The 70397-nt window shown below is 50.4% G+C and overlaps 5 protein-coding genes across 5 annotated transcripts in view; 4 read left to right on the plus strand and 1 right to left on the minus strand.

Annotated features, from left to right (window-relative positions):
* Positions 1-4249: 4249 nt before the first annotated feature.
* LOC116501328 (olfactory receptor 14C36-like) lies at positions 4250-5695 on the minus strand (the record flags this gene model as incomplete). The annotated part of the gene is made up of 2 exons (XM_032206845.1): positions 4250-4369; positions 5231-5695. Coding segments are annotated over 2 exons (585 nt in total), but the record flags the coding sequence as incomplete, so codon positions are not given.
* Positions 5696-20595: 14900 nt separating this feature from the next.
* Positions 20596-24829, plus strand: LOC116501329 (olfactory receptor 14C36-like). Its single transcript, XM_032206846.1, has 2 exons — positions 20596-21543; positions 24656-24829. The coding sequence occupies exons 1-2, from the start codon at positions 20596-20598 to the stop codon at positions 24827-24829; spliced, it is 1122 nt and encodes a 373-aa protein (XP_032062737.1).
* Positions 24830-31030: 6201 nt separating this feature from the next.
* Positions 31031-31990, plus strand: LOC116501330 (olfactory receptor 14C36-like). The gene has a single exon (XM_032206847.1). It carries the CDS (start codon positions 31031-31033, stop codon positions 31988-31990), a length of 960 nt encoding a protein of 319 aa, XP_032062738.1.
* A 29276-nt stretch (positions 31991-61266) lies between these two features.
* LOC116501331 (olfactory receptor 14C36-like) lies at positions 61267-62202 on the plus strand. The gene has a single exon (XM_032206848.1). It carries the CDS (start codon positions 61267-61269, stop codon positions 62200-62202), a length of 936 nt encoding a protein of 311 aa, XP_032062739.1.
* Positions 62203-69553: 7351 nt separating this feature from the next.
* The window catches only part of LOC116501332 (olfactory receptor 14C36-like), a 1008-nt gene continuing 164 nt past the window's right edge, over positions 69554-70397 (plus strand). The window contains exon 1 of the mRNA XM_032206849.1: positions 69554-70397. This exon is cut by the window's right edge and continues 164 nt beyond it. Coding sequence (XP_032062740.1) covers positions 69554-70397 — 844 coding nt within the window.

Below are 70397 nucleotides of genomic sequence, written 5' to 3' on the forward strand. Positions count from 1 at the left end.
AGGCTCTCTGGGAGCAGGGATGGCCCTGGGGAAGAGCAGGGCAGCATTGCTGGGCCTGCACTGATGGGGAAAAGGAAAAGGGAAAGCTCTTTGTGCAGGCCCCTGCTCGGGGCAGGCTGCTCTGTGGCTGGGCCAGGCCTCTTGTGCTGGCCTGGGGAGCGGGGCTGGCCCTGCGGGGCACAGGCACTGTGTGCTGGGGATCTGCCAGGCAAGAGAGCAGGGCTCCTGCAGCTTCACGGACCTCCATCACCTTGCAGCATAGCCAGCCTCCTCCTTGCTCACCTCAACCAGAAACTACACATGCATGAGCTGTCTGCTTCTTCCTCCTCTGAAGGGAGAGGAGGAAACGCATCTAGAGAGAGAGGGGAACGAACATATAAACTCACAGAGAGATAGACACTTGAGGAAGGGAAAGGAAATGGAAAATAAAAGAAAAAGAAATTCCTACCCCAAACATGAGGAATATGTAGTAACTCCTCTATTCCCATAAGCAGACCACTGTGCTGCCAGTCTCTGAGAAACTGATACCTTGTCTTGGAAAGATGACCCCAATATATACTGCTGAGCACCATGTTATGTCCCATGTGGCCTGACCAGAGCTCAAGTGCTCAGTCTGGTGTGAGTACACAGAGGAGAGCTCTACAGCCCCAGGGCACGCAGCAGCCCCGACAAAAGGGCACTTCTGTCTCTGCACTTGATAGGGCAGCAGCAGGAACGTGTCACAGAAAGGGACTGGGAGGTCACTTGTGTCTGGAGGTGGCAGGTCACCCTTGACTTCTTCCTGGGATCTGCACTTTTGGGCTGACATCTGGCAGTGGCCCTGCTAGGCCAGCAGAAGGCTCCTGCTTGGCATGCTGACTGGGGGATCCCCTCTGCCTCCAGAGCCAGGAGGACCCAGGCAGAAAGAAGGCCCCCAGATGGGTTGTCCTGTCCCTTCTGCTTGAGTCCATGAGTGGACAGCAGCAGGCACAAAGCTTGGCTGTATCTAGCCAAGAAGCTGCAAGGCCAGCACCAGACCCATGGCTTGGAAGGTGCTGGTGAGTATCTATGATGTGACTTTAGCTTCATTTTTCAAGGAACAGCTGGTGAGGGTTGATGAGACGTTGGTGATATGATGGAAATGCTGGGATGAGAGCAAGGTGGTGAACAGAGGTGGGTGTCTGCAGACTTCCAGGAAATAGGACAAAGTGTGGGATAGCATAGGAAAGCGTGCAGAGGAAAAGACAGAGGTTGCTGGTAAAAAGGGAAGGCCCCAACAGTCCTGACACTTTGCCTAGAGCTTTTGAGAAAACGAGATATAGTCATTGCAATGCAGCCTCTTTGCTTCCTTGCAACCCTGTGCAGAGACAGGGTGGTGTCATACCAGTTTTCCTCTCGTGGCATCACACTGCCCACCACATTCCTCAGACCCCCAGGAAAAGTCCTGAGCCAGACAGGGGGGTGCAGGATCTCTCCTCGCAGTGGCTGGGGTCAGGCCTTGGGCCTTGTCTTCACCAAAGTCAACCAAGACTTTTCTCAGCACAGTGCTTTGCCTGTCTGTAATCATGGCCTCCAATTATCTGCCCTAAGCAGTCCCTGGGGAGGCTTTGTTAGTAACAGCCCTCAGTGGGACCATTAATACTCCAAGTCACTTCAGCTTTTCCTTTTGAGTTTGCTTTTTCGCTCTGTTGCATCATTCTCCTCTCAGTACCCAAGTTTCACTGACTCAGCACCAAAATACACCATGGAACTCATTAAAACACAGAAACTCCTAAGGAGCCATGTCTCTCCCACCATTTTCTTCAAGTCTTCAAGACTTGATCAGCTAATTGGAGAGCTTTCATGTTGTAGTTAAGGGGGAAGATTTCAAGGAGCATCTAATAAAAATCTTTCTTCATTTTAAAGGCTGAATTTTGTTGTGTTTCAGTTTAGAGCATCATTCTCCTGGTTATATTGGTCTAGGGTTTCTCCTTTGAAGCCCTGCTTAGGTGGGAAGAGCAGGGTTTTTCCTATTTCAAAACAAACAACAGGAAATCATGCTGCAATTTTCAAAAAAAAAAAAAAAAAAAGGTCAAGTTCCTTATTTTGTTGCCTCCAGTGATGTTTACCTTCCCAAAAGGATGACTGTACATGATGTATTTTACAGTGATTTAAATAACTGTGTTAATATTAATCCATATCATACTAATTCAATGATAAATGATGAGGGTCTTACTAAGGAAACCATTAGAAAGACTGCTGAGAGATGGGCGACCTTGAACTCACTGAAACTCCAAGCAGCAACTGGGTCACTGAGAGTGGTCTGAATGATTTAACGGTAAGAGGAGGGCAAACCAGGAGAATGATGGGAAGTGTATAGGTCCAGAAAGGCAGCTGGAAAGGGGAAATTCAGCAGGGTCTATGTAATCAAGATGAGTTTTGTGCCTGGAAGATGAGGGAGGGAGCACACCATGATAGAAAAGCAATGACAATGCAACTACAGGTGAACACCAGTATTTCTTCTCCTGGGATGAATATGCATCCTGAAAAATCACATTTCTTCATGATAGAAATTACACTTCACATGAGACATTTTACGGAAGGGATTGAATCTTTTGAGCTGATGAGTTGTTGCTTTATCATTCAAGTACTGAAAAAAATACTGGGTATTCTGGCAGAGCTTTGCTGTCTGACCATAAGCAACCAGGGAAAACCTCCAGTGGCCCCGTTGTGTTTGAGGCACTTCCCCGGACCAGCAGATGTCAGAAAAGACCTGCAGAAGGCCGGAGCCCTTTGGGAAAATCAGGTGGAGCCAGGTGGAGTTCTCAGGGCACCTCCACTGCCAGCAGTGGTCTTTGTCCCTGTAACTGCAGCTCAGCCCAGCACAGGAACACCCCTTCAAAGACAAACCTCTTCTTCAGTGGGTTCCTCTGATTGACCTAGATTTGAAATGGCCACTGGAAACCTGAGATACTCTCCCTTACTTAAACTGGACACTTGAACATCTGTTGATGACCTTCCTGGGTCATCTTTAGCAAACTCAGGCTGAAAAACTCAAGTATAGCATGCTTCAAATGGCTGAGGCAGGACACATCAGCTTGCCCCACTTTGCAAATGGCCCCCGTCCAACTAACATTTTGAAAGCAACAAATATGGAATGACCCTGCAGGTCAATGTGCAGACTAAGGGAGAGTCACACATATTGTGCTGGAGTAGCAGAAGACAAAAAGCATTGCATTGTGCCTCAGAATAATTAAGGAGACCTAATCCAGCTCATCCATGAGGAAAAGCAGAGAGAGAAGGATGTTGAGTTTGGCCTAACATGAAGAAGGATGTGCATCACTGGTGAAGGAACCAGCATTTATGCCATCACCCATGTGAATTACACAAGCACCAGCACACCTAATGGTAACCTGTCCACCCCAGCTTGGTATTCCCACAGGGCAGTGGAAAGGGAGCCGACAGCCAAGGGACACATCTGAGTGTGGAAGGTGGGGCCCAGCAAAGACAAGGAGCCAAACCCGGGGCCAGGCGGGTGGCAGAGCCCCATGCCCCATGTACGGCCTGGCTGGGGGTCCCTGCTGCTGCAGCCAGCGCACGCAGCATGGCAAGAGGAGGGCTCCCTGCACATCACAGGGCACAGCCTGGCCCCGCAGGGGCTCTTCCTGACATCTCTGCAGCTCCTGGCAGGCTGCGGTCAGGTGCCCCTCAGCCTTCCCTCCTGTGCTCCCAGGGCACATGGCTGCCTCCTGCCCAGCTCACTGCCCACTAAGTACGTCCAACACAGCTGCTTCCCAAGCTGGGCCTTGCCCAGGGTCAGTCTCCTGCAGGGGCAGAAAATGGCCCTTGTCCTGGTGGCTTTTTATGAACTTCCTGTTCTCATCCTTGATCTCTTTTTACTGAATACAGAGGCCTCGGTGACCATTTTGGTTCTAATACCAAGAAAACATGTCTAGTTCATCTCTGTCTGTTGCTATGAGCTGTCTGTGAGACATGGATATGCTATCAGATCTTTTCCTCTGACAGTCTCAGCAATGTCCAGTGATTGGACAAGACATGGGAACTGCACACAGGAAAACACTTTTACTGTGAGTAATATCAAGAACTGGATCATGTTTCCAATACCAAGCACTCAATCAGGTTTCCCCAAAAGTGGGGGAGTCCTCCTCAACTGGAGATACAACAAACCCAACTGGAAACGGGCCTGGGCTGCCTGGTGCAGGTGCCCATGCGTGGCTAGTGGGGGTGGCTAGATGGGCTTTGGAGGTCCCCTCCAGTCTCAGTGAACCTATCACTCTGCAGAGCCTGGCACTGTTTCTGAGAACTTCTCTACAGTGTCTTCAAACCATCTGGACACTGGGTGCTCATGGGCAGAGGATCCTCTGGGGATGAACTCGTTCATGATGTAACCCTGAGGACAACATGAAGCAGGGATTAGAAATGTCAGCAACACCTCTGCCATAGCAGTGTTCTCTCCCCCTGCCTCCACTCTCCTGCCCCTTTTTCCTTCAGGATTAGAGTCATAAAGGACCTCTGGAGGTTTCCAGTGATAAGATCTGCTCTGAGCAGGGAGAACTTTCACATCAGATCAGGCTGCTTCTTCAGTGCTTCCTCCACCTCACTTTTGAAAGCCGTACTCCTAGGGGTGCTAGCTGGAAGGCCAGTTCTGATTCAGTGGTGCTACAAGACAGCAGTGTGGAAGAGAAGGGTGACCAGCACCAAAACGACCATGTCCTGATGCTGTCAGTGTTCGTGGGTCCAAGAAAGCGGTGACCCTGCCTCAAAGGCTGCAGGCAAGGAGTGCCTGCCAGGGCAGAAAAGGGCAGCCCCAAAGGAGGACACCAGGGCTTTCCACCACGTTGCAGCAAGGATCTTCACCCCACAACCACTGCTGTACCTGAGAAGAGTGTATGAGAAATGAGATCCACAGAAACTGACTACCTGCTGGTTCCTTTATTTAGTTAGTTACAAAGAGCTTAGCAGCACCTCTACATGAGGTCTTTGGGTTAGAAGAAAAGGTAGAAGAAGAATAGAAATATCTTAAATTTATAAAATAAAAAAATAAAAAAAATATTTAGCATATTGGAATAATATTGAAAAGAATGAACAATTTTTTAAATATACGAACAAAGATATTTCTGACTTGTCCACGTATATTTCAGGGAATGAGATGCAGAAGACGGGTTCCTCTCTGAAATACTGAATATTGCAATAACATCCTCAGTGCCTCCTTGAGCTCTTTATTCCTCATGCTGTAGATGAGGGGGTTCACTGCTGGAGGCACCACCGAGTACAGAAATGACACCATCAGGTCCAGGGATGGAGAGGAGATGGAGGGGGACTTCAGGTAGGAAAACATGGCAGTGCTGAGATACAGGGAGACCACGGCCAGGTGAGGGAGGCACGTGGAAAAGGCTTTGTGCTGACCCTGCACAGAGGGCATCCTCAGCACTGCCCTGAAGATCTGCACATAGGACACCACAATGAAAACAAAAAAAACAACACCTAAACATGCACTAACCAGAAGAAACCTGACTTCCCTGAGGTAGGCATCTGAGCAGGAGAGCTTGAGGATGTGGGGGATTTCACAGAAAAACTGGTCCACAGCATTGCCGTGGCAGAGGGGAAGGGAAAATGTGTTGGCCGTGTGCAGGACAGCAATGAGTAAACCACTGCCCCAGGCAGCTGCTGCCATCTGGGCACAAGCTCTGCTGCCCACGAGGCTCCCGTAGTGCAGGGGCTTGCAGATGGCAACGTAGCGGTCGTAGGCCATGATGGTGAGAAGGGAATACTCTGCTCCAACCAAGAAGAATAAAAAGAAGACCTGTGCAGCACATCCTTGATAGGAGATGGCCCTGGTGTCCCAGAGGGCATTGGCCATGGCTTTGGGCAGAGTGGTGGAGATGCAGCCCACGTCGAGGAGGGCGAGGTTGAGGAGGAAGAAGTACATGGGGGTGTGGAGGCGGTGGTGGCAGGCTACGGCGCTGAGGATGAGGCCGTTGCCCAGGAGGGCAGCCAGGTAGATGCCCAGGAAGAGCGCGAAGTGCAGGAGCTGCAGCTCGCGCGTGTCTGCGAATGCCAGGAGAAGAATCTCTGTGATGGAGCTGACGTTGGACATCTGTTATTTCTGGTCATGAGGTCCTTTACAAGGAAGAGAAAGGCAGTGATTGTGTACCACAGACGTAACTGACGAAAAACCCTTTCCATATTCTCATTTAAAATCACCAAAATATTGCCCATTTCCAGGAAGATATTTTGAAGCTCTCTTTCATTGATTCTGCCTGAGAGTGTCTCTGGGAGCAGGGGATCCTCTGTGGGCAATGGAAGAATCAGTCCTGCACTACTGCCAGAGGGAGTGGCATGGTAGCAACATGGTAGGAACATGGGGTAATCTCAGATTAACTTTACTGCTGATATCAAAGAGATTTCCCCAGTTTTGCTGCTAGTTCACCCAACTGCAGAGCAGATGTGTGGAGGTTTAGATATATAATTATTTGTTTTGTATTATTGGTTCTAGCTGCCCCACCACACTGGAAAATGGTTTCTAAGGCATAAATCCTGGGCATTCTGCTGCACTCCAAGTAAAACCTTGTGGATCCTCAGAGGCAAAGAGACTGTCCCTTCAGTGCAGAGTGTCAGAGACAACAGCCAGCCTCTCCATCAGTGCTGGTCTCAGCTGCCCTGTGAGAGCTGCAGGAAAGTTGTACTCAGTTGTTAATGTGAAAAGGACCTGAACACGGCTGAGGGCAGAAGAATCCAGGATCAAATTGCACATCTCCACACCCCTCACCTTGTCCCTGTACTCCATTTTCCCCAAGCACACCGAGGGCTCACGCCATGGGCATGTGAAACCCCCATCCCCAGCCAGCCTGGGAACAAGACCAGCAGCAGCACGGCCAGCTGGAGAAGCCAGGAGGAATGCCAGCGTGCTGCTGCCAGGGGAGGCAAGGCCAGGGAGGGACAGACGGACACTCAGCAGACCCTCCTGTGCTGCAGCTCTGCCTGCAGACGAGGCATGTCCTGCTCTTTGCAAATGATCTGTAATCACTTCAAACTGAGACCTCCCAAAGACAGAGCACTGGGCATTGGAGGGTTTGCAGCTCCTAAAGAGAAGCTAGGATAAAACCTGAGAGGACCACAATGATGATGTTGGTGTAGTCTGTGGGCTGAGGTGTAGGAAGGGACTTTATGAAGTTCATTGATGAAATATTGATCCCTCACTGCAGTGCTCTAGCAGTCTCAGTCTGCAGTACAAACCTGACCACCTATTACCATGAAACCAGCCTCCACTCTACTGCAGGTATCTGCAAGCACAGGCTACAGTAAAAGTCTTGTCTTTCAGGTAGCCCCTGCCTTGGTCTTCCTTTTGAAAAATCCAATCATATATAGCATTCTTTAAAACATCTTCTACTCCTACCTGGAGAAACAGAGAGACCCACCCTACCAGATGCTATCAGGCATCGGATGTGCCAGCTGTAGAAGACCCCTCTGGCAACCCCACCTGCAGTGCCCTGCTGCCAGAGCCTCACGGTGTCAGGAGCCTGCAGATGTGTCCTGCCACACGCTGCCCTCTCTTGTTGCGCTCCTCAGTGCCTCCAAGCCCTCTCTCCTTCTCTTGTCTCTGCGTGCCAGCTGCGGTCAGAGCCCCCAGCCCTGCTGCGCTGTGCAGAGGAGCTGCTCCTGGGCACAGCTGTCTCTCTGCAGCACTTGCCAGGAGCTGCCCTTGGGCCCAGGAGCCCGGCCCAGCTCAGCAGCACAGCACCCAACCATGGCATCGCTTGCTCTGTGCCCTTGGGCTCTTTTGAGGTGTCCCCAAGGCATCAGGGCTGACAGCTCCCGAAGGCAGCAGGGTCTCTGCTGGGGTGTGGTGGTTAAAGCAGACTGAAGTCATCACTGTCTGCTCCTAGATGAATTTCGGAGAGACTGATTTTATGCTCTTAAAGTTTGATTGTCAAACATGAGAACAAATATTTCCCTCCCTTAACTCCTATTGTGTTCCCACTGCATGGCAGGACACCTCAGCCATGACTGCCAGGGATCATTTCACCCCTCTGAATGTGTCCTAACAAGAGAGGGGGGAACCAAATGCTCTAAAAAGTTTTCCATGAAGGGAATTGGACACTAAGACACCATTTGTTTAGTTTTCCAGTAATCCACATAGAAAATCCTCTACCCATACAGAAATCTCTTCTTCCTCTCTTGCTTGACCAGCACGGTGACTGGGATGTGGAACACCCTCAACACTGTGCTGGTGCCTGCCAACAAACACCTGCATGACCGCAGTGCTTCCTGCTGGGGACCATGCCCTACGGTCAGCCCTGGGCTCTATGCCATCCCTGTTCTCTGCAAGGCTCGAGTAGTGGAAGGTCTGGCTCCAGAAGGCAGCTGTACATGAACCAGGGGAATTTCTCTCATGTACAGGAATTATTTCTTCTCCTCCCAGCTATTGTTCTGTGACCCCAGTGTCGTGGGCACCTTCTGTCATTTTGCTCTATTGCTGGAGCTGTCCTGCAGTGCCACGGTGATACTCATGGTCTTTGCTTTCATAATCTACATTTTGGATCCAATCTTCCTCTTCCCTCTCATGCAGTTTTCAGGTGTGTGTGTGTCCTGTATTGGCAGGCCAAGGCCTTATCCACCTGCTCTTCTGTCCTCACGAGTGTCACTGTTTTCTAAGATACTGCCATCACTGTCTGTGAGAAGCCCAAATACAGACCTCCTCAGAGATCTTAATGAAGCCCTTTCCTAAACTACCATCCTCCCAGTCAGTCCTCAGGTTGCCTAGAGATGGTACGGGAAGAGTGAGAGAGGTTCAAGTGGATCTGCCGATGTCATCGTAAGACCTATCTCAAAGACCTTGGAAAGGACAGATGGATCAAAGACTTTCCTCGAGACTTGGAAAAGGCAGATGTCAAGCGCATCTTCTAGTAGAGGGGCAAGCAGAAGGATGATTAAACCTAACCAAAGGATAAAATGCCAACCTTAGCCTTAACCCCCAAACCAGACCTAAACTGAAGTCCTCAAAGCTTGCCCTTATCCTAAACCTTGAGCAGGATCCTTAAGCAGAACACCAATCCCTCCCTCGATGATTTCCTGTTCCCTTGACCGTGGAGGGTGACCTCTAATCCCTAAACATTAACCTGATCATCTAACCCCCAAAGCCCTCCACCATGCACACAGCACATCTCAGCTTCAACCCCACTCCTATCCCTAACTTCAGCTGCTTGTCCCCTTGGGGCAGGGCAGGGACTGTGAGGTCCTGCAGCAGTCCCATGGCATTGGAAGAGGCATGTGAGGTGACAGGTATGTGATCAGATCAGAGACCACAAGCAGGAGCTGGCTGGGAATGCTGGGATGGGATCAGGTGTGCCTCAGGATGTGCTGGGCCTGCAGGAGGCACATGGCTGTGAAGGAGGCTGGGAGGTCACTTCTGTCTCTGGATCTGACGGACCTGCAGCAGGAAACGGCACAGATAGGGACTGTAAAGGGCAGAAGCATGCTCAAGGCATTGACGATGATGGTGAGGCACCTTCTGTTCTGGTCAGGTGGTAGACCACAGGAAGGCTGATGGGATGGGAGTCATGCTTGAGGTATGGCTCGTGAGACCATAGAATCAGAGAATGGCCCCTATTGTGAGGGACCTTAAAGGTCATCTAGTTTGAACCACCTGTTCCATGGATAGCGATGCCATTAGCAGTGATACCCCCCATGAGATCAGGTTGCCCAGGGCGTCATCTAACCTGCTCTTGATCAGCTCCAGGGATGGGGCATCCCTAAGGTCTCTCAGCAACCTGTTCCAGTGCCTCACCTCCCTCTGAGTGAAGAGTTTTCTCCTAACCTCTAGTCTAAGTCTCCAGACTTTTACTTTAAAACCGTTACCCCTTGTCCTGTCATACAATTAAGTGAACAGTCACTCTTCATCTTTTTTAGAAGTCCCCTTTGAGTACTGAAAGGCCACAAAGAGGTCACCCTGGAGCCTTCTCTTCTGTAGAATGATCAGCCACCAAGTATGATGGAGAGAGGCTTGGCAACTACATCAGCCAGCTCCCTCAGGACCCTGGGATGCATGTCATCAGGCCCCATAGACATGTACCTGTTTAGTGTCATCAGGTGGTCTTGGACCTGCTCTTCACTCCCACCAGGTGCACCCCCAGCCTCCATCTACAGGTTCAGGGAAATGAAAGACTTGGGAAGCCTGACTGGCAGGGAAGATTGAGGGAAAGACGTTGTGGAGTCCCTCAGCCTTCTCCATGTCTGTCATTACCCGTGCACCCTTCTCATCCATCAGAGGGCGTACACTCTCCTTGGCCATTCTTTTCTGAGCAGTGTATCTGTAGAATACCTTCCTATTTTTCCTTGCATCCCTTGAGAAGGTCAGTTCCATCCATGCCTTAACTTTCCTTATTCCATCTCTGCATATCCAAAACAGAACCATGCATGAGAAAAAAAAAAAAAAAAAAAAAAAAAAAAAAATGATTCCATAAATGCCATTTGGGAAACAAAACTTGTAGGTAGGAAGCGCATTTTTGTGGAGGTGCAGAACTGATGGGCACATTATGCAGGATGTTCCTAAGGATCTTTGTGTCCTTTTCTCTTCTAACTACCATGCCACTACTGTCTCAAGAATAGAGGAACCAACAGAGGTGAGACAGATACTCTGCAATTGTGAATGTCATCAGAAAGCTGATCCCAACAAGATATGGGGAGGTCATGAGCAGCCTGGACAATAGAGATGAGATATTTCAGGCTGGGAAGAAGAGCATGGCCAGCAGAAACTTATGATTTCATGGAGGTAAGAGGGTTTATGTAATGTGGATGCTGTGGTAACACTGACTTAAAACAGTCACAAACGGCCCTTACCTTACATGAGCCAGTAATTTTAATGCCTAAACCTAAATGCTACTACAGTACTCAGAAAGGAATCTTATTCTTTTTTTTTTTTTTTTTTTTTTTTTTTTTTTTTCTCTCTTGCTAAACCTAATGCCTTCCCTTAACAGTAACATGAAAACTCTCTGTTTAACCCTAGACTCCTTGGCAGACCTAAAAAAAAACCCTAACCTGTAGAGCTTATCCATACCTTAACCACAGACATGACACCACAAGCAGAACAACACACACTCCCACTAAAACTTTGCTTAGTCTCTAACCCAAAAAGAGAAAATCAGGTACCTAGATAGTGAGAGAGAGGTCATCTCTGCCTCAGTATTTCATGGCTCAGCAGGAGGAATGTGATGGTGGCAGGGACTGTGAGGTCACTTCTGTCTCTGCACTTGATAGGGCAGCTGCAGGAACGTGTCACAGAAAGGGACTGTGAGGTCACTTGTGTCTGGAGGTGACAGGTCAGCCTTGGCTTCTCCCTGGGAGCTGCACTTTTGGGCTGACATCTGGCAGTGGCCCTGCTAGGCCAGCAGAAGGCACCTGCTTGGCATGCTGACTGGGGGATCCCCTCTGCCTCCAGAGCCAGGAGGACCCAGACAGAAAGAAGGCCCCCAGATGGGTTGTCCTGTCCCTTCTGCTTGAGTCCATGACTGCACAGCAGCAGGCCCCTGGCTTGGAAGGTGCTGCTGAGGTGACTTGTGTCTGGTTGGCTGAGAGGCCGCAAGGAGCCTGCTGGGTTGGGATGCCTACTTCAGGAGTGGTTTCCACACTGGTGGAGCTTTCTTTGGTAGTAGGAAAGAGCAGGAGAGAAAAGACTGCTACAAAGTGCACCTTAGAAGTATTGCTGTGGCCATGTCATGGAAGAAATGTCCAGGGGAACAACTGGTCTTCCTGCTACACAGTGGGGCAAAGAAGGCATTAAGTACCTCAGCCTTTACCTAATCTCTAGATCATCACGAGATTTCCACCACATCTTATAAAGGATGATGATTCTCCTTAATCCTCCTTTATTTAAAGTATTTCTATAAGCAGTGTTTATTGTCTTTGACAGTCATAGCCAGATTGAGCTCCAGCTGGGCTTTGGCCCTTCTAACTTTGACCTGCACAGCCCCATAACATTTAGGACACAGCTCCCGAGAAATTGACAGCATGCATGAGAAGGAAGAACAGAAAAAGTAGAATCTGTCAGCCTTTCACCCACTGTTTTTCTGTGACTCTGTGTTGCAGTTCCATTCAAGTGATTAGTCCTGTATTATCCAAACTTTCCTGCAGCTCGTAATGCTCCTGTCTTGTCAGAGATAGCACAGTCACACAAAGGTTGAAGCATCTGCCTGCAGACATGAACGGCTGACAGAAAGGAGCATGAGTGTGGGGGAATGTTGAGAAACTGCAGGATTTTGCCTAACGTATCTTCTTGATGTTTACAAGGAGAAGGACCCAGTCCTGCACCAGAGGAAGAGTAACCCCATGCATTAGGGCAGACTGGGACCCTGCTGAGTGAGCACAGAATCACAGAATCACAGAATTTCTAGGTTGGAAGAGACCTCAAGATCATCGAGTCCAACCTCTACCTATCGCTAACAATCCCCACTAAACCATATCCCTAAGCTCTACATCTAAACGTCTTTTAAAGACTTCCAGGGATGGTGACTCCACCACTTCCCTGGGCAGCCTGTTCCAGTGTCCAACAACACTTTCGGTAAAGACGTTCTTCCTAACATCTAACCTAAAACTCCCCTGGTGCAACTTTAGTCCATTCCCCCTCGTCCTGTCACCAGGCACGTGGGAGAACAGGCCAACCCCCACCTCGCTACAGCCTCCCTTGAGGTACCCATAGAGAGCGATAAGGTCGCCCCTGAGCCTCCTTTTCTCCAGGCTGAACAAGCCCAGCTCCCTCAGCCGCTCCTCGTAGGACTTGTTCTCCAGGCCCCTCACCAGCTTCGTCGCCCTTCTCTGGACCCGCTCAAGCACCTCGATGTCCTTCTTGTAGCGAGGGGCCCAAAACTGAACACAGTACTCGAGGTGCGGCCTCACCAGAGCCGAGTACAGGGGGACGATCACCTCCCTAGCCCTGCTAGCCACACTATTTCTTATGCAAGCCAGGATGCCGTTGGCCTTCTTGGCCACCTGAGCACACTGCTGGCTCATATTCAGCCGACTATCAACCATCACTCCCAGGTCCCTCTCCGCGTGGAAGCTCTCCAACCACTCATCTCCCAGCCTGTAGCTCTGCTTGGGGTTATTGAACCCCAGGTGCAGGACCCGGCACTTGGCCTTGTTGAACTTCATGCAGTTGACCTCAGCCCATTGGTGCAGCCTATCCAGATCCTCCTGCAGAGCCTTCCTACCCTCGAGCAGATCGACACACGCACCTAGCTTGGTGTCATCTGCAAACTTACTGAGGGTGCACTCAATGCCCTCGTCCAGATCATCGATGAAGATATTAAAGAGGACCGGCCCCAGCACCGAGCCCTGGGGGACGCCACTAGTGACTGGCCTCCAACTGGACTTGACTCCATTCACCACGACTCTTTGGGCCCGGCTATCCAGCCAGTTTCTAACCCAACGAAGCGTGTGCCAGTCCAAGCCAAGAGCAGCCAGTTTCTTGAGGAGAATGCTGTGGGAGACGGTGTCAAAAGCCTTGCTGAAGTCAAGGTAGACCACATCCACAGCCTTTCCCTCGTCCACCCAGCGCGTCACTTTGTCATAGAAGGAGATCAGGTTCGTCAAGCAGGATCTGCCTTTCATAAAGCCATGCTGACTGGGCCTGATCGCCTGCTTGCCCTGCAAGTGCCGCATGATGACTCTCAGGAGGATCTGCTCCATGAGCTTCCCTGGTACTGAGGTCAAACTGACAGGCCTGTAGTTTCCCGGGTCTGCCCTCCGGCCCTTCTTGTAGATGGGCGTCACATTTGCTAGCCGCCAGTCAACTGGGACCTCCCCTGATAGCCAGGACTGCTGATAAATGATGGACAGTGGCTTGGCCAGCTCCTCTGCCAGTTCTCTCAGTACCCTTGGGTGGATCCCATCCGGCCCCATCGACTTGTGCACATCCAAGTGCCGTAGCAGGTCACCAACCAGTTCTTCATGGATAATGAGGGCCACATCCTGCTCCCCATCCCCTTCCACCAGCTCAGGGTACTGGGTATCCAGAGAACAACCGGTATTGCCGCTAAAGACTGAGGCAAAGAAGGCATTGAGCACCTCCGCCTTTTCCTCATCTCTTGTAACTAAGTTTCCCCCCGCATCCAGTAAAGGATGGAGATTCTCCTTAGTCCTCCTTTTTGTGTTGATGTATTTATAGAAACGTTTTCTGTTATCTTTAACGGCAGTAGCCAGATTGAGCTCCAGATGAGCTTTGGCCTTCCTAATTTTGTCCCTGCACAGCCTCGCAACATCCTTATAGTCCTCCCTAGTGGCCTGCCCACTTTTCCAAAGATTATAAACCCTCTTTTTTCTCCTAAGATCAAGCCACAATTCTCTGTTGAGCCACGCTGGTCTTCTTCCCCGCCAGCTCATCTTTGGGCACGTGGGGACAGACCGTTCCTGCGCCATTAAGATTTCCCTCTTGAAGAGCGCCCAGCCTTCCTGGACCCCTCTGCCCTTCAGAACCGCCTCCCAGGGGACTCCACCAACCAGTGTCCTGAGCAGCTCAAAGTCAGCCCTCCGGAAGTCCAATACAGCGGTTTTACTGGTCCCCTTCCTGGCCTCGCCAAGAATAGTGAACTCCACCATTTCGTGGTCACTCTGCCCAAGACAGCTCCCGACAATCACATCCTCCACCAGTCCTTCTCTGTTTGTGAAGAGAAGGTCTAGCGGGGCACCACCCCTGGTAGGCTCACTAACTAGCTGCGTCAGGAAGCTATCTTCCACTCTCTCCAGAAACCTCCTAGACTGCTTTCTCAGGGCTGTGTTGTGCTTCCAGGATATGTCAGGGAAGTTGAAGTCCCCCACGAGAACAAGTGCTGAAGATTTCGCAACTTCAGAGTCACTCTCCACTTCAAGAGTCACTCTCCATTTTTTTTATAAGCCCCCTTTAAGTACTGAAAGGCTGTGATGAGGTCACCCGGGAACCTTTTCTTCTCCAGGCTGAAGAGCCCCAGCTCTCTCAGCCTTTCTTCATAGGAGAGGTTTTCCAGACCCTTGATCATCTTCGTGGCCCTCCTCTAGACCCATTCTAATAGACCCACACCCTTCGTGTGCTGGCGGCCCCAGTCCTGGATGCAGGACTCCAAGTGGAGCCTCACAAGGACAGAGTAGAAGGGGTGAATCACCTGCCTCCACCTGCTGGCCACTCCTCTGCTGATGCAGCCCAGGATACAGTTGGCCTTCTGGGCTACAAGGGCACACTGCTGGCTCATGTCGAGCTTTTCGTTCAGCAGAATCCCCAAGTCCTTCTCTGCAGGGCTACTGTCAATCAGTTCTTATCCCAGTCTATCCTCCTTTGTGAGATTTCCCCGGCCCAGGTGCAGCACTTTGCACTTGGACTTATAGAACCTGCTTAGGTTCACATGGGGCCAAATTTCAAGCTTTCCCAGAACCACTTGGGTGGCATCCCTTCCTCTGTTGCATCAACTACACCACTCAGCTTGGTGTCATCTGCACACTTGCTGAGGGTGCACTTGACCCCACTGTCTATGTCATTGATAAAGATATTAAACAATACCTGTCCCAGGACAGACCCCTGAGGTACACCACTCATCACCAGCCTCCACTTGGACATAGATCCATTGACCACCTCTCTCTCGGTGTGACCTTCAGGCCAACTCCTTATCCACGGAATGGTGCACCCATCAAATGCGTATCTCTCCAATTTGGAGATCAGGATGTCATGTGGGATAGTGTCAAAGGTCTTACAGAAATCCAAGTAGGTGGTCTGTCTTCCATTGTTGTCTGATGTAGTCACTCCATTGTAGAAAGCTACCAGATTTACCCCCTGGAGAAGCCATGCTGGCTGTCTGAGATCACCTCTTTGTCTTGCATGTGCCTTGACACCGATTCCAGGAGGATCTTTTTCATGATCTTGTCAGGCACAGGGGTGAGGCTCACCATTCGGTAGTTCCCTGGGTCCTCCTTTCTACCCTTTTTTAAAAATGGGAGTGATGTTTTCCTTTTTCAGGTCACCAGGGACTTCACCCAACCTTCAGGAATCTTCAAATATGATGGAGAGAGGCTTGGCAACTACATCAGCCAGTTCCCTCAGGACCCTGGGATGCAAGTCATCAAGCCCCATAGACTTGTACTTGTTTAGTTTCTTCAGGTGGTCTCAAACCTGCTTTTCACTAAGAGCAGGTGGGACTTTGCCTCCCAGCCTCCACCCATGGCTTCAGGAAAATTAAAGACTTGGGAAGCCTGATTGGCAGGGAAGACTGAGCCAAAATGTTGTCAAGGCCCTCAGGCTTCTCCATGCCTGTCATTACCAGTTTACCCTTCTCATCCCTCAGAGCGGGTACACTCTCCTTGGCCTTTCTTTTCTGAGCTATGTATCTCTAGAATCTCTTCCTGTTATTCTTTGCATCCCTTGCTAAGCTCAGGTCTATCCGCGCATTGCTTTCCTTATTCCATCTCTACACATCCAAAACTGAAGTATTTGTGAGGGCCTGGAAAAAGAACTCGAGATCCATGGAAGCTATTCTGGAAACAAAACTAGTAGGTAGGATGCGCAATTTTGTAGAGAGGCAGAGCTGATGGGCATACTGGGCAGGATGCTCCTTTAGGCCCTTTTCCCTCCTGACTACAATGCCACTTCTCTCTGAAGAACAGAATAGCCCACAGACGTGAGACATATACTGCCTATGTCATGGATGTCATCAGAAAGCTGATCCCAATAAGATATGGGGAGGTCAGGAGCAACCTGGACACGAGAGATGTGAGATTTTCAGGTGGCAAGAGGAGCATGGCCAGCAGAAATTAATGATTTTGTAGAGGTAAGAGGAATCATATAATGTAGATTATGAAGCAACACTGACTTGTAGAGTCATGTATGGCCCTTACACTATTTTAACCAGTAGTCTTAATCCTTAAATCTAAATGCTCCTCCAACACTCTGACAGGAATCCATTTCTCTAAAGCTTGAACACAAGGTATCCCTTGAAGCAAAACTCACCCCATAGCCCCTTTCCATTACTTTTACTCTTTTACTCACCCTAATCCCTTTCCTTAATATTAGTATTAAAATACTCTATTTAACCCTCGGCTTCTAGGCAGACCTAAAAATGACCTAAACTACAGAGCCTGACCATACCCTAAACACAGAAGAACACCAAACCTTCCCAGTAAACATTTGTTTACTCTCTAACCCAGAAAGTTGAGCCTTAGTCCCTTGGGAAATAGAAAGCAGTCAGCTATGCCTGAGGATCTCATGGCCCAGCAGGAGGAATGTGACTGTGGCAGTGACTGTGAGGTCACTTCTGTCTGGAGGTGGCAGGTCAGCCTTGACATAGACCTGGCATCTGCACTTTTGGGCTGACATCTGGCAGTGGCCCTGCTGGGCCAGCAGAAGGCACCTGCTTGGCATGCTGACTGGGGGATCCCCTCTGCCTCCAGACCCAGGAGGACCCAGGCAGAAAGGAGACCCCAAGACGGGTTGGCCTTTCCCTTCTGCTTGAGTCCATGGCTGCACAGCAGCAGGCACAAGGCTTGGCTGTGTGTAGCCAAGAAGCTGCAAGGCCAGCAGCAAGTCCATGCCTTGGAAGGTGCTGCTGAGGTGACTTGTGTCTGGTTGGCTGAGAGGCCGCAAGGAGCCTGCTGGGTTGGGATGCCTACTTCAGGAGTGGTTTCTACCCTGATGGAGCCTGCTTTGGCAGTAGGAAAGAGCAGGAGAGAAAAAAAAAAAAAAAGACACAAACCACCCTAAAAGTTAGGCACTGGCCATGAGGAGGAAGAAAAACCCAGGGGAACAACTGGTCTTGCTGCTAGTAACAGAGGCAAAGAAGGCATTAAGTACCTCAGCCTTTACCTCATCTCTTGGCACCAGGTTTCCCCCCACATCCAATAATTTATGACGATTCTTAATCCTCTTTAATTTAAAGTATTTATATAGGCAGTGTTTATTGTCTTTGACAGGAATGGATTGATTAAGCTCCAGCTGGGCTTTGGCCCTTCTAACTTTGTCCTGCACAGCCCCATAACATTTAGGACACAGCTCCTGAGAAACTGACAGCATGCATGAGAATGAAGAACAGAAAAAGTAGAATCTGGAAGACTTCCACCCACTACCTTTCTGTGACTGTGCTGCAATTCCATTTAGCCAGTTACTCCTGTATTATCCAAACATTGGTTTAGTGGAGGACTTGTTAGTGTTAGGTCAGAGGTTGGACTCGATTATCTTGAGGTCTCCTCCAACCCAGACAATTCTGTGTGATTCTGTGTCCCCTGTACCTCCCAATGCTGCTGTCTTGTCAGAGACAGCACAATCACATGAAGGCTGAACTGTCTGCCTGCGGACAGGAACATCTGACAGAACAGAGCATCAGTGTGGTGGGAGCTTGAGAAACTACAGGATTTTGTCTAAAGAAACCTCTAGACATTTACAAGGAGAAGAGCCCAGTCCTGAACGAGAGGGAGAGTAACGCCACACATCAGAGCAGACTGGGACACTGCAGAGTACACAGGACGAGGAGGGCCTGGGCACCACAAGGGATGCCATATGAGCAGAGGTGCCTCCTCACGAGGAACCAGACCAGCTTCCTACAGAGCTGCCTCATGAGGAGCACGGCCACCAAAAAGATCTGAGTTATCATGCTCATATCAGATCCGGTATGACACCACAAGGACAAGTGTCTTCAACTAACCAGTGAAGAGGTACAGGTCTGGGATTCTCTAGGCCATCCTGGTTTGGAGAGGAGCAAGGGCTATGGCAAGGCTCAAAGTCCCAGCAGGACCCAGGTCTTTGTGTTCATGGCTATGGCTGTTGTCTCTGCCACTGAGCCCTTAGAGGAGACAGCTGATTGGTAAAGCACCAGGGCCTCATTGCCTCCTCGCCCCCACCCATGAACCAGGCAGGGGTCGTACCATTCTCCTGCACTTGGCCATGCACATCCCCATCTCCTACTGCCCCACAAAGAGCCCTGAGCAACCTGTCAAGGGAAAGGATCCCCCTTAAAATGGGATGGATGTCAAGTCCTGGCCCTTGTGCTTGGTGACACACATCCACTTTTCCTACACATCAGTGTCACCTTCACATTGCCTTTGTCTCCTTGTCCTCACTGCCTCCAGGGTTCTGCTCTAACGAGCTCCAAGGGAGGCTGTGTCAGTGCTGGCCTTCAGGGAGACACTGCAGGAAACTTGCCTCTGACTTGGACTTCTGGAGAGCTGTCTTCAATTGTCTCTGAGTGCCTGAGGTTCGTGGGCTCATCAGCAAAGCCCCCAGAGGGGTGATTGCAGTGCCTTGGGCTGGTGCTGTGCTGCTGAGCTGGGCTGGGCTCGTGAGCCCAAGGGGAGCTCGTGGCAAGAGGGCCGTGGTGCAGAGAGACAGCTGTGGCCAGGAGCAGCTCCTCTGCACAGCACAGCAGGAAAGAGACACAGAAGCACAGACACAGAGAGAAGAAAATGAGAGAGGGGCTGAAGGCAGTTGGCAGTGGGAGGATGCTGAGAGCTGCCTGCAGGAGAAACCTGCACAGCCCTTGACAAGGTAAGTGTCTGGCTGCAGGGCCATGCAACTGCAGATCCTGGAAGGGTCTCGTGCTGGGTCTTGTTTCTGGGAGGGCAGTGGGCAATGCAGTAGGCTTTGAGAGTCCTGCTGGGTTGCAGTGTGAGGTGAGGAAGTCTGGCAGAAGCTCCTTGGAGTGCCCTAAGGCAGGTGCCCCCGGTCAGCCCAGAACACCCTGCCCTGGCTGGCCATGCCGGGCTCTCTGTCAGCTGCCCTGTAGCTCCTGCAGCCATGGAGGTGCCCCTTGGCAGGGCCCTGTTGGTGGCAGGGTGCTGCAGGGCAGCGCTGAGCACAGCCGAGTGAGATGGGGTCTGTGCACATCGGTAGGGGGAAAGAAGAGGAGGGCACAGAGCAGCAGCTCCCGGCAGGGACAGCTGCAGGCAGCACAGAGGGGCAGGCGGCCAGAAGGAGCTGTTGGCAGAAACGCCGTGGCAGGGGGGATTCGGGCACCTCGTGGCCATGCCCTGCAGTGCAGATGCCTTCCCCTGGAGCAGCCCCTCCCTGGCCTCCTCTTCCCCTGCAGCCCATGGGCTGTGGGGCAGATGGGGGTAGAAGAGGAGGTAGAGCTCAGACAGGGATGCTTCCAAGCTCTGTCTGTGTGAGAACTTCACCTCAGGTGAGGTTTCTGTCCAGCTGCACTTGGACTGGGGCTTCTCTGCTCTCAGTTCTCTCCAGTTTCTTCTCAAGGAAACTCCAGAGCTTGATGGTCCTGCGGCTCAAAGACAGCAAACACAGGGTAGATTAGAACACGACTTGTGGGCAGTGGCCTGTGTAACTCTGCATTCAGAGGAGTTGTTTGAAATAACACTGAAAAGCTCATTGATCTGACCAGTGAACAGAACTTGAGCTTCCCCCATGTTCCTGATTTCTTTCTTTTCTACAGCAGCAAGGACTCCTCTGCAGTCTACAGCAGCCCCTGCTCCCAGTGCACTCTCAGCCAGCACCAGCTGGAGCTCAAGTAAGAGAGCTGCAGAAAGGTTCTTCTGAAAAGAGAGATGCTCAGGCTGGAGGGTGCTCTAAGACTTGCAATAAGTCTCCCTCAGAGAAGTGTGAACTAACATTGTTCTGCCTTCTCCTCTTCAACAGACAACTGTGTTCAATGTCAACAAATGCCCAACATCAGCTCAGTGAGTGAGTTCCTCCTGCTGGCATTCGCAGACACGCGCGAGCTGCAGCTCCTGCACTTCGCGCTCTTCCTGGGCATCTACCTGGCTGCCCTCCTGGGCAACGGCCTCATCCTCAGTGCCATAGCCTGCCACCACCACCTCCACACTGCCATGTACTTCTTCCTGCTCAACCTCGCCCTCCTTGACCTGGGCTGCATCTCCACCACTCTGCCCAAAGCCATGGCCAATGCCCTCTGGGACACCAGGGCCATCTCCTATCAAGGATGTGCTGCTCAAGTTCTCTTTTTTGTCTTCTTCTTTGGCTCAGAGTACTATCTACTCACTGTCATGGCCTACGACCGCTACGTTGCCATCTGCAAGCCCCTGCACTATGGGAGCCTCCTGGGCAGCAGAGCTTGTGCCCAGATGGCAGCAGCTGCCTGGGGCAGTGGCTTTCTCACTGCTGTCCTGCACACGGCCAACACATTTTCCCTGCCCCTCTGCCAAGGCAACTCTGTTGACCAATTCTTTTGTCAAATTCCCCAGATCATCAAGCTCTCCTGCTCAGATGCCTACCTCAGGGAAGTCGGGGCACTTTTGTTTAGTATTTCTTTAGTCATTGGTTGTTTTGTTTTCATTGTTTTCTCGTATGTGCAGATCTTCAGGGCAGTGCTGAGGATGCCCTCTGAGCAGGGCAAGCACAAAGCCTTTTCCACGTGCCTCCCTCACCTGGCCGTGGTCTCCCTGTTTGTCAGCACTGCCATATTTGCCTACCTGAAGCCCCCCTCCATCTCTTCCCCATCCCTGGACCTGGTGATGGCTGTTCTATACTCAGTGTTGCCTCCAGCAGTGAATCCCCTCATTTACAGCATGAGGAACCAGGAGCTCAAACATGCAGTGAGGAAACTATTTTATACCTCTTCCTTCAGCATTAATAATGTGCGTAAAATGGTAATAGGATTTCTGCAAACAAACACTCTTAGTGCAAATTCTTGAAAGTAATTTTCTTTATTATTATTTCCTATAATTGGTTGCTTTGATTTAATGTTATTCTAAGCCTCCTAATTATTATTTTATTATTATTATTATGAAGTCAATAATTTCAAATAACTTTACAATCATTATTCTTGTTTAAATAAAGACAATAAAGAAACTGGGACTATTTCATTAGTCTCTACTGCAATCTCTTCCCATCGCCAGTGCCTCCAGCAGTGAACCCACTCATCTAAAACATGAGGAACCTGGAACTAAGGGATGCAGTGAGGACACTGATTGAATACATATTCTTCAGCTTCGTTGACTATAACAATAAGCTTATAATCAGAAACACCTATTTTTTGAAAACTTTAAGATACATTTTTTTTTCTTTTTATTTGTCTGTGTTGTTATTTTCACTAGCTATTGTTTCAGATATAAATAATATTAATCTTAACCTCCTACTTGTTAAAGATTTACCTATAGAACCAGGCTTCCTGTGTAGGTAAACACAATAAAGAATCCAGAAGAAATTCATTGGTCTGAGCTGCCATCTCTTCCTATCCCCTCAGGAGCTGGGGGAGCACTTGTTGGGGCACTTGTGTTTTAGTATTTCTTTAGCCTTTGGTTCTTTTGTTTTCATTGTGCTGTCCTATGTGCAAATCTTCAGGGCAATGCTGAGGATACCCTCTGAACAGGGCCGACACAAAGCCTTTTCCACGTGCCTCCCTCACCTGGCCATGGCCTTCCTCTTTCTCAGCACTTCCATGTTTGCCTACCTGAAGCCCGCTTCCATCTCTTCCCCATCTCTGGACTTGGTGGTGTCACTTTTGTACTCAGTGGCACCTCCAGCAGTGAACCCCCTCATCTACAGCATGAGGAACCAGGAGCTCAAGGTTGCAGTGAGGAAACTGTTTCTATATGTGCTTCTTAAGCATCAGTGCTGTTAACATTATTGTTATTTGTATCATATCATTTTTTGTACTTAGTATTATTATCATATTGTAATAACAATAATAATCCTTTAAATGCTACCATTCTATTTTAAGTAACTGACGAGAGATTTTCATTTCATTTTTCATTTTGATTATTTTCATAACTTTTGACATTGTTTTAATTTATTAAGTAATTTATTTACTTTGACTATGTCTTCTAATCAATCATATTGAACTAGGCTTCCTCTGTAAGTACAGACAATAAAGAAGACAGCATAAATTCATTGGACTCAGTATCCCTCTCTTCCCATCTCCTCTGATTCTGGGGGAGCAGCCCCAGCATGCAGGAGGGGCTCAGGGCCAAGAGGCTCACCGCCCGCTAGGCTCTGCCTCTCTGCTGCCTTCGGGTTGGGGCTGCTGCTTCCCTGGAGCCATGGCCATGGCCAGCAGCAGGACGTGGTCTTGTCACTGCTACTCCCTTTGGCTTCCTCATTGTTCTCTTGTGCTTTCACATTCAACTAAGTCTTCAGATCTCATGTATCTTGCTGTCTGTACAGTGGCATCTCTTTCATTGCACAGCTCTTCCAAAGCTGGTGGAAGGAATATACCCAAGGAACTGCTGCATGAACGGACCTCTTGCTTTTCTGGCCTTCACTGTGGATCAGAATTTCAGAGTGCTCAGTGTAGTGCTGGACTGGGAGTTCCCTTCTTGGCTGGCCATGGCTCAGCAAACAATAACTGGCCTTGACTGGCCTGGAACTGTCCCGGTTGTGCTTAGTCTGATGGCAAATAACATGCTGGAGAGGAATGTGGAGCTGCTCTGTGGCTGGGCCAGGCCTCTTGTGCTGGCCTGGGGAGCGGGGCTGGCCCTGCGGGGCACAGGCACTGTGTGCTGGGGATCTGCCAGGCAAGAGAGCAGGGCTCCTGCAGCTTCACGGACCTCCATCTCTTGAGCCGGGTCTGGCCCCAGCGTGGGGACTGCTGGGGAGGCCCAGAGCCGCCTTTGTGCCAGCAGCTGCAGTGCCTTGCGATGGGCTGGGGCTGTGGTGGCCGTGCCCAGAGCCCTGCAGCAGCCTGCACTGGGCACTGCCCTGGGGACAGCACAGTCTGGGCTGCTGGGCTTGGCTGGGGAGAGGGCAGGGAGGTGGGGAGAGGTGGGCAGGGGCTGGGCTGGGCTGGGCAGTGCCCGCCAGAGGGCAACAGCAGCATCAGGGAGCGGTGGCAGCATGCAGGGGAGGGGTCCCAGCAGGGCTTGGTGCTGCAGAGCCAGGGCTGCGCCAAGGGAGCCCAGAGCTGCAGGGGCAGGGGAGAGGAGGCCGAGGGCCAGGGCAGCTGCTGCAGGGGCAGGGAGCTCAGCATGGCCCTTGCAGCCCCCTGCCCTGGGCCTGCCTCTGCCCTTGGGCTCGGCCTCGGCCCCGGCCTTGGCTCTGCTGGCAGGAGCGCTCTTGCCATGCACTTCCTGGCCTCCCCTCGCCTGCGCACAGCTGCTGCCCACTCAGGCTGCTGCCACAAACGTGTCCTCACAAGCAGCACCACCCCTTGGGCTGCTTCTGCTGGCCTCCCCAACCCCACTGCCTTCACTCCTTGTCTCTACTGGGCCCCACCCCACCTTCCCCACCCAAACTCTTGACTGTTGGCTCCATTCCCCTGCCCCATGGAATTACTGTGCTATGGCAGAACGTGTCTCCATTGGGCCGTCTACCAGACACAGCAATGAATACTATGAGCAGGACTAGAGGGGTCCTGCTTCAAGCCAGGGGGAGGCAGGGAGGAAAGGGAGAAACAGGTTTACTTGACTGTATATATTTAATGGCCTGGCACATCAGATCCACAAATGTATCAGGCTCTACTGCACAACGGTGCACAGAGTACCCTAATGCCATCAAGCTAGAAAGAGGTAGAACCCACCTGTATTTCTGGAGTGGCAGGGGCAGCCCATTAACTGTACTGGAGGCTGAAGTGAGTCTAACTGGGAAGGAATGGCAAAAGCACCCCACTGGGACTGGCCCAGAGGCTATGTGCATCCTTGGCATAGACTGCTTCAGGAGAGGGAATTCTGAGTTTCAAGAGGGCACCACCGGTGGGGCTTTGGCAGAGCTGCCTTGGAGACAAAGGACATGAAACAGTTGTCTACCTTGCTTGGCCTTCCACAGAATCCTTCTGTTGGGGGTTTGCTGAGGGTTGAAGAACAGCAGGTGCCAATGGCTACCATGGTGGAGCACCTGAGGCAGCATCGCGCTAACCGAGACTCCCTGATTGCCATCCATGAGCTGGGTCATCGACTGGAGAGCCAAGGTGTAGATGCAGAGCTTGGGAGCATGGTTTAGTGATGGACTTGTCAGCAGTAAGATAAATTTGCCTGACCTGGGTTACACGTCCCAGAGTAATGTCAGGCACAATGCAATTCTTTTTGCCTTCTGCATCTATAGCACAGGAAGTAGGACTTTGCCCTACTCCATTGACTGGGGAGGTCTTTTCACATTACTCAATTTAGGTTTCTGTGTCTGGAAGGGGAAAATTTTCCCAAAGAGGCCAAGATCATGGGTACAGCTACAGCCAATAAAAATATATTTTCTTTAGTTTTCACCCTGAGTTTTCCACAGACGATCCAAGAGAGTCCATGGATGTCCAGGTGTCTACTGAGATTCAGGCTGAATTTCTCAGGATTCAATGGTCATTTCAATCTTTTTATTTTATTTTATTTTATTTTATTTTATTTTATTTTATTTTATTTTATTTTATTTTATTTTATTTTATTTTGTTTTATTTTATTTTATTTTATTTTATTTTAATTATCTGAACACAACCCTGACTTATCTTAGAAAGGGTTTCATGTGCTAGGCTGGGCTGCAGTTACAGGGACAAAGACCACTGCTGGCAGTGGAGCTGTCAGACCTCCAGTCTCTGCTTTTCCTCCTGATGCAGGTCTCCATAGAAGTCACCCTGGATGAAGAACAATAGGAGAATGATCATCCAAACTGAAATGCAACAACATTCAGCCTTTGAAACAAGAAAATATATTTATTATTTGCTTTGTGAAATCTTTTCCCTTAACTACGTCATGGAAGCTCTGCAGTTAACAGCACAAGACATGAAACCTTGAAGAAAACTTTGGAGGAGATGTTAGGACTTTCTTCATTTTAATGAATTCCATGGTGTATTGTGGTGCTGAGTCTATGAAGCTCAGGTACTGAGAGGACAATGATGCAACTGCTAGAGAAAGTAAAGTCAGAAGGAAAAGCTGAAGTGACTTGGAGTATTAATGGGCCCCACTGAGGGCTGTTACTAACAAAGCCTCCCCAGAGACTAGTTAGGGTAGATAATTGGAGGCCATGATTGCAGACAGGCAAAGCACTGTGCTGAGAAAGGTCTTGGTTGGTTTTAGTGAAGCAGAAGAGCCAAGGCCTGACCCCAGCCACTGTGAGAGGAGATCCTGAACCGCCACGTCTGGCTCAAGGCTGTTCCTGTTGTCTGAGGGATGTGGTGGGCAGTGTGATGCCATGAGAAGAACAGTGGTATGACACCTCTGAGCTGCTGCACAGGGTTGCAAGGAATCAATGAGGCCCCATTGCAATGAGTATAACATCTCCTCCTAAGCTACTGCCAAGGGGAAAAACCTTCACGGCTGTTGGGCCTTCCCTTTTTACCAGCACCCTCTGCCTTCTCCTCTGTAGCTTTTCCTATGCTGTCCCACACATTGCCCTATTTTCTTGAAGTCTGGAGACATCCATCTCTGTTCACCATCTTGCTCTCATGCCTTGCTTTCACTGATGTCTTGTCAACCCTCACCAGCTGTTCCTTGAAACACAAAGCCAGGGTCTGATCAGAGGGTGACCTCTGGCACCACAGCATGACCCTTTGAGGGACATTTCTCCCTCTTTGTGACCAGTGCCAGCCTTTCTGGAACACTTTGTGGCAGTTTTTTTCTCTTCTGCTCTTTCTTGCTACCGCAGAAAGCTCCATCAGGGTGGAAACCACTCCTGAAGTAGGCATCCCAACCCAGCAGGCTCCTTGCGGCCTCTCAGCCAACCAGACACAAGTCACCTCAGCAGCAGCTTCCAAGCCAGGGGCCTGCTGCTGGCCTTGCAGCTTCTTCTGGAGACACAGCCAAGCCTTGTGCCTGCTGCTGCGCACTCATGGACTCAAGCAGAAGGGACAGGACAATCCATGTTGGGGCCTTCTTTCTGCCTGGGTCGTCCTGGCTCTGGAGGCAGAGGGGATCCCCCAGTCAGCATGCCAAGCAGGTGCCTTCTGCTGGCCTAGCAGGGCCACTGCCAGATGTCAGCCCAAAAGTGCAGATCCCAAGGAGAAGGCAAGGGTGACTTGCCTCCTCCAGACACAAGTGACCTCACAGTCCCTTTCCGTGACACGTTCCTGCTGCTGCCCTATCAAGTGCAGAGACAGAAGTGACCTCACAGTCCCTGCCACAGTCACATTCCTGCTGCTGGGGCAGGAGATGCTGAGGCAGAGCTGAGCTCCTCTGATCATCCCCGCCAATCTCCTCCTTGTGGTCCACAAGCTGGTCAGATCAGAGTGAGCAAGAGATTAAAGATAAAGGGAAGAGGCTATAGGCTGTGTTTTGGCTTCAAGGGATACTTTGAGGTCAGGCATAAGAGTAGTGGATTCCTGTCAGGGTGTGGAGTAGCATTTAGGTTTGGGGATTAATGTCACTGGTTAAAATAGGGGAAGGGCTTTACATGACTGTTTTAAGCCAGCGTTACAGCAGAATCAACATTGCCTGAATGTTCTAATCTCACAGAAATCATTAATTTCTGCTGGCTAAACTCCTTTTCCCTCTCTCAAATCTCACATCTCTCCTGGCCAGGCTTCTCCTGTCTTTCCCATATCAGTCATCTTCCTAGGGGCAGCTTTCTGATGGCTTTCATGATCTCAGAGTATCTTTCTCATATCTGTTGGCTACTCCTTTCTTGAGACTGACGTGGCACCTAAGTCAGGATGGAAAAGAACACAAAGGCTGTAGGTGAACCCTGCACAATACGCCCAGCAGTTCTTGTACCACCCCAAAATTTTGTTTCCTGCCTCCAACTTCTGGATACGGAATGGCTTCTGTGCACCCAGGCTATCTTTTTTCCAAACCCTCATGCATGGTTCAGTTTGCCCCAAGCATCTTGGAGGCAGTGGCCCCCTCTGTGTAGAAAACTGAAAGCAGTCCTAAAGGATGACTTCAGGCAAAAGCTGACACCTCTGACATGAAAACCCCTACCCAAGACCTCTTTCACTATGGGGCCTACCAGCTACTTAGGAAGAGCCAATCTCAGAAACGACATGCACAGCAAGTGCCTTCTGCTGCCCTTCCATGGACACTGGCAGATGTGAGCCTAAAGGCACAGATCCCAGCCAGGAGTCAAGGGTGACCTGTCAGCTACTTCAGAAAGCAGTCACCTCACAGGCCATTTAACAGCCATTCACTTCTGGCTGGACTTAGTGTTTCTGATGCACCACTGAGCTTATAATACCACACCTACAAAACATCCCCTTTTTGGGCCAGGACCTGCCCAGGTAGAAGTGATCTGGTTGTGATCCTCCAAGCTCATGGCACACCTGCTGGGCTCCCAGCCTCTCTGATGCACAGGAGCCAGTTCCGTGCCAGTCCCGGGAGATGCTAGGGAAGGAGGAACCTTGCAGGCAATGTTCTAGCACCATTCCATGTTGGCGGACTGTCAGCTCCTTGTGCACAATGAAGATCATGTTCGTATCCAGAAGCCGTGAGCCTGTAACTGGCTTAGAAGACACTCAGGAGAAGTGGCCTCCAAGCCCCAGTGCCCCAGCCCCAGCCCCAGCCCCAGCTGGCAGTGCTGCTCTGCAGAGTGAGGGGGCTGTGGTGCCTGGGGCATGGGGGCACTCTGCAGGGCCATGCTGGGCAGGCTGGGAGGCAGACCCAGCTCATGGGGTCACTGCCATTGCCCCAGGGCTGCAAGGAATCACTCCCCAGGCTCCTTTGCTGGGGCTGCTGTGTGCCCTGGGGCTGCAGAGCTCTCCTCTGCCTGCTCACAGCAGACTGAGCACTTGAGCTCTGCTCAGTCCACCTTGGAGGAGATCCCCCCTTAGGAGGGAAGTGCTGCAGTGGAGGCCAGCTGTGCCACTGCCGTGCCCACTGCCTGTCCCTGCCTGCAGTCCCAGCACAGCCCCACAGCAGCACTGGCACCAAGTGAGAGGAGCAGCCGGGCCTGACCCCACCAGCAGGGCTCAGCAGGACAGGGCGGCAGTGGCAAGAGAGCAGCTCTGCATGCCCCAAGCGCTGGTGCTCCCTGGCCGTGCTGCTGGGATGGGACTCTTTTCCTCTGCACCCCTGAGCACAGGCACTGCCCCTGCAGAGCCAGGCCTGGTCTCAGAGGAAGGATGTCAGACAAAATAGCTAGTTGAACTTTTAACTTCATTAAGGTTAAATTCACAGAGAGCATGGCTTCAAACCAGACAGACGGCTGACAGAAAGGAGCATCAGTGTGGGGGAATGTTGAGAAACTGCAGGATTTTGCCTAAAGTAACTTCTTGATATTTACAAGGAGAAGGACCCAGTCCTGCACCAGAGGAAGAGTAACCCCATGCATTAGGGCAGACTGGGACCCTGCTGAGTGTGCAGTGGCAAGGTGGAGGAGGGCTTGGGCACCACGAGGGATGCCGTATGAGCAGTGGTGCCTGCTCACCAGGAACCAGGCCAGCTTCCTACAGAGCTGCCTTACGAGGAGCATGGCCACCAAGAAGATCCGAGTTCCCAGACTCAGCTCAGATCCCCTGAGACACCGCACGAACAAGTGCCAACAACTAGCCAGTAAAGAGGTGCAGGTCTGGGAGTCACTGGGACATCCTCATGTGGCGAGAAGCAATGAGAATGGCAAGACTCAAAGTCCCAAACAGGATGAGGTCTTTGTGTCCATGGCGATGGGCTGGACAGTTGTCACTGTCACTGAGGCCTATGAGGAGACAGCTTATTCATAATGCACCAGGGCCTCATTGCCTCCTCGCCCACACCATGAAGCAGGCAGGGGTCGTACAATTCTCCTGCACTTGGCCATGCACATCCCCATCTCCTACTGCTCCATGAAGAGCCCTGAGCAACCTGTAAATGGAAAGATCTCCCTTCCTTGAGTTGGGACTCAAGGCCAGGCCCTTCTGCTTGGTGACACACATCAACTTTTCCTAAACAACAGTGTCACCTTAACATTGCCTTTATCTCCTTGTCCTCACTGCCTCCAGGGTTCTGCTCTAACAAGCTCCAAGGGAGGCTGTGTCAGTGCTGGCCCTCAGGGGGACACTGCAGGAAACTTGCCTCTGACTTGGACTTCTGGAGAGATGTCTTCAATTGTCTCTGAGTGCCTGAGGTTCGTGGGCTCATCAGCAAAGCCCCCAGAGGGGTGATTGCAGTGCCTTGGGCTGGTGCTGTGCTGCTGAGCTTGGCCAGGCTCGTGGGACAAAGAAAACACATTTCAGAAAGTCCCATGAAGCAGAGAGACAGCTGTGCCCAGGAGCAGCTCCTCTGCACAGCGCAGCAGGGCTGGGGGCTCTGACTGCATCTGGCATGGGGAGAGCAGAGAAGGAGAGAGGGCTTGGAGGCAGTTGGCAGGGGGAGGATGCTGAGAGCTGCCTGCAGGAGAAACCTGCACAGCCCTTGACAAGGTAAGTGTCTGGCTGCAGGGCCATGCAGCTGCAGGTCCTGGAAGGGTCTCCTGCTGGGTCTTGTTTCTGGGAGGGCAGTGGGCAATGCAGTAGGCTTTGAGAGTCCTGTTGGGTTGCAGTGTGAGGTGTGGAAGTCTGGCAGAAGCCCTTTGGAGTGTCATAACCTAGCTACCCTTAGTAAGCCAAGAGTGTGATGGCCAAGCCTCCGTCAGACACTGCAGGGGATGCAGATTGGATATTGGGACACCCCAGATTGCAAATATCCAGCTCTGTCTGTGGGGCATCCTCCTGGGCTGCGTGCTGCTCTCCAGAAGGATGCAGGGCGGCTGGAGTGAAGCCTCGGCACCTCTGGCTAGGAGGGAAGAGCTGAGAACTTGCTCACAACCCATAGACAATGTGAGGGTTCTGTCCAGCTGCACTGGGACTGGGACTTCTCTGCTCTCAACTGTCTTCAGTTTCTTCTCAGGGAAACACCTGTGTGGGATGGTCCTGAAGGTCACAGATGGGTTACACAGGGCAGCTGAGAACGGCAGTGTTCAGCAGTGGCATCTGAAGCTCTGTTCTGCATTGAGATGCATTGTTTGAAACAACACTGCAAATTCCATTGACCTGATCAGTGAACTGAACGAGAGTTTCCCCCATATTCCTGCTTCCCCCTGCTGCACAACAGGAAGGAGTCCTGTGCAGCCCACAGCAGCCCCTGCTCCCAGTGCCACTCTCAGCCAGCACCAGCTGCAGCTCAAGCAAGAGAGATGCAGAAAGGTTCAGCTGCATAGACAGGGGTTGGGCTGGGTGGTGCTCCTAAACTTGCAATAGGTTTTCCTCAGAGAAGCCTCTTCTAACTTTGTTCTCCCTTCTCGTCTTCAGCAGACAGCTGTGTCCAGAGTCAGAAAATGCCCAACAGCAGCTCTGTCAGTGAGTTCCTCCTGCTGGCATTCGCAGACACGCGCGAGCTGCAGCTCCTGCACTTTGCGCTGTTCCTGGGCATCTACCTGGCTGCCCTCCTGGGCAACGGCCTCATACTCAGCGCCATAGCCTGCGACCACCGCCTCCACACCCCCATGTACTTCTTCCTCCTCAACCTCGCCCTCCTCGACGTGGGCTGCATCTCCACCACTCTGCCCAAAGCCATGGCCAATGCCCTCTGGGACACCAGGGCCATCTCCTATCAAGGATGTGCTGCACAGGTACTGCTGTTTCCCTCCTTGGTTGGAGCAGAGTTTTTTCTTCTCACCGTCATGGCCTATGACCGCTACGTTGCTATCTGCAAGCCCTTGCACTACGGGGGCCTCCTGGGCAGCAGAGCTTGTGCCCAGATGGCAGCAGCTGCCTGGGGCAGTGGCTTTCTTATTGCTGTCCTGCACACGGCCACTACATTTTCCCTGCCCTTCTGCCAAGGCAATGTTGTGAACCAGTTCTTCTGTGAAATCCCCCAGATACTCAAGCTCTCCTGCTCAGATGCCTACCTCAGGGAAGTTGGGACACTTGTGTTTAGTTTTTCTTTAGGCTGTGGTTGTTTTGTTTTCATTGTGTTGTCCTATGTGCAGATCTTCAGGGCAGTGCTGAGGATGCCCTCTTCTCAGGGCCGGCACAAAGCCTTTTCCACGTGCCTCCCTCACCTGGTCGTGGTCGTCCTGATGGTCAGCACTGGCATGTTTGCCTACCTGAAGCCCCCCTCCATCTCTTCCCCATCTCTGGACCTGGTGTTGGCATTTCTGTACTCAGTGGTACCTCCAGCACTGAACCCCCTCATCTACAGCATGAGGAATAAGGAGCTCAAGGAGGCACTGAGGATGTTATTGCAATATTCAGTATTTCAACGAGGAACCGATCTTCTGCATGTGACTCCCTGAAGTATACCTGGACAAGGCAGAAACACCTTTGTTCACATATTTCAAAAACTGTTCATTCTTTTCAATATTATTCCCATATGCTAAATATGTCTTTATACTTTTATTTTATAAATTTAATATATTTTTCTTCTTCTGTGTCCTTCTACCTTTTCTTCTAAGCCAAAGACTTCATGTAGAGGTGCTGCTAAGCTCTTTGTAACAAACTAAATAAAGGAACCAGCAGGTAATCAGTTTCTGTGTATCTCATTTCTCATACACTCTTCTCAGGCACAGCAGTGGTTGTGGGATGAAGATCCCTGATGCAACGTGGTGGAAAAGCCTGGTGTTGTTTGGGGCTGCCCTTTTCTGCCCTGGCAGGCACTCCTTGCCTGCAGCCTTTGAGTCAGGGTCGCCACTTTCTTGGACCCACAAACACTGACAGCAGCAGGACATGGTCGTTTTGGTGCTGGTCTCACTTCTCTTCCACACTGCTGTCTTGTAGCACCACTGAATGAGAACTGGCCTTCCAGCTAACACCCCTAGGAGTACGGCTTTCAAAAGTGAGGAGGAGGAAGCATTGAGGAAGCAGCCTGATCTGATGTGAAAGTTCTCCCTGCTCAGAGCAGATCTTAGCACTGGAAACCTCCAGAGCTCCCTTCTGACTCTAATCCTGAAGGAAAGAAGGGCAGGACGGGAAGGCAGGGGGAGGAAATAGTGCGGTGGGTTGAGGTATTGCTGACATATGTAATCCTTGCTCCACATTGTCCTCAGGGTTACATCATGAATGAGTTCATCCCCAAAAGATCCTCTGCACCATGAGCACCCGGTGTCCAGCTGGTTTGGAAATACTGCAGAGACGTTCTTCTGATGCTTGTGTAACCAGATTGGTGATGGCAGGAAAAGACTGTTCCTTCACCAGTGATCAACTTTCTTCTTCATGTTAGGCCGCAGCTGAACATCCCTCACAATTCTTGAAGTGTTTGCTTTATCTCAGGGATGAACTGCATTAGGTCTCCTTGATTAGTCTGAGGCACAATGCAATACTTTTTCCCTTCTGCCACTCCAGCACAAAACCTCTGAATATTTTTTCCACATTGACCTGATGGGGCATTTCACATTTTTTACTTTCATATCCCTGATGGAAGGGGATGATTCCCAAACTAGGATACGCAGATGGGTTCTGCTTCAGCCATTTGAACTGTCCTGTTCTTGAGTATTTCAGCTTGAGTTTTGCCACAACTCCTGCACTGTAATGCATCCCTTGTCTGGCATCACCCTGTCCCCTGTACTGTGGGATGACTGTGTTGTGGTGGGACGTGTTTCCAGTGAGTCATCTACCAGACACCGTAAAGAATACTATAAGCAGGACTAGAGGGGTTCTGCTTCCAGCCAGGGGGAGGCGGGGAAGAAAGGAACAATTGGGTTTACTGGACTGGGTATAGTTAATGGCCTGGTACATCACACCCACAAATGTATCAGGCTCTACTGACACATCAGTACTCACCGGTGCACAGAGTACCCTAATGCCATCAAGCTAGAAAGAGGTAGAACCCACCTGTATTTCTGGAGTGACAGGGGAATCCCAATACATAACTGTACTGGAGGCTGAGGTGAGTCTAACTGGGAAGGAATGGCACAAGCACCCCGCTGGGACTGGCCCGGAGGCTATGTGCATCCTCGGCATAGACTGCTTCAGGAGAGGGAATTCAGAGTTCCAAGAGGGCACCACTGGTGGGGCTTTGGCAGAGCTGCCTTGGAGACAAAGGACATGAAACAGTTGTCTACCTTGCTTGGCCTGCCACAGAACCCTTCTGTTGTGGGTTAGCTGAGGGGTGAAGACCAGCAGGTGCCAATGGCTACCATGGTGGTGCACCTGAGGCAGCGTCGTGGTAACCGAGTGTCCTGGTTTCAGTTAGCACAGAATTAATTTTCTTCCTAGTAGCTGGTGGAATGCTGTGTTTTGGCTTAGAATGAGAAGAGTGCTGATAACACCCCGATGCTTTAATTGTTGCAGAGCAGTGCTTATACTAAGCCAAGGACATCTCAGCCTTTGCTCTGTCCTGCCAACGGGCAGGCTGGGGGGTGCAGTAAGAGCTGGGAGGGGACAGACCCAGGACAGGTGACCCAAACTAGCCAAAGGGGTATTCCATACCATCTGACGTCATGCTAAACAATATATAGGGGTGGCTAGCCGGGGGGAGGGGGCCGGACTGCTCGGGGTTAGGCTGGGCATCGGTCAGCGGGTGGTGAGCAATTGCATTGTGCATCACTTGTTTGTACATACTATTATTACTTTCGTATTATCACCATTGTATCATCATTATTATTATTGTTATTATTATTTTGTTATTTTTTTTTCCTGTCTTATTAAACTGTCTTTATCTCAACTCACGGGCTTCACTTTCCATTTCTCTCCCCCGTCCCAGAGAGGGAGGGGGGAGGGTGAGCGAACGGCTGCGTGGTGTTTAGCTGCCGGTCGGGTTAAACCACGACAGTCTTTTTGGCGCCCAACGTGGGGCCCGAAAGGTTGAGATAACGGCAGATCTGATCAGAGTGTGTTAAACTAAAATTGGTGTAAGGATTAGACCTGCTTAATAGTCACTTGTCACGATGCTGATTGCTTTAATCACAACTCTGCTGCGCCTGTTTTCCAAATTGAGTATTATAGTACATTATTTTCCGTATTTGCTCTCTGTAGTGTTGTTTCTCCTCTCCGGGCCCTGGTTTCAGACCATTATGGTACTAAGTGTTATAGCAATGGCTTATGAGACGATAAGATATCTGGTCATGACTCTAACTTGGTATTTATACTCAGTAACATCGTGGACTCTGTACTTTGGAAACAGCATCTTGGGAACTATTAGCAATTATACCTATTGTTTTTCTCCATTAGAGAGTCAATCTGTGGAGGGGAAAGGGGAGGATATTTTTCCTTACTTGCTTACTCTCCCTTTCTCCTTCACCACCCCTGTATCCTCCTGGGTCACTCTGCCTTCCTCCTTCACCACCCTCTTATCCCCTGAGCTTGTCACAATAGCTCTCCAAGATATTGAATATTTCTGGAATACTCAGAATACCATAGTCTTGTTGTTCTGCCTCATGAATGCACTTCAGATTCTGCTTAAAGTTAAACAACTACTTATGAAGCTCATCCGGAGATCTGCCCGGAGGCAGTATAGTTGTGGGTGGCAGGGAGTATGGGTGGATATGGGCAGGCATCTAGAGCAGTTGGCACCCCCAGTGTGTTGGAAATTCACCCCTGAACAATGGCAAAATCCTCAAAAACTGGCAGAATGCTTGAAAAAAAGGTGTAATGATTCTGGCAGTTCCAAAGTAACACAAATCATTGTAACGTGCTGGGGCCTGGCTCATGCCTATCGAGCTGCCATTGATACTGCTGTCAACTTAGTGACAGACCCTGCGGCCACTCCAAACCCTGTGACAGATCCAACGGCCACTGTGACCCCTACGGTGGATTCTGCAGCCGCTCCAGTCCCAGCTCCTGCAGCCGCTCCAGTCCCAGCTCCTGCAGCCGCTCCAGCTCCAGCTCCTGCAGCCGCTCCAGCTCCAGCTCCTGAAGCTGCTCCAGCTCCAGCTCCTGCAGCCGCTCCAGTTCCAGCTCCTGCAGCTGCTCCAGTCCCAGTTCCTGCAGTCGCTCCAGTTCCAGCTCCGGCCGCTACTCCAGTCCCAGTTCCTGCAACTGCTCCAGTCCCAGCTCCTGAAGCCGCTCCAGCTCCAGCTCCTGAAGCCGCTCCAGCTCCAGCTCCTACTGCTGCTCCAGTCCCAGCTCCTGCAACTGCTCCAGCTCCAGCTCCTACTGCTGCTCCAGTCCCAGCTCCTGCAACTGCTCCAGCTCCAACTCCAGCTTCTGTAGCCGCTACAGCTCCGGTTCCTGCAACTGCTCCAGCTCCTGTAGCCGCTCCAGCTCCTGTGGCCGTGTCAGAGAAACGAGCTGTAGCAGTGCAAGTTGACCCTGCAGAGGGCATTCCAACCCCTGTGGCAGACCCTGTAACAAAGTCAGAGAAACGAGCAGTAGCAGTGCAAGCTGCCCCTGTAGAGAAGGTGAAAATATGGTATAGAAATTCAAGTCGTTTAGAACGCAGAGAGTCTTCTGCCAATCCAGGTAAGGCTTCTGCCAAAACTAAGTATAGAGATGACGAAGATGATGACGACGCTGGGCCGTCAAGGATTCAGGAGGAGGAAGATGAGGATGCCGAAAGAGCAACAGTAACTACCCGAAGCCTAAACGAGCGCGAGCTACGAGATGTGCGAAAAGATTTTGGTCGCTGTATAGGTGAGCAGCTTGTCACCTGGCTGCTCCGGTGCTGGGACTCTGGAGCCAATTGTGTGGAATTAGACGGCAGGGAAGCCAAGCGGCTGGGATCCCTTGCTCGAGACGCCGGCATTGACAAAGCAATTGCAGATGGAGCACGACCCACCAGCCTCTGGAGGCGTCTCCTCTCAGCTGTGAGGGAAAGGTATCCCTTCAAGGAAGATATTTTATGTCTACCAGGCAAGTGGACCACTATGGAGAAGGGAATCCAGTACCTGAGGGAATTAGCCGTACGGGAAGTGATTTATGAGGATCCAGACCTCAAACAAACATCCACAGATCCAGATGAAGTCAAGTGTACACGACCCATGTGGCGGAAGTTTGTACGGAGTGCACCATCATCATATGCCAGCTCATTGGCAATAATGGCCTGGAAAGAGGATGAGGAACCCACAGTGGGTGAAGCGGCTAAACAACTCCGGCAGTACGAAGAAAGTCTCTCCTCTTCCTTACAGGCCTGCGTCTCAGCTGTGGAGAAACTTTCTGAAAAGGTTCACCAACTTGAAGAGAATCTATTGTCCTCCCCACCTGAACCAACCAGTGCCCACCGACCAAAGGAGAACACTTGGGAGAAACTTTCTGAAAAGGTTCACCAACTTGAAGAGAGATTATTCTCCTTCGCACCTGTACAAAGCAGTGTCTCAGCTGTCAGGGGTAGGCGTTCACCCACACAAGGAAGACGATATGGTGGGTACTCACCCCGTGCCACCCTGTGGTTTTACTTACGAGACCATGGAGAGGACATGAGAAAGTGGGATGGAAAATCTACCGCGACCCTAGAGGCACGGGTACGTGAGTTGCAAAAGAAAACAATCAGGAAAAAGGGATTCTCCGAAAAGTTTGCTGCTCCAACTTCCAGCAGACAGTCCTTCAAACACAGAAACGAGGAAGATTCTGACCAGGATTAGGGGGGCCCTGCCTCCAGCCAGGGGGAGGAAAGGGACAATCGAGTTTATTGGACTGTGTGGATTCGATGGCCTGGCACATCACGCGCACAGAAGTATAAGGCTTTAGTAGACACCGGTGCACAATGTACTATAATGCCATCGAGCTATAAAGGACCAGAGCCCATCTATATTTGTGGAGTGACAGGGGGATCTCAGCAGTTGACTGTATTGGAGGCTGAAGTGAGTCTGACTGGGAATGAGTGGGAAAAGCACCGCATTGTGACTGGTCCGGATGCTCCATGTATCCTTGGCATAGACTATCTTAGAAGAGGATACTGCAAGGACCCAAAAGGGTTCCGGTGGGCTTTTGGTATTGCTGCCTTAGAGACAGAGGGCATTAAACAATTATCTACCTTGCCTGGTCTCTCAGAGGACCCCTCTGTTGTGGGGTTGCTGAGGGTCGAAGAACAGCAAGTGCCAATTGCTACCACAACTGTGCACCGGCGGCAATATCGCACCAACCGAGACTCCCTGATTCCCATCCATAAGCTAATTCGTCAATTGGAGAGCCAAGGAGTGATCAGCAAGACTCATTCACCTTTCAATAGTCCCATATGGCCAGTGCGAAAGTCTAATGGCGAGTGGAGACTAACAGTGGACTATCGCGGCCTGAACGAAGTCACGCCACCACTGAGTGCTGCAGTGCCGGACATGCTGGAACTTCAGTATGAACTTGAATCGAAGGCAGCCAAGTGGTACGCCACAATTGATATCGCTAATGCATTTTTCTCCATCCCTCTAGCAGCAGAGTGCAGGCCACAATTTGCCTTCACTTGGAGGGGAGTCCAATATACTTGGAATAGGCTGCCCCAGGGGTGGAAACACAGCCCTACCATTTGCCATGGGCTGATCCAGTCTGCACTAGAGCAGGGGGAAGCTCCTGAACACCTGCAGTACATCGATGACATTATTGTGTGGGGTGACACAGCAGAGGAAGTTTTCGAGAAAGGGAAGAAAATAGTCCAAATCCTTCTGAAAGCCGGTTTTGCCATAAAACAAAATAAAGTCAAAGGACCTGCACGGGAGATCCAGTTTTTAGGAATAAAATGGCAAGATGGACGTCGTCAAATCCCAATGGATGTGATCAACAAAATAACAGCTATGTCTCCACCAACTAACAAAAAAGAAACACAGACTTTCCTAGGTGTTGTGGGGTTTTGGAGAATGCACATCCCAAATTACAGTCTGATTGTAAACCCACTCTACCAAGTAACTCGTAAGAAGAATGAGTTTGAATGGGGCCCTGAACAACGACAAGCCTTTGAACAAATCAAGCAGGAAATAGTCCATGCAGTAGCCCTTGGGCCAGTTCGAACAGGACCAGATGTAAAGAATGTGCTCTATACTGCAGCCGGGGAGAACGGCCCCACCTGGAGCCTCTGGCAGAAAGAACCTGGGGAAACTCGAGGTCGGCCTCTGGGGTTTTGGAGTCGGGGATACAGAGGATCTGAGGCCCGCTATACTCCAACTGAAAAGGAGATATTGGCAGCATATGAAGGAGTTCGATCTGCTTCGGAGGTGGTCGGTACTGAAGCGCAGCTCCTCCTAGCACCCCGATTACCGGTACTAGGCTGGATGTTCAAGGGAAGGGTCCCCTCTACGCATCATGCAACTGATGCTACATGGAGCAAGTGGGTTGCACTGATTACTCAGCGGGCTCGAATAGGAAACCCCAGTCGCCCAGGAATATTGGAAGTGATCATGGACTGGCCAGAAGGCAAATACTTTGGGATATCATCAGAGGAGGAGGTGGGTCGTGCTGAAGAAGCCCCACTGTACAACCAGTTGCCAGAGAATGAAAAGAAATATGCCCTGTTCACTGATGGGTCCTGTCGTATTGTGGGGAAGCATCGGAGATGGAAGGCTGCTGTATGGAGTCCTACGCGACGAGTTGCAGAAGCTGCTGAGGGAGAAGGTGAATCGAGTCAGTTTGCAGAAGTGAAAGCCATTCAGCTGGCTTTAGACATTGCTGAACGAGAAAAATGGCCAGTTCTCTATCTCTACACCGATTCATGGATGGTAGCAAATGCCCTGTGGGGATGGTTACAGCAATGGAAGCAAAACAACTGGCAGCGTAGGGGCAAACCTATCTGGGCTGCTGCATTGTGGCAAGATATTGCTGCTCGGGTAGAGAACCTGGCTGTGAAAGTACGCCACGTAGATGCTCATGTGCCCAAGAATCGGGCTACTGAAGAACATCAAAACAACCAGCAGGTGGATCAGGCTGCTAAGATTGAAGTAGCTCAGGTGGACCTGGATTGGCAGCATAAAGGTGAATTATTTATAGCCCGATGGGCCCATGACACCTCAGGCCATCAAGGTAGAGATGCAACATACAGATGGGCTCGTGATCGAGGGGTGGACTTGACCATGGACGCTATAGCACAGGTTATTCATGACTGTGAAACATGTGCTGCAATCAAGCAAGCCAAACGGTCAAAGCCTCTTTGGTATGGAGGACGATGGCTGAAATATAAATATGGAGAGGCCTGGCAGATTGATTACATCACACTCCCTCAAACTCGCAATGGCAAGCGCCACGTACTTACAATGGTGGAAGCAACCACCGGATGGCTGGAAACATATCCTGTGCCTCATGCTACCGCCCGGAACACCATCCTGGGCCTTGAAAAGCAAGTCCTATGGCGACATGGCACCCCAGAAAGAATAGAATCAGACAATGGGACTCACTTCCGAAACAACCTTATAGACACTTGGGCCAAAGAACATGGTATTGAATGGGTGTATCACATCCCCTATCATGCACCAGCCTCCGGGAAAGTTGAACGATACAATGGCCTGTTAAAGACTACCTTGAAAGCAATGGGCGCTGGGACGTTCAAAAACTGGGATACGCATTTGGCAAAGGCCACCTGGTTAGTCAATACTAGGGGATCTACCAACCGAGCTGGACCTGCCCAATCAAACCTGTTACGTACTGTAGATGGGGATAAAGTTCCTGTAGTGCATGTAAAAAATATGCTGGGTAAAACAGTCTGGGCTACTCCTGCCTCAGGAAAAGGCAAACCTATTCGTGGAATTGTTTTCGCTCAGGGACCTGGATATACTTGGTGGGTGATGCAAAAGAACGGAGAGGTCCGGTGTGTACCTCAAGGAGATTTAATACTGGGTGAGAATAGCCCATGAACTGAATTGCACCATGTTAAATAGTATATTATACTGTATGTTATCACTACCATGATTACTATAGGTGACTAATTAGAATGTATGGAAAAGAGTGTAACCTGAGCATGACATAAATGGTATGGAATAAGGGGTGGATAGATGTCCTGGTTTCAGTTAGCACAGAATTAATTTTCTTCCTAGTAGCTGGTGGAATGCTGTGTTTTGGCTTAGAATGAGAAGAGTGCTGATAACACCCCGATGCTTTAATTGTTGCAGAGCAGTGCTTATACTAAGCCAAGGACATCTCAGCCTTTGCTCTGTCCTGCCAACGGGCAGGCTGGGGGGTGCAGTAAGAGCTGGGAGGGGACAGACCCAGGACAGGTGACCCAAACTAGCCAAAGGGGTATTCCATACCATCTGACGTCATGCTAAACAATATATAGGGGTGGCTAGCCGGGGGGAGGGGGCCGGACTGCTCGGGGTTAGGCTGGGCATCGGTCAGCGGGTGGTGAGCAATTGCATTGTGCATCACTTGTTTGTACATACTATTATTACTTTCGTATTATCACCATTGTATCATCATTATTATTATTGTTATTATTATTTTGTTATTTTTTTTTCCTGTCTTATTAAACTGTCTTTATCTCAACTCACGGGCTTCACTTTCCATTTCTCTCCCCCGTCCCAGAGAGGGAGGGGGGAGGGTGAGCGAACGGCTGCGTGGTGTTTAGCTGCCGGTCGGGTTAAACCACGACACCGAGACTCCCTGATTGCCATCCATGAGCTGGGTCATCAACTGGAGAGCCAAGGTGTAGATGCAGAGCTTGGGAGTGTGGCTTAGTGATGGACTTGTCAGACCTAAGGTAAAGTTGCCTGACCTGGGTGACACGTCCCAGAGTAGTGTCAGGCATAACAGAATTCTTTTTGCCTTCTGCATCTATAGCACAGAAAGTATGACTTTGCCCTACTCTATTGACTGGCAGGTATTTTCACATTACTCAATTTAGGATTCTGTGGCTGGAAGGGGACAATTTCCCAAAAGAGGCCAATCTCATGGGTACAGCTACAGCCAACGAAGATATATTTTCTTTAATTTGCATCTTGAGTTTTCCACAGAAGACCCAATAGAGCATAGATTTCCAGTTGTCTGCAAAGATTCTAGCAGAATTTCACAGGTTCCAATGGTCATTTCAATTTTTTGTTAATTTATTTTATTTTATTTTATTTTATTTTATTTTATTTTATTTTATTTTATTTTATTTTATTTTATTTTATTATTTTATTTTATTTCATTTTTTTCCCTAGGAACTCCTGACTTCTCTTAGAAAGGGTTTTATGTGCTGGGCTGGGCTGCAGTTACAGGGACAAAGACTACTGCTGGCAGCAGATGTGTCAGACCTCTAGACTCTACTTTTCCTCCCGATGAAGGTTTCCAAAGAAGACACCATAGAAAAATAGCAGAAGAAGAAAGATGCTCAAAACTGAAATGTAGCAAAATTCAGGATTTATAAACAGAAAATATTTTCATTAGTTGCTTTTTGAAATCTTCTTCCTTAAGTACATCATGCAAGCTCTGCAATTAGCTGCACAAGTCGTGAAGACTTAATAAAACTATGGAAGAGATGTCAGGAGTTTCTGCATTTTAATGAGGTCCATGATGTATTTCGACACTGATGCTATGGAGCTCAGGTACTATAGAAGAGAGTGATGTAACCGCTTGAGCAAGTAAAGTCAGGAGGAAAAGTTGAAGCGACTTGGAGTATGAATGGGACCAACTGAGGGCTGTTACTAAGAAAGCCTCCGTAGGGATGTGTTAGGGTAGATAATTGGAGGCCATGATTGCAGACTGGCAAAGTCCTGTGCTGAGAAAACTCTTGGTTGATTTTAGTGAAGCAGAAGAGCCAAGGCCTGACCCCAGCCACTGGGAGAGGAGATCCTGCATCCCCATGTCTGGCTCAAGGCTCTTCCTGGGATCTGTGGGATGGAGTGGGCAGTGGGATGCCATGAGAAGAACAGTGGTATGACACCTCTGAGCTGCTGCTCAGAGCTGAAAGAAATCAATGAAGCCTCATCAGAATTAATATAACATATCTCCCACAAACTCTAGCCAAGGGGACAAAAACCTCAGGGCTGTTGGGGCCTTCCCTTTTTACCAGCACCCTCTGCCTTCTCCTCTGCAGGCTTTCCTATGCTGTCCCACACTTTGCCCTATTTCCTTCAAGTCTACAGACACCCATCTCTGTCTACAACCTTGCTCTCATCCTTTGTTTCACCCATGTCTCGCCAACCCTCACCAGGTACTCCTTGAAAGACAAAGCCCAGGTCTGATCAGACACAAGCCACCTCAGCTGCATCTTCCAAGCCAGGGGCCTGCTGCTGGCCTTGCAGCTTCTTGGCTAGACACAGCCAAGCCTTGTGCCTCCTGCTGCCCACTCATGGACTCAAGCAGAAGGGACAGGACAACCCATGTTGGGGCCTTCTTTCTGTCTGGGTCCTCCTTGGTCTGGAGGCAGAGGGGATCCCCCAGTCAGCATGCCAAGCAGGTGCCTTCTGCTGGCCTAGCAGGGCCACTGCCAGATGTCAGCCCAAAAGTGCAGCTCCCAGGAAGAAGTCAAGGCTGACCTGCCACCTCCAGACAGAAATGACCTCACAGTCCCTTTCCGTGACACGTTCCTGCTGCTGCCCTATCAAGTGCAGAGACAGAAGTGGCCTCACAGTCCCTGCCACAGTCACATTGCTCCTGCTGGGGCAGGAAATGCTGAGGCAGAGCTGAGCCCTTCAGAGCACTCCCATCCATCTCCTCTTTGTGGTCGACAAGCTGATCAGACCCATGACCCCTCACATCCATCTTTGCATGCCATGTGACTGCATTGCACCCTCACAGTTCTTGGCCTGCACTAAGGGCCACACCCAGTATGGTACCTAAAGGTGAGCGTTAGGAGAGGGGCTGAAGGTGAGGAAGTCAATGCACAGGAACAGGGGAATCAGCTGTTAGGTGCTCATGCATCAGGGGACTAGGGCTCACCTTTCTGGGTTTGAATTTAAAGAAAGATTTTTTGGGAGGGATTGGTGTTCTGCTTTGCGTATCAGGTCTGTGGTTAAAGTGCGGACAAGCTTAGTGATTTAGGGTTTGTTTAGTTTTTCCAGTAATTCTAGGCCTAAATAGAGCATTTAAATCTAGTGTTAAGGGTAGGGATCAAGGTAAGCAAGAGAGTAAGGGTAAGGGAAAGAGGCGATGGACTGAGTTTTGGCTTCAGTGCACAATTAGATGTCAGGCATAGGAGTAGTTGATTCCTGTTTGGGTGTGGAGTAACATTTAAATGTAGGAATTATGTTTGCTCTTTGAAGCTGGGGAATAGCCTCATATAAGTGTTTTAAGTCACGGTTACAGCAGCTTCCGCATAGCCTGAACCAACTTACCTTTTACAAAATCTTTAGTTTCTGCTGGATAGTCCTATTCTCTCTTCCAAATCTCACATTTCTCCTGACCAGGGCTTCTCCTGACCTCGCTATATCAGTCATATTCTTAGGGACATCTTTCTGGTGGCTTTCATGATCTCAGAGTATCTGTCACAGCTCTGTTGGGTACTCTATTCCTGAGAAACGTGGCACTTAATACATGATGGAAAAGGACACAAAAGTCCATCAGAGCACCCTGAACATGTGCCCAGCAGTTTGGCACCATCACAAAAGTGCGCTTCCTGCCTACAACTTTTCTTTCCAGAATGGCTCCTATGGCTCCAGGGTAACTTTTCCCAGGATAAGTTACCCAGGATAAGGGTAACTTTTCCACTGTCCTGGTTTCAGTTAGAACAGAATTAATTTTCTTCCTAGTAGCTGGTGGAATGCTGTGTTTTGGCTTAGGATGAGAAGAGTGCTGATAACACCCCGATGTTTTCATTGTTGCAGAGCAGTGCTTATACCAAGCCAAGGAAGCCTCATCCTTTTGCTCTGTCCTGCCAACGGGCAGGCTGGGGGTGCAGTAAGAGCTGGGAGGGGACAGACCCAGGACAGGTGACCCAAACTAGCCAAAGGGGTATTCCATACCATCTGACGTCATGCTAAACAATATATAGGGGTGGCTAGCCGGGGGGAGGGGGCCGGACTGCTCGGGGTTAAGCTGGGCATCGGTCAGCGGGTGGTGAGCAATTGCATTGTGCATCACTTGTTTGTACATATTATTATTACTTTCCTATTATCACCATTGTAACATTATTGTTATTATTGTTATTATTATTTTGTTATTATTATTTTCCTGTCTTATTAAACTGTCTTTATCTCAACTCACGGGCTTCACTTTCCATTTCTCTCCCCCGTCCCAGAGAGGGAGGGGGAGGGTGAGTGAACGTCTGCGTGGTGTTTAGCTGCCAGCCGGGTTAAACCACGACAGTCTTTTTGGCGCCCAACGTGGGGCTCGAAAGGTTGAGATAACGGCAGATCTGACCACAGTGTGTTAAACTAAAATTGGTGTAAGGATTAGACCTGCTTAATAGTCACTTGTCATAATGCTGATTGCTTTAATCTCAACTGTGCTGCGCCTGTTTTCCAAATTGAGTATTATAGTACATTATTTTCCGTATTTGCTCTCTGTCATGTTGTTTATCCTCTCCGGGCCCTGGTTTCAGATCATTATGGTACTGAGTGTTGTAGCAATGGCTTATGAGACGATAAGATATCTGGTCATGACTCTAACCTGGTATTTGTACTCAGTAACATCATCGACTCTGTACTTTGGAAACTGTATCTTGGAAACTATTAGCAATTATACCTATTGTTTTTTTCCATTAGGGAGTCAATCTGTGGAGGGGAAAGGGGAAGATATTTTCTCGTACTTGATTACTCTCCCTTTCTCCTTCACCACCCCTGTATCCTCTTTGATCACTCTCCCTTCCTCCTTCACCACCCTCTTATCCTCCGAGCTTGTCACAATAGCTCTCCAAGATATTGAATATCCTTGGGATACTCAGACCAGCATAGTCTTGTTGTTCTGCCTCCTGAATGCACTTCAGGTTCTGCTTGAAGTTAAACAACTACTTAGGAAGCTCATCCGGAGATCTGCCCGGAGGCAGTATAGTTGTGGGTGGCAAGGAGTATGGGAGGATAAGGGCAGGCATCTAGAGCAGTTGGCACCCCCAGTGTTTTGGAAATTCACCCCTGAACAACTGCAAAATCCTCAAAAACTGGCAGAATGCTTGAAAAAAAGGTGTCACGATTCGGGAAGTTCCAAAGTAACACAAATCATTGTAAGGTGCTGGGGCCTGGCTCATGCCTATCGAGCTGCCATGGATACTGCAATCAACTTAGTGACAGACCCTGCGGCCACTCCAAGTCCTGTGACAGATCCAACGGCCACTGTGACCCCTACGGTGGACTCTGCAGCCGCTCCAGTCCCAGCTTCTGCAGATGCTCCAATCCCAGCTCCTGCAGCCACTCCAGTCCCAACTCCTGCAGCCGCTCCAGTCCCAGCTCCTGCAGCTGCTCCAGTCCCAGCTCCTGCAGCCGCTCCAGCTCCAGTTCCTGCAGCTGCTCCAGTTCAAGCTCCTGCAGCCGCACCAGTTCCAGCTCCTGCAGCTGCTCCAGCTCCAGTTCCTGCAGCTGCTTCAGCTCCTGCAGCCGCTCCAGCTCCTGTAGCTGGGTCAGAGAAATGAGCTGTAGCAGTGCAAGTCAACCCTGCAGAGGGTATTCCAACCTCTGTGGCAGACCCTGTAACAAGGTCAGAGAAACAAGCAGTAGCAGTGCAAGCTGCCCCTGTAGAGAAGGTGAAAAAATGGTATAGAGATTCAGGTCGTTTAGAACGCAGAGAATCTTCTGCCAAATCTAGGTATAGAGACGACGGAGACGACGACGACGCTGGGCCATCAAGGGTTCAGGAGGAGGAAGATGAGGATGCCGAAAAATCAACAGTAACTACCCGAAGCCTAAACGAGCGTGAGTTACGAGATGTGCGAAAAGATTTTGGTCGCTGTATAGGTGAGCAGCTTGTCACCTGGCTGCTCCGATGCTGGGACACTGGAGCCAATTGTGTGGAATTAGACAGCAGGGAAGCCAAGCGACTGGGATCCCTTGCTAGAGACGCCGGCATTGACAAAGCAATTGCAGATGGAGCACAATCTCACAGCCTCTGGAGGCGTTTCCTCTCAGCTGTGAGGGAAAGGTATCCCTTCAAGGAAGAACTTTTATGTCTACCAGGCAAGTGGACCACTATGGAGAAGGGAATCCAGTACCTGAGGGAATTAGCCGTACGGGAAGTGATTTATGAGGATCCAGACCTCAGACAAACATCCAAAGATCTAGATGAAGTCAGGTGTACACGACCCATGTGGCGGAAGTTTGTACGGAGTGCACTATCATCATATGCCAGCTCATTGGCAATAATGGCCTGGAAAGAGGATGAGGAACCCACAGTGGGTGAAGCGGCTAAACAACTCCGGCAGTACGAAGAAAGTCTCTCCTCTTCCTTACAGGCCTGCGTCTCAGCTGTGGAGAAACTTTCTGAAAAGGTTCACCAACTTGAAGAGAATCTATTGTCCTCCCCACCTGAACCAACCAGTGCCCACCGACCAAAGGAGAACACTTGGGAGAAACTTTCTGAAAAGGTTCACCAACTTGAAGAGAGATTATTCTCCTTCGCACCTGTACAAAGCAGTGTCTCAGCTGTCAGGGGTAGGCGTTCATCCACACAAGGAAGACGATATGGTGGGTACTCACCCCGTGCCACCCTGTGGTTTTACTTACGAGACCATGGAGAGGACATGAGAAAGTGGGATGGAAAATCTACCGCGACCCTAGAGGCACGGGTACGTGAGTTGTAAAAGAAAACAATCAGGAAAAAGGGATTCTCCGAAAAGTTTGCTGCTCCAACTTCCAGCAGACAGTCCTTCAAACACAGAAACGAGGAAGATTCTGACCAGGATTAGGGGGGCCCTGCCTCCAGCCAGGGGGAGGAAAGGGACAATCGAGTTTATTGGACTGTGTGGATTCGATGGCCTGGCACATCACGCGCACAGAAGTATAAGGCTTTAGTAGACACCGGTGCACAATGTACTATAATGCCATCGAGCTATAAAGGACCAGAGCCCATCTATATTTGTGGAGTGACAGGGGGATCTCAGCAGTTGACTGTATTGGAGGCTGAAGTGAGTCTGACTGGGAATGAGTGGGAAAAGCACCGCATTGTGACTGGTCCGGATGCTCCATGTATCCTTGGCATAGACTATCTTAGAAGAGGATACTGCAAGGACCCAAAAGGGTTCCGGTGGGCTTTTGGTATTGCTGCCTTAGAGACAGAGGGCATTAAACAATTATCTACCTTGCCTGGTCTCTCAGAGGACCCCTCTGTTGTGGGGTTGCTGAGGGTCGAAGAACAGCAAGTGCCAATTGCTACCACAACTGTGCACCGGCGGCAATATCGCACCAACCGAGACTCCCTGATTCCCATCCATAAGCTAATTCGTCAATTGGAGAGCCAAGGAGTGATCAGCAAGACTCATTCACCTTTCAATAGTCCCATATGGCCAGTGCGAAAGTCTAATGGCGAGTGGAGACTAACAGTGGACTATCGCGGCCTGAACGAAGTCACGCCACCACTGAGTGCTGCAGTGCCGGACATGCTGGAACTTCAGTATGAACTTGAATCGAAGGCAGCCAAGTGGTACGCCACAATTGATATCGCTAATGCATTTTTCTCCATCCCTCTAGCAGCAGAGTGCAGGCCACAATTTGCCTTCACTTGGAGGGGAGTCCAATATACTTGGAATAGGCTGCCCCAGGGGTGGAAACACAGCCCTACCATTTGCCATGGGCTGATCCAGTCTGCACTAGAGCAGGGGGAAGCTCCTGAACACCTGCAGTACATCGATGACATTATTGTGTGGGGTGCCATAGCAGAGGAAGTTTTCGAGAAAGGGAAGAAAATAGTCCAAATCCTTCTGAAAGCCGGTTTTGCCATAAAACAAAATAAAGTCAAAGGACCTGCACGGGAGATCCAGTTTTTAGGAATAAAATGGCAAGATGGACGTCGTCAAATCCCAATGGATGTGATCAACAAAATAACAGCTATGTCTCCACCAACTAACAAAAAAGAAACACAGACTTTCCTAGGTGTTGTGGGGTTTTGGAGAATGCACATCCCAAATTACAGTCTGATTGTAAACCCGCTCTACCAAGTAACCCGTAAGAAGAATGAGTTTGAATGGGGCCCTGAACAACGACAAGCGTTTGAACAAATCAAGCAGGAAATAGTCCATGCAGTAGCCCTTGGGCCAGTTCGAACAGGACCAGATGTAAAGAATGTGCTCTACACTGCAGCCGGGGAGAACGGCCCCACCTGGAGCCTCTGGCAGAAAGAACCTGGGGAAACTCGAGGTCGGCCTCTGGGGTTTTGGAGTCGGGGATACAGAGGATCTGAGGCCCGCTATACTCCAACTGAAAAGGAGATATTGGCAGCATATGAAGGAGTTCGATCTGCTTCGGAGGTGGTCGGTACTGAAGCGCAGCTCCTCCTAGCACCCCGATTACCGGTACTAGGCTGGATGTTCAAGGGAAGGGTCCCCTCTACGCATCATGCAACTGATGCTACATGGAGCAAGTGGGTTGCACTGATTACTCAGCGGGCTCGAATAGGAAACCCCAGTCGCCCAGGAATATTGGAAGTGATCATGGACTGGCCAGAAGGCAAATACTTTGGGATATCATCAGAGGAGGAGGTGGGTCGTGCTGAAGAAGCCCCACTGTACAACCAGTTGCCAGAGAATGAAAAGAAATATGCCCTGTTCACTGATGGGTCCTGTCGTATTGTGGGGAAGCATCGGAGATGGAAGGCTGCTGTATGGAGTCCTACGAGACGAGTTGCAGAAGCTGCTGAGGGAGAAGGTGAATCGAGTCAGTTTGCAGAAGTGAAAGCCATTCAGCTGGCTTTAGACATTGCTGAACGAGAAAAATGGCCAGTTCTCTATCTCTACACCGATTCATGGATGGTAGCAAATGCCCTGTGGGGATGGTTACAGCAATGGAAGCAAAACAACTGGCAGCGTAGGGGCAAACCTATCTGGGCTGCTGCATTGTGGCAAGATATTGCTGCTCGGGTAGAGAACCTGGCTGTGAAAGTACGCCACGTAGATGCTCATGTGCCCAAGAATCGGGCTACTGAAGAACATCAAAACAACCAGCAGGTGGATCAGGCTGCTAAGATTGAAGTAGCTCAGGTGGACCTGGATTGGCAGCATAAAGGTGAATTATTTATAGCCCGATGGGCCCATGACACCTCAGGCCATCAAGGTAGAGATGCAACATACAAATGGGCTCGTGATCGAGCGGTGGACTTGACCATGGACGCTATAGCACAGGTTATTCATGACTGTGAAACATGTGCTGCAATCAAGCAAGCCAAACGGTCAAAGCCTCTTTGGTATGGAGGACGATGGCTGAAATATAAATATGGAGAGGCCTGGCAGATTGATTACATCACACTCCCTCAAACTCGCAATGGCAAGCGCCACGTACTTACAATGGTGGAAGCAACCACCGGATGGCTGGAAACATATCCTGTGCCTCATGCTACCGCCCGGAACACCATCCTGGGCCTTGAAAAGCAAGTCCTATGGCGACATGGCACCCCAGAAAGAATAGAATCAGACAATGGGACTCACTTCCGAAACAACCTTATAGACACTTGGGCCAAAGAACATGGTATTGAATGGGTGTATCACATCCCCTATCATGCACCAGCCTCCGGGAAAGTTGAACGATACAATGGCCTGTTAAAGACTACCTTGAAAGCAATGGGCGCTGGGACGTTCAAAAACTGGGATACGCATTTGGCAAAGGCCACCTGGTTAGTCAATACTAGGGGATCTACCAACCGAGCTGGACCTGCCCAATCAAACCTGTTACGTACTGTAGATGGGGATAAAGTTCCTGTAGTGCATGTAAAAAATATGCTGGGTAAAACAGTCTGGGCTACTCCTGCCTCAGGAAAAGGCAAACCTATTCGTGGAATTGTTTTCGCTCAGGGACCTGGATATACTTGGTGGGTGATGCAAAAGAACGGAGAGGTCCGGTGTGTACCTCAAGGAGATTTAATACTGGGTGAGAATAGCCCATGAACTGAATTGCACCATGTTAAATAGTATATTATACTGTATATTATCACTACCATGATTACTATAGGTGACTAATTAGAATGTATGGAAAAGAGTGTAACCTGAGCATGACATAAATGGTATGGAATAAGGGGTGGATAGATGTCCTGGTTTCAGTTAGCACAGAATTAATTTTCTTCCTAGTAGCTGGTGGAATGCTGTGTTTTGGCTTAGAATGAGAAGAGTGCTGATAACACCCCGATGCTTTAATTGTTGCAGAGCAGTGCTTATACTAAGCCAAGGACATCTCAGCCTTTGCTCTGTCCTGCCAACGGGCAGGCTGGGGGGTGCAGTAAGAGCTGGGAGGGGACAGACCCAGGACAGGTGACCCAAACTAGCCAAAGGGGTATTCCATACCATCTGACGTCATGCTAAACAATATATAGGGGTGGCTAGCCGGGGGGAGGGGGCCGGACTGCTCGGGGTTAGGCTGGGCATCGGTCAGCGGGTGGTGAGCAATTGCATTGTGCATCACTTGTTTGTACATACTATTATTACTTTCGTATTATCACCATTGTATCATCATTATTATTATTATTATTATTATTTTCCTGTCTTATTAAACTGTCTTTATCTCAACTCACGGGCTTCACTTTCCATTTCTCTCCCCCGTCCCAGAGAGGGAGGGGGGAGGGTGAGCGAACGGCTGCGTGGTGTTTAGCTGCCAGCCGGGTTAAACCACGACAGTCTCTTCTCCCACGTGCCCAGTGACTGTATGAGGTGGGAATGGGGTAAAGTTGTGGCAAGGGAGGTTTAGTTTGGATATTAGGAAGAACTTCTCTTCCGAAAGGGTTGTTAGGCACTGGTACAGGCTGCCCGGGGAAGTGGTGGAGTCACCATCCCTGGAGGGCTGTAAGGAATCACTCGCCAGGCTCCTTTGCTGGGGCTGCTGTGTGCCCTGGGGCTGCAGAGCTCTCCTCTGCCTGCTCACACCAGACTGAGCACTTGAGCTCTAGACAGTCCACATGGGACACAACATGGTGTTCAGCAGTAAATATTGAGGTCATCTTTCCAAGACAAGGTATCAGTTTCTCAGAGACTGGCAGCACAGAGGTCTGCTTGTGGAAATTGAGGATTTACAGAATATTCCTCATGTTTGGGATTGGAGATTCTTTTTCTTTCATTTTTCTTTTCCTTTCCTTTCCTCATGTGTCTATCTCTCTGTGAGTTTTTATGTTCTTTCCCCTCTCCCTCTAGATGTGTTTCCTCCTCTCCCTCTAGAGGAGGAGGAAGCAGGCAGCTCATGCATGTGTAGTTGCTAGTTCAGGTGAGGAAGGAGGATTCTGGCTATGCTGTAAGGAAATGGAGGTCTGTGAAGCTGCAGCAGCCCTGCTCTCTTGCCTGGCAGATCCCCAGCACACAGTGCCTGTGCCCCGCAGGGCCAGCCCCGCTCCCCAGGCCAGCACAAGAGGCCTGGCCCAGCCACAGAGCAGCCTGCCCCGAGCAGGGGCCTGCACAAAGAGCTTTCCCTTTGCCCTTTCCCCATCAGTGCAGGCCCAGCAATGCTGCCCTGCTCTTCCCCAGGGCCATCTCTGCTCCCAGAGAGCCTTGCCCAGGGCAGTGTGTCCATGCTGGCCTGGTCAGCCATTGCTGCTTCCTGCCCTGTGCTCCCCACAGGACTCCAAGCTGGCGGTGTTGCTGTGAGAGCCAGGAGCTGTGGTGCCCTGGGATCCCCGTGGGTCTCCCCCCCTGCCCATGCTGTTCAGGCTGGGCAGCAGACCTACGTCCATGGGGATCTCTGCTGCTGAGCCCCTTTCCATCTGCCCTGATGGCCCAACAGCACAGGGCAGTGCTGGGCAGGACCATGGGGTATCTCTAAGGGCACAAAGGACAGGTGAGTGCTGCACCAGACCTGGCCCAGGAGCCTATAAGAGGGTGTCCACTGTTCCTTTGCAGTCTTATGGGCCTTCACCTGCTGGCTCTTCAATTCCTCCCCCAGCATTGCAGAGACCTGTTTAGAACAAAGACTCCTCAGATTCACTTTTCCCTTTAAAAAATACACGTAAAAATTACTCTTTGGATGGTCACTCATTTTACGAGGTCCTAATCGCTACTGTCGTGGTTTAACCCGACCGGCAGCTAAACACCACGCAGCCGTTCGCTCACCCTCCCCCCTCCCTCTCTGGGACGGGGGAGAGAAATGGAAAGTGAAGCCCGTGAGTTGAGATAAAGACAGTTTAATAAGACAGGAAAAAAAAAATAACAAAATAATAATAACAATAATAATAATGATGATACAATGGTGATAATACGAAAGTAATAATAGTATGTACAAACAAGTGATGCACAATGCTATTGCTCACCACCCGCTGACCGATGCCCAGCCTAACCCCGAGCAGTCCGGCCCCCTCCCCCCGGCTAGCCACCCCTATATATTGTTTAGCATGACGTCAGATGGTATGGAATACCCCTTTGGCTAGTTTGGGTCACCTGTCCTGGGTCTGTCCCCTCACAGCTCTTACTGCACCCCCCAGCCTGCCCGTTGGCAGGACAGAGCAAAGGCTGAGATGTCCTTGGCTTAGTATAAGCACTGCTCTGCAACAATTAAAGCATCGGGGTGTTATCAGCACTCTTCTCATTCTAAGCCAAAACACAGCATTCCACCAGCTACTAGGAAGAAAATTAATTCTGTGCTAACTGAAACCAGGACATCTATCCACCCCTTATTCCATACCATTTATGTCATGCTCAGGTTACACTCTTTTCCATACATTCTAATTAGTCACCTATAGTAATCATGGTAGTGATAACATACAGTATAATATACTATTTAACATGGTGCAATTCAGTTCATGGGCTATTCTCACCCAGTATTAAATCTCCTTGAGGTACACACCGGACCTCTCCGTTCTTTTGCATCACCCACCAAGTATATCCAGGTCCCTGAGCGAAAACAATTCCACTAATAGGTTTGCCTTTTCCTGAGGCAGGAGTAGCCCAGACTGTTTTACCCAGCATATTTTTTACATGCACTACAGGAACTTTATCCCCATCTACAGTACGTAACAGGTTTGATTGGGCAGGTCCAGCTCGGTTGGTAGATCCCCTAGTATTGACTAACCAGGTGGCCTTTGCCAAATGCGTATCCCAGTTTTTGAACGTCCCAGCGCCCATTGCTTTCAAGGTAGTCTTTAACAGGCCATTGTATCGTTCAACTTTCCCGGAGGCTGGTGCATGATAGGGATGTGATACACCCATTCAATACCATGTTCTTTGGCCCAAGTGTCTATAAGGTTGTTTCGGAAGTGAGTCCATTGTCTGATTCTATTCTTTCTGGGGTACCATGTCGCCATAGGACTTGCTTTTCAAGGCCCAGGATAGTGTTCCGGGCGGTGGCATGAGGCACAGGATATGTTTCCAGCCATCCGGTGGTTGCTTCCACCATTGTAAGTACGTGGCGCTTGCCATTGCGAGTTTGAGGGAGTGTGATGTAATCAATCTGCCAGGCCTCTCCATATTTCTATTTCAGCCATCGTCCTCCATACCAAAGAGGCTTTGACCGTTTGGCTTGCTTGATTGCAGCACATGTTTCACAGTCATGAATAACCTGTGCTATAGCGTCCATGGTCAAGTCCACCCCTCGATCACGAGCCCATCTGTATGTTGCATCTCTACCTTGATGGCCTGAGGTGTCATGGGCCCATCGGGCTATAAATAATTCACCTTAATGCTGCCAATCCAGGTCCACCTGAGCTACTTCAATCTTAGCAGCCTGATCCACCTGCTGGTTGTTTTGATGTTCTTCAGTAGCCCGATTCTTGGGCACATGAGCATCTACGTGGCGTACTTTCACAGCCAGGTTCTCTACCCGAGCAGCAATATCTTGCCACAATGCAGCAGCCCAGATGGGTTTGCCCCTACGCTGCCAGTTGTTTTGCTTCCATTGCTGTAACCATCCCCACAGGGCATTTGCTACCATCCATGAATCGGTGTAGAGATAGAGAACTGGCCATTTTTCTCGTTCAGCAATGTCTAAAGCCAGCTGAATGGCTTCACTTCTGCAAACTGACTCGATTCACCTTCTCCCTCAGCAGCTTCTGCAACTCGTCGCGTAGGACTCCATACAGCAGCCTTCCATCTCCGATGCTTCCCCACAATACGACAGGACCCATCAGTGAACAGGGCATATTTCTTTTCATTCTCTGGTAACTGGTTGTACAGTAGGGCTTCCTCAGCACGACCTACCTCCTCCTCTGATGATATCCCAAAGTATTTGCCTTCTGGCCAGTCCATAATCACTTCCAAGATTCCTGGGTGACTGGGGTTTCCTATTCGAGCCCACTGAGTAATCAGTGCAACCCACTTGCTCCATGTAACATCAGTTGCATGATGTATAGAGGAGACCCTTCCTTTGAACATGCAGCCTAGTACTGGCAATCGGGGTGCTAGGAGGAGCTGCGCTTCAGTACCGACCACCTCCGAAGCAGATCAAACTCCTTCATATGCTGCCAATATCTCCTTTTCAGTTGGAGTATAGCGGGCCTCAGATCCTCTGTATCCCCGACTCCAAAACCCCAGGGGCCGACCTCGAGTTTGTACTGGGTCTGGCTGGAATGTTAACTTTCCCGGCAGCAGCCCATACAGTGCCGTACTCTGTACTTGTAGCTGGAACAGCAGTGTTATCACACCAGTGTTGTGTCTACTGCTGAGCAGCACTGGCACAGCATTGGGCCTTTCTCTAACCCTCCTAGGGGGTGGGCAAAAAGTGAGGAGAGAAACATCACTAGGGCAGCTGACCTAAACCAATCAAAGGGATATTCCATACCATGTGGTGTCACACTCAGCAATAAAAGGTGGAAACAGGAAGAAGAGGGGAGGGGTGGGCTCTCATTGAGAAGACGTCGGTCCTCCTCTCGAACACCGGCTGCGTGCGTTGAGGCCTTGCTTCAAGGACGTGGTCAATCATCGCTCATTTGTGGGAAGTAGAGAGTAATTTCTTTCCTCTGCACTTCCATATAGCCTTCATTTATTTTGTTTGTTTGTTTTCCTCCCTTTTTTCCCCTTTCCCTTTTATTTCCCCTTAGTTAAATTGTTTAGTTCATGGTAGTCTTTATTTAATTATTCTAATTATTTCCCTTTAATTAAATTATCCTTATCTCAACCCGTGAGTTGTTCTTTGCTTTACTTCTCCCCCTCCTCATCTAAAGGAGGGGGAGTGAGAGAGCGGTTGTGGGGTTTAGCTGCCCAGCACGGTAAAACCACTACACAACTGTTTGAAATCAGTTTTACAGCAACATCAACATTACATGAACCCTCTTACCTCTACAAAGTAAGCTTCCAAGCAACTCTTCACTTCTTCCCGCACCCCAATCTGACATCTCTCTTGGCCAGGCTACTCCTGACCTCCCCATATCAGTCATTTAACTGGGATCAGCTTTCTGATGGCTGTCATTATATCAGAGTACCTGTCTCTCCTCTGTTGGCTACTCTATTCTGTGGTATTAGACTGCTCTATACTCTATACTCTGTTGGTTATTCTAGTCTGTTACTTCGACTATGCCCAGGGCATTCGTTGCCTCCACGCAGCCTGCCAGGACCTGCCACAGTCTCATTCCTCCTGGTGGGGCAGGAGATCCTGAGGCAGAGCTGAGCTCCTCAGAGCATTCCCACCCATCTCCTCCTTGTGGCCCACAAGCTGATCAGATCCATGGCCCCTCACATCCATCTTTGAATGCCATGTGGCTGCAGAGCAGCCTCACGGTTCCTGCCTTGCCCCTAGGGAAAACGAACCTAAATTTAAAGGTTAGGAAAAAGGTTAAAGGTGAGGACGTTAATGCACAGGAAGACAGGCTTTGGATGTTAGTTGTTCGTTTATGGCATTAGGGGCTACAGCAAACTTTTCTGGATTAGAGATTAAGCAAATTTTTAGTAGGAGGGTTTGATGTTCTGCTTGGGATGTCAGGTCTGTGGTTAGGGCATGTGGAAGCTCTTTGGTTTAACATTTTGTTTAGATCTGCAAGAATACTAGAGTTAATTAGAGCATTTTAATGCTAGTGTTAAGGGCAGGGATCAGGCTGAGCAAGAGCGCAAAGATAATGGAAAAGGGGTTTGGACTAAAATTTCTGAAGCACGACTGACTTCATAATACCATACCTACAAAACACCCCCTTATGAGGCCAGGACCTGCACACATACAAGTAATCTGGCTGTGATCCTTGCAGCATTGATGATGGGCTCCCAGCCTCTCTGAGGAGCCAGTTCCATGCCAGTCCTGTAAGGTACTTGGGCAGGAGGGACCTCCTGCCCTGTGCCTGTTGGTGGTCTCTCAGATCCTTGCTCTAAGTGAAGATCACGCTCACATACAGAAGCCCTGTGCATGAAGCTGGCCTGGAAAACACTTGAGGAAGCACCTCCCAGCCCCAGCCCCAGCCCCAGCCCCAGCCTCAGCTGGTGGTGCTGCTCTGTAGGGTGAGGGGGCCGGGGTTCCCGGGGCATGGGGCACTCTGCAGGGCCATGCTGGGCAAGCTGGGAAGCAGGCCCAGCTCATGGGGTCACTGCCATTGCCCCAGGGCTGCAAGGAATCACACACCAGGCTCCTTTGCTGGGGCTGCTGCGTGCCCTGGGGTTGCAGAGCTCTCCTCTGCCTGCTCACACCAGATTGAGCACTTGAGCTCTGGTCAGTCCACATAGGACAGGCTCACGCTCTGCGGGCTCCATTCATTGCTGTCTACTGGGCTCACAATGCCCTGACAGAGGAGGCCAGTGAGTGAGTTTTTGGAGCCATGGGGCAATGGCAGTGACATTTCTATGTTTCTCACAAACTTCACACAATTGTTTCTCCTAGCCCTCCCCACTGCCCAGCACTGTCTCTCGGGTGGCACTCGGTGACCCTTCAGAAGGGCCTTTGGGCTTCCTCAATTGTCCTGGTGCTTATTAGCACCTTCCTGGCTCCTTCCAGAGCTTCTTCTCCATTGTGGAGACACTGTCTCTGGCTGGGGCAGAGTTCTTCTGCAGTGCAGCCCCTGTGGTGCTGTGTTTTTGATATGTGACCAAAGCAGTGTTGGTCACCCACGGCTGTAGTCACTGTTTCTGAGCAATGTTTGCACAGCATCAAGGCCTTCTCTGCTTCTCACTCTGCCCCACCATCGAGTCGGCTTCCACTAGACCAGGTTGCTCAAAGCCCCATCCAACCTAGTCTTGAATACTTCCAGGGATAGGGCATCCACAGCTTCCCTGGGCAGCCTGTTCCGCTGCCTTACCACCCTCTAAGTCAAGAACTTCTTTCTAATAGCTAATCTAAATCTACCCTCTTTCAGTTTAAAACCATTACCGCTACTCCTATCATGACACTCTGATGAAGAGTCCCTCCCCAGCTTTCCTGTAGGCCCCCTATTGGTACTGGAAGGGCTCTTTAAGGTCTCCCCAGAGCCTTCTCTTGTCCAGGCTGAACAAACCCATCTTCCTCAGCATGTTCCTAGGAAAAGGGCTGCAGCCCATTGATCGTCCTCATGGCCCTCCTCTGGACTCCTTCTAATAGATACACATCCTTATTGGGGCCTCAGAGCTGAGCACAGTACTTGAACTGTGGCCTCACAAGCCCTCCTAACAGATCAACATTCACTCCAAACTTGGTGTCATCTGCAAACTTACTGAGGGTGCACTCGATCCCCTCATCCACATCATTGATGGAGATATTGAAGAGAACAGGCCACAGTACGGGGCCCTGCGGGACACTAAGGACAGGCCTCCATCTGCATTTATTCGCATTTACCATGACTCTTTGGGCCAGTTTTTAACCCAACAAAGCGTACACCCGTCCAAGCCTTGAGCAGCCAGTTTCTCTGGAGAATGTTGTGGGAAAAGATGGAAAATCCTTACTGCGGTCTAGGTAGAGCACATCCACAGCCTTTCCCTCATCCACTGTGAGCATCACCTTGTCACACCTTGCGATCTGATTTGCCAAGACAAATTTGACCTGCCTTTGACAAACCTATGCTGACTGGGCCTGATCACCTGGTTGTTCTGGAAGCGTTGTGTGATGGAATTCAAGATAATCTGCTCCAAGAGCTTCCCCAGGACCGAGTTCAGACTGACAGGCTTGTAGTTCCACGATCCTCCTTCCAGCCGTTTTGTAGGTGAGCATCACAGTTGCTAGTCACCAGTTGACTGATAGCCAGGACTGCTGATAAATGATGGAAGGCAGCTTGATTGAGCACTTCTGCCAGCTCCCTCAGCACCCTCGGATATATCTCATCTTGCTCCATAGACTTGTGAACACCCTCCATGAGGGATGCCGTACGAGCAGTGGTGCCTGCTCACCAGGAACCAGGCCAGCTTCCTACAGAGCTGCCTTACGAGGGGCATGGCCACCAAGAAAATCTGAGTTATCCGACTCAGCTCAGATGTGATGTGACACCACATGGACAAGTGTCTACAAATAGCCAATAAAGAGGTACAGGTCTGGGATTCTCTAGGCAATCCTGATTTGGAGAGGATCAAGGGCTATGACAAGGCTGAAAGTCCCAGCAGGACTCAGGTCTTTGTGTCCATGGCTATGGTTGTTGTCTCTGTCACTGAGCCCTATGAGGAGACAGCTTATCATTAAAGCACCAGGGCCTCATTGCCTCCTCGCCCGCACCCATGAAACAGGCAGGGGTTGTACCATTCTCCTGCACTTGGCCATGTACATCCCCATCTCCTACTGCCCAACAAAGAGCCCTGAGCAAGGTGTGAAGGTGTGAACGGAAAGGATCTCCCTTCTCACAGGTTCAGGGTCAAGGCCTGGCCCTTGTGCTTGCTGACACACATCCAGTTTTCCTGCACATCAGTGTCACCTTCACATTGCCTTTGTCTCCTTGTCCTCACTGCCTCCAGGGTTCTGCTCTAACGAGCTCCAAGGGAGGCTGTGTCAGTGCTGGCCCTCAGGGGGACACTGCAGGAAACTTGCCTCTGACTTGGACTTCTGGAGAGATGTCTTCAATTGTCTCTGAGTGCCTGAGGTTCGTGGGCTCATCAGCAAAGCCCCCAGAGGGGTGATTGCAGTGCCTTGGGCTGGTGCTGTGCTGCTGAGCTGGGCCGGGCTCATGGGACAGAGAGAGCTCGTGGCAAGAGGGCCATGGTGCAGAGAGACAGCTGTGGCCAGGAGCAGCTCCTCTGCACAGCGCAGCAGGGCTGGGGGCTCTGACCACAGCTGGCACCCAGGCAGGAAGGGATTCCAGGCAGCCTGGAGGCTGTGGGCAAAGGAGAGCTCAGTGCAGGAGAAACCTTCACAGCTCTGCCCATGGTAAGTCTCTGGCTGCACGACAGTGCAGGGCAGGCTCCTGGAAGGGGCTTCTGTATGCGGAATGTCTCTGCCTGGCCAGGAGCTGCCAGGATGCCTCTCGTGGCTTGTGCGGTGTGGAGGAGAAGATGCTGCAGGGCAGCCTTGGACAGAAGATGAGCAGGTCAGAGTCTGCCTGCAAAGAGAAGGCACTTTCTGCACTCTCTGCCTGCCTCATCCTGCTATGATTGTGGGGCAGACTCTGCATTAACAGAGTGGCTGGGTTTGCCCAGGTGATGGAGCTTCCTGTTGCGTTTGAATAAGACATAAACAGGTTAGTGATGAACCCGAGAGCAACCCTTCAGTTCTCTCTGCTTACACACTGCACCAGGGCTTTGCTGAGATATTCATTAAGGACCTGCAGACAGGGAGATCTCCCCAGAGCTGTCCTCATCCCCAGTATCTGTCTGCAGGGCTGAGCTTGGCACACAGCGGGTGGAATGGGGGCTGTGAGCATTGACGGGAGGAGCCGTGGGGACAGAGAAAGAGCTGCTGGCAGGGACAACTGCAGGCAGCAGGGACATAGACAGGCAGTGAGAGGGAGCTGCTCCCTCCCTGCCATCCCCTGCAGTGCAGGCGCCTTCCTCGCAGCAGCCCCTGGTCTCCTCTCTTCCCCTCACAGCTTCTGTCACGGCATGTATAACCTGGGGGGCTGAGAATATGGGGTGTCTGAACCCTAAATCTCTGTGTCACTAGACACATTTGCTGCAGACCCCTCCACCTTCCTCCGTGGAAGAAGGCACAGAATCACAGAATCATAAAATATCCTGAGTTGGAAGGGACCCACAGGGATCATCGAGTCCAACTCCTGGCTCCATACAGGTCTTACCCCCAAACTTCTACCATATGACCAGGAGCATATTCCAAACTCTTCTTACACTCCAGAGCTCTTGTCCCTCTGCTGTCTGTGCAGGGTAGATGGCACAGGGCTGTGAGGACAGGCTCTACCTCATCGACACCACAGCCTCTGCACTGGGTTGGGTCCGCCCTGCCTGCCCATGCCTGCTTCTCTCCCTTGCCCAGCGTGGCAGCTGGTGGTGCCTGATTCTGACAGGGAGTGCTGTGCACGAAGGGTGAAGCAGGAGGAGATGCTCCCTGTTTTCTCCAGCCAGACACGCATGATCCACCTGCTGGTTTTGTCTCCTGGGTATTGAACAGGGAAGATGCACACAGAGTCACACAGCCAAACACCCCACACTCAGCAGAGGGAGCCACTGCCCAGGAACCTTCCCTCTTGGAACCTCGAATGGAGCAGAGTAGGCTCATTGGGAGCTGCTGGGCAGAGGAGGCTGCAGTGTACAGGACACTCAGCAAGCAGAAAGCAGGGCTCCAGACAGGGAGAGACACAAAGATCCTCTTAGAAAGAGGGAATGTAAGACTTTAATTGGGGATTAACTGATTTTTGCTCACAGTCATTACTCATAACACACCGTCTCACTCTCTATATATGTTTTTTTTTTTAATTTCGCAGTCTCCTTGACCAAACTAAGCAAATGCCCAACATCAGCTGTGTGAGCGAGTTCCTCCTGCTGCCATTCGCAGACACGCGCGAGCTGCAGCTCCTGCACTTCACGCTCTTCCTGGGCATCTACCTGGCTGCCCTCCTGGGCAACGGCCTCATCCTCAGCGCCGTAGCCTGCGACCACCGCCTCCACACCCCCATGTACTTCTTCCTCCTCAACCTCGCCCTCCTCGACATGGGCTGCATCTCCACCACTCTGCCCAAAGCCATGGCCAATGCCCTCTGGGACAACAGGGCCATCTCCTATCAAGGATGTGCTGCACAGGTTTTTCTGTTTGTTTTCTTGATTGGGTCAGAATTTTATATTCTCACCATCATGGCCTACGACCGCTACGTTGCCATCTGCAAGCCCCTGCACTACGGGAGCCTCCTGGACAGCAGAGCTTGTGCCCAGATGGCAGCAGCTGCCTGGGGCAGTGGCTTTCTCCATGCTGTCCTGCACACAGCCAGTACATTTTCCTTGCCCCTCTGCCAAGGCAATGCTGTGGACCAGTTCTTCTGTGAAATCCCCCACATCCTCAAGCTCTCTTGCTCAGACTCAGACTATTTCAGGGAAGTTGGGCTCATTGCCTTTAGCTTCTGTTTAGGTATTGGTTGTTTTATTTTCATTGTGGTGTCCTATGTGCAGATCTTCAGGACTGTGTTGATGATGCCCTCTGAGCAGGGCAAGCACAAGGCCTTTTCCACGTGCCTCCCTCACCTGGCTGTGGTCTCCCTGTCTATCAGCACTGCCACATTTGCCCACCTGAAGCCCCCCTCCATCTACTCCGCACACGTGGACGTGGTGGTGACAGTTCTTTACTCGGTGATACCTCCAGCAGTGAACCCACTAATCTACAGCATGAGGAACCAGGAACTCAAGCATGCACTGAAGAAGCTATTCCAGTTGTCTTCCAGAAGCAGTTAGCTACAGCTCTTCTGTTACAATGGGAAAAAGTCACCAAAAAAAAAATATGCCATAGAATCATAGAATATTCTGAATCATAGAATCATGGAATCCTAGTGAAGGATCTTCAAGTCCAGCTCATGCACAGTCCAGGTCTACCCAAAAATTCAGACCATATGACTAAGGGCACAGTCCAAATGCTTATTAAACTCTGACAGGCTTGGTGCAGTGACTACGTCCCTGGGGAGCTTGTTCCAGTGTGCGACCACCCTATAAGTGAAGAACTTCTTCCTGATGTCCACCCTAAACTTCCCCTGCCTCAGCTTGATGTCATTCCCTTGGGTTCCATCACTGTTGATTACGGAGAATAGATCAGCTCCTGCCTCTCTGCTCCTCCTCATGAGGAAGTTGTAGACTGCAATGAGGTCCCCCCTCAGCCTCCTCTTCTCCAGGCTGAACAGGCCCAGTGCCCTCAGCCGCTCCTCATACGTCTTCCCCTCTAGGCCCTTCACCATCTTCATCGCCCTCCCCTGGACACTCTCCAACAGTTTAATGTCCTTCTTGTACTGTGGTGCCCAGAACTACACACAGTACTCAAGGTGAGGTCACACCAGGGCAGAGTAGAGCAGTACAATCTCCTCCCTCGACCGACTAGCAATGCCGTGCTTGATGCACCCCAGGATATGATTGGTCCTCCTGGATGCCAGGGCACACTGCTGGCTCATATTCAACTTCCTTTCAACCACAACCCGTAGATCCCTCTCTGTAGGGATGTTCTCCAGCATCTCATTGCCCAGTCTGTATGTATAGCCAGGGTTGCCCCATCCCAGGTGCAGGACCCAGCACTTGTCTTTGTTAAACTTCATGTGGTTGGTGATTGCCCAGCTCTCCAATCAGTCCAGGTCTCTCTGCAAGGCCTTTCTACAATCAGCAGAATCTGCAATTTCTCCAAGTCTGGTGTCGTCGGCAAATTTGCTCAGAACACCTTCTAGTCCTACCTCCAAATCATTTATAAAGACATTGAAGAGGACTAGCACTAAAATGGAGTCCTGGGGAACCCCACTGGTGACCATCCACCAGCCTGATGTGGCCCTGTTTACCACAACTCTTTGAGCCCTACCCTTCAGCCAATTGCTCACCCGTTCCATGATGTTTTTGTTAAGTTGTATGCTGGACATTTTGTCCAGTAGGGTCCTTTGAGAAACTGTGTCAAAAGCCTTACTGAAATCCAAAAAGATCACATCAGCTGGTTTCCCTTGATCGACTAGATGGGCGATCTTCTCATAAAAGGAAATCAAATTTGTCAAACAGGACCTACCCCTCATGAACCCATGTTGGCTGGGACCAATGACTGCTTTGTCTCCCAGGTGCGCTTCAATAACTCCTAGGATAATCTCCATAATTTTACAAGGAACTGATGTGAGACTGACAGGCCTGTAGTTGACAGGGTCTTCTTTCTTGCCCTTCTTGAAAATTGGGACAACGTTTGCCAGCTTCCAATCTACTGGGACCTCTCCAGATTCCCAAGACCATTGAAAAATTATTGAGAGAGGTCATGCGATGACATCAGCCAGCTCTTTAAGCACCCTGGGATGGATCCCATCTGGATCCATGGACTTGTATGGATCCGGGTGGAGCAGGAAATTCTGCACACGCTCAGGGTCAGTTGGGAGTTTGTCATTCACATCGGCATGGTTCTCCAACTCAGGGCACCCAGGGTCCCAAAGCCCATCATCAGCATTGAAGACAGAGGTGAAGAAAGCATTAAACATCTCTGCTTTGCCTATGCCCTCGTCTGTGAGGAGACCTTGCCCGTCAAGTAAAGGACCTATGTTTTCTTTGGTTCTCCTTTTTTTTGTTCACATATCTAAAAAAACATCTTGAATTGTCTCCCACAGATGTGGCCAGCTTCAACTCTAGTTGGGCTTTTTCTCCCTACGAACGCGAACAGTGTCCCTGGATTCCTTCCACATTGCCTGACCCTGCTTCCAGCAGCCATACAATTTCTTGTTATGCCTAAGCTCCAGAAGATCCCTGGTCAGCCAGGCTGGTCTTCTGCACTGCCTGCTTGACCTCCAATATTTTGGAATTCCCTGATCATGTGCTTTTAGGAGGCAGTGCTTAAAGGCTGTCCAACACTGATGGATGCCAAAACCTTCAAAAGCATCTTCCCAGGGTCCTTGCTGACTAGTTCCCTGAGCAGCCTGAAGTCTGCTTTCCCCATATCCAGGGCTGAAGTTTTGGTGGCAGTTTTCCTTCTGTCACCAAAAAAGTTTAAACTCAACTGCTTCATGGTCTCTATGACTAAGACGGCCACCAATTGCCACGTCTTCCACAAGACCCTCTCTGTTTTCCAGCAACAGATCAAGGAAGGCACCTTTCCTGGTTGGCTCTCTTAGCACCTGCACCAAGAAGTTATCATCTAGGTGCTTTAAGAACCTTCTGGACCTGCTCGTGTTGGCTGTGTGATATACCCAATTAACTTCTGACAAGTTGAATTCCCCCATAAGGACAAGGGTAGTTGATCTCAAGGTATGTCTTAGTTCCTCAAAGAATAACTCATTGGTGTCATCATCCTGTTTGGGTGGTCTGTAATAGACTCCCACGATGACATCCCCTTCATTTGTTCATCCCTTAATCCTTACTCAGAGGCTCTCAACTTTGCCATCCCCAACTTGAAGCTCCCTACAGTCTAGCCCCTCCTTCACATACATCACCACCACCCCCACCTCCTCACCTGCCCTGCCTGTCCCTCCTGAAGAGCCTGGAGCCATCTATTGCAGCACACCAGCCATAGGACTCATCCCACCAGGTTTTGCTTATGCCAATGATGTCGTAGCTGTGGGACTGGGCCAAGACTTCTAACTCATCCATTTTATTCCTCATACTGCATGCATCTGTGTAGAAGCACTTCAAATGCACTTCATTGCATGCAGCACCTTGTGGAGCTGACCGAAAGGCCTCACTGGCACACAGTCCCTCTGATTCTAGTGCACCATCACCAGCTCATCAGCAGCATGCCTGGTTTTATCCCTTTCCCCCTTCGACTCTAGTTTAAAGCCCTATCTATCAGCCCTGGCAACTCCTGAGCCAAAATCCTTACCCCTCTCTGAGAGAGGCGCATCCCATCTGGTGCCAGTGGAACCGGTGTCACATAGACCTTCCTGTGATCGAAAAAAACAAAGTTCTGTCGGTTGCACCAGTCCCGAAGCCATGTATTAATGTGATGAGTCTGTTTGTCAGCATTGATCCCCCCTTATCGGAAGGACAGAGGCAAACACAACCTGTGCCCCTGATCCTTTAAGTAGTCTTCCCAAAGCCCTAAAGTCCCTTTTGATTGCTCTCAGGCTTCTCTTTGCTACCTTTTCATTTCCAGCCTGAAAGACCAGTAACAGGTAGTAGCCGGTGGGCTGTACCATGCACTTAACTTTCTTAGCAATGTCTCTTCTCCATAAGAAGTCTGTGGGTTGGGCCCAGTTGTCATATTGGGCCCTCTGTCCCTTTCAGAAGGGAGTCCCCCATGATGATAACCCTATAAGCCCTAAGAAAAAGGGATGGAAAAATCTACCGCCATTCTAGAGGCACAGATACAAGAAGTGAAAGGAAAAATATTGACAAAAAGGTGTTCTGAGAATATTGTTTCTCCAGTTTCCAGCAGATAGTCCTCCAGACACACTAATGAATACTATGAGCAGGACTAGAGGGATCCTGCCTCAAGCCAGGGGGAGAAAACAGACAATTGTGTGCTATTTGACTTTAAGGATTTAATGGCTGGCACATCAGGCCCACAGCAGAATCAGGCTCTAGTGGACAGCGGTGCACAGTGTACTGTGATGTCATCAAGGGCCAGAAGCCATTTGTATTTCTGGAGTGACAGGGGGATCCCAGCAGTTAACAGTACTGGAGGCTGAAGTGAGTCTAACAGGGAAAGAGTGGCAAAAGCATCCCACTGAGACTAGCCTGGAGCCTTTGTGCATCCTTGGCATAGACTGCTTCAAAGAGGGTACTTCCAAGATCCAAATTTCACTGGTGGGTTTTTGGCATAGCTGCCTGGGAGATGGAGGACATTAACCAGTTGTGTCTACCTTGCCCACTCTTTCACAGGACCCTTCTGCTCTGGAGGTGCTGATGGCCAATGAGCAGCAGGTGCCAATCACTACCAGCCGTGCACCTGAGGCAGTATTACAGTAACAGAGACTCCCTGATTCCCCTGCATGAGCTGGTTCATCAACTGGAGAGCCAAGGACTGATCAATAAAACTCTCTCACCCTTTAATAGTCCCATATGGACAGTGCAAAATTCTAATGGAGAGTCAAAGATAACGATGGACTTCTGTGGCCTGAATCAAGTCCCACCACCACTGAGTGCTGCTGTGCCGGGTATGCTAGAACTTCATTCAGTATGAACTGAATGAAGTGAACATGACGCCCATCTACAAGAAGGGCCGGAGGGCAGACCCGGGAAACTACAGGCCTGTCAGTTTGACCTCAGTGCCAGGGAAGTTCATGGAGCAGATCCTCTTGAGAGTCATCATGCAGCATTTGCAGGGCAAGCAGGCGATCAGGCCCAGTCAGCATGGGTTTATGAAAGGCAGATCCTGCTTGATGAACCTGATCTCCTTCTATGACAAAGTGACGCGCTGGGTGGATGAGGGAAAGGCTGTGGATGTGGTCTACCTTGACTTCAGCAAGGCTTTTGACACCGTCTCCCACAGCATTCTCCTCAAGTAACTGGCTGCTCTTGGCTTGGACTGGCGCACGCTTCGTTGGGTTAGAAACTGGCTGGATAGCCGGGCCCAAAGAGTCGTGGTAAATGGAGTCAAAAGGCTCTGCAGGAGGATCTGGATAGGCTGCACCAATGGGCTGAGGTCACCTGCATGAAGTTCAACAAGGCCAAGTGCCGGGTCCTGCACCTGGGGCGCAATAACCCCAAGCAGAGCTACAGGCTGGGAGAGGAATGGTTGGAGAGCTGCCAGGCAGAGAAGGACCTGGGAGTTATGGTTGATAGTCGGCTGAATATGAGAAGCCAAGAAGGCCAACAGCATCAGAAGCAGCATGGCCAGCAGGGCTAGGGAGGTGATTGTCCCCCTGTACTCAGCTCTGGTGAGGCCGCACCTCGAGTACTGTGTTCAGTTTTGGGCCCCTCGCTACAAGAAGGACATCGAGGTGCTTGAGCGGGTCCAGAGAAGGGTGACGAAGCTGGTGAGGGGCCTGGAGAACAAGTCCTACGAGGAGCGGCTGAGGGAGCTGGGCTTGTTCAGCCTGGAGAAGAGGAGGCTCAGGGGCGACCTTATCGCTCTCTACAGATACTTTAAAGGAGGCTGTAGCGAGGTGGGGGTTGGCCTGTTCTCCCACGTGCCTGATGACAGGACGAGGGGGAATGGGCTAAAGTTGTGCCAGGGGAGTTTTAGGCTGGATGTTAGGAAGAACTTCTTTACCGAATGGGTTGTTAGACATTGGAACAGGCTGCCCAGGGAAGTGGTGGAGTCACCATCCCTGGAAGTCTTTAAAAGACGATTATACGTAGAGCTTAGGGATATGGTTTAGTGGGGATTTTTAGCGTTAGGTAGAGGTTGGACTTGATGATCTTGAGGTCTCTTCCAACCTAGAAATTCTGTGATTCTGTGAACTGGAGTCAAAGGCAGTCAAGTGCTAGGCCACAATTAATATTCCTAATGCATTTTTGTCCATCCCTTTCACAGCAGTACACAAGCCACACTTTGCTTTCACATGAAGGGGTGTCCTGCCCACCTGGAATCAACTGCACCAGGGCTGGAAACACAGCCCTACCATTTGCCATGGGCTGACCCAGAGTGCTCAAGAACACAGGGAAGCTCCTGAACAACTCCAGCATGCTGGTGTCATCATCACATGGGACACCACAGCAGAAGTATTTGAGTAAGGGAATCAAATGTTCCAAATCCTTCTGAAAGCTTGTATTGCATTTCAACCCATTGTCTTTTTAGAGGTGGTTGTGAGATAACAGCCATGTGGTGCTGAGCTGCCTGCTAGGTTAAAGCACATCATGTTTGACAACCACAGTTTAAAAGCACTAATCACCCTTGTAAAAGTCATTTCCCCTGTGTTCAGAGAAGGGCAGTTGGTGATGCGTTCAGTGTGCTTCAACCACCACACCCCAGCAGAGACCCTGCTGCCTTGGGGAGCTGTCAGCCCTGAGGCCTTGGGGACACCTCGAGGGAGCCCAAGGGCACAGAGCAAGCGATGCCATGGTCGGGTGCTGTGCTGCTGAGCTGGGCCGGGCTCGTGGGACAGAGAGAGCTCGTGGCAAGAGGGCCCTGCTGCAGAGAGACAGCTGTGCCCAGGAGCAGCTCCTCTGCACAGTGCAGCAGGGCTGGGGGCTCTGACCGCAGCTGGCACACAGAGAGGAGAGAAGGAGAGAGGGCTTGGAGGCACTGAGGAGCGCAACAACAGAGGGCAGCGTGTGGCAGGACACATCTGCAGGCTCTTGACACCGTGAGGCTCTGGCAGCAGGGCACTGCAGGTGGGGTTGCCAGAGGGGTCTTCTACATCTGGCACATCCGATGGCTGATAGTATCTGTCAGGGTGGGTCTCACTCTACTTGTAATTTGGACTAGGAGATACTTTAGAGAATGGCATTTATGAATGGGCATTTCAGGAGGAAGACTGAGGCTTGGTTAGTCTGAAGAGGAAGATTTTTTTGGATTCTCTGCTTTAAGATTCTTGCAGTGGAGTGGAATCTGAGTGAGTCTGAGCACACAGCTTGTGGTATGGGGTCTGTTAGCATGGACAGGAAAGAGATGTGGGGACAGGGAACCAATTCCCAGCAAGGACATGAGCAGGCAGTGAGAGGCAGCTCCTGCCAGAAATGCTGTGTGAGGGAGAGCTCAGACATCTCCCTGGGACAATCGCTGCTCTTCTCTCCCACCAGCACAGGGCAGCTGAGACCAGAACGGATGGACAGACTGGCTGTGCTCTCTGTAGTACACTCTGCACTAGAGGAATAGTATCTGTGACTCTGAGGGTCCACAAGGTTTCACTTGTACTGCACCAGGAATGACAGTATGGAAAAAAGAAATTGCCACAGACCTTCTTTGCTGCTAGGGGACTTGGGAGCAGCAATTTGTTCATATCAAGAGTTAAAATAATCTGAGAATACCCCATGTTCCTCTTTACTTTTTTTTTATAGGTAAGGACTGTTAACTACACTGCCCACAACAGAGTCTCCTGCTCCCAGGGACACCCTCAGGCAACATCAGTCAGAGCTTATGAAATGGACCTGACTAAAGACTGCTTAATAGGTCGAAATTGAATCAGATATCAACAGATAATTTTGTTGTATTTTCTTACTGCCTTTTCCCTCCTTGGAAGAAACCCATGGCCACAACCAGCAAATGCCCAACATCAGCTCTGTGAGTAAGTTCCTCCTGCTGGCATTCGCAGACACGCGTGAGCTGCAGCTCCTGCACTTCACGCTCTTCCTGGGCATCTACCTGGCTGCCCTCCTGGGCAACGGCCTCATCCTCAGCGTCGTAGCCTGCGACCACCACCTCCACACCCCCATGTACCTCTTCCTCCTCAACCTTTCCCTCCTCGACCTCGGATCCATCTCCACCACTCTGCCCAAATCCATGGCCAATGCCCTTTGGGACACCAGGACCATCTCCTATCAAGGATGTGCTGCACAGGTCTTTCTGTTTGTCTTCTTTATCACAGCAGAGTATTCCCTTCTCACAGTCATGGCCTATGACCGCTACGTTGCCATCTGCAAGCCCCTGCACTACGGGAGCCTCGTGGGCAGCAGAGCTTGTGCCCAGATGGCAGCAGCTGCCTGGGGCAGTGGCTTTCTCAATGCTGTCCTGCACACGGCCAGCACATTTTCCCTGCCCTTCTGCCAAGGCAATGTCCTTGAACAGTTCTTCTGTGAGATCCCCCAGATCCTCAAACTGTCCTGTTCAGATGCCTACCTCAGGGAAGTTGTATTTATTGCATTTAGCTTTTGTTTAGGCTTTGGTTGTTTTGTTTTTATTGTGGTGTCCTATGTGCAGATCTTCAGGGCAGTGCTGAGGATGCCCTCTGAGCAGGGCCGGCACAAAACCTTTTCCATGTGCCTTCCTCACCTGGCCGTGGTCTCCCTGTTTGTCAGCACTATCATGTTTACCTACCTGAAGCCCCCCTCATTCTCCTCCCCATCCCTGGACCTTGCAGTATCTTTTCTGTACTCCATGTTACCTCCAG

This window comes from Aythya fuligula, chromosome W (assembly GCF_009819795.1).
Source record: "Aythya fuligula isolate bAytFul2 chromosome W, bAytFul2.pri, whole genome shotgun sequence".
Taxonomy (NCBI): domain Eukaryota; kingdom Metazoa; phylum Chordata; class Aves; order Anseriformes; family Anatidae; genus Aythya; species Aythya fuligula.

Excerpts from the sequence above, each read along its gene's own strand:
- LOC116501331 (XM_032206848.1), top strand. The coding sequence starts at position 61,267 with ATGCCCAACATCAGCTGTGTGAGCGAGTTCCTCCTGCTGCCATTCGCA.
- LOC116501329 (XM_032206846.1), top strand. The coding sequence starts at position 20,596 with ATGCCCAACATCAGCTCAGTGAGTGAGTTCCTCCTGCTGGCATTCGCA. Across the intron at positions 21,544-24,655 it reads TTAATAATGTGCGTAAAATG|AATCCTTCTGTTGGGGGTTT; the intron begins GTAATAGGATTT and ends GGCCTTCCACAG.
- LOC116501330 (XM_032206847.1), top strand. The coding sequence starts at position 31,031 with ATGCCCAACAGCAGCTCTGTCAGTGAGTTCCTCCTGCTGGCATTCGCA.